The 72,089-nt window shown below is 39.6% G+C and overlaps 3 protein-coding genes across 3 annotated transcripts; 1 reads left to right on the top strand and 2 right to left on the bottom strand.

Moving 5' to 3' along the window:
* Positions 1–7,487: 7,487 nt before the first annotated feature.
* LOC104118793 (uncharacterized) lies at positions 7,488–8,990 on the bottom strand. The gene is made up of 3 exons (XM_009630153.4): positions 8,392–8,990; positions 7,803–7,898; positions 7,488–7,709 (listed from the first exon to the last, which is right to left on the bottom strand). Exons 1-3 carry the CDS (start codon positions 8,863–8,865, stop codon positions 7,692–7,694), a joined length of 588 nt encoding a protein of 195 aa, XP_009628448.1. The 5' UTR covers positions 8,866–8,990; the 3' UTR covers positions 7,488–7,691.
* A 2,862-nt stretch (positions 8,991–11,852) lies between these two features.
* LOC104118798 (uncharacterized) lies at positions 11,853–13,525 on the bottom strand. Its single transcript, XM_033652186.2, has one exon. The coding sequence runs from the start codon at positions 13,428–13,430 to the stop codon at positions 12,135–12,137; it is 1,296 nt and encodes a 431-aa protein (XP_033508077.1). The 5' UTR covers positions 13,431–13,525; the 3' UTR covers positions 11,853–12,134.
* A 27,729-nt stretch (positions 13,526–41,254) lies between these two features.
* LOC104118794 (uncharacterized) lies at positions 41,255–50,237 on the top strand. Its single transcript, XM_009630154.4, has 4 exons — positions 41,255–42,097; positions 47,301–47,472; positions 49,119–49,296; positions 49,511–50,237. Exons 1-4 carry the CDS (start codon positions 41,329–41,331, stop codon positions 50,033–50,035), a joined length of 1,644 nt encoding a protein of 547 aa, XP_009628449.1. The 5' UTR covers positions 41,255–41,328; the 3' UTR covers positions 50,036–50,237.
* Positions 50,238–72,089: the final 21,852 nt, after the last annotated feature.

Genomic DNA, 72,089 nt, shown 5'->3' with positions numbered 1-72,089 from the left:
ATTTTGGTATTTGGTATTCGATATTTTGGTATTCGATATGGTATTTAGTTTAATTTTTTAAAAAAAATTGGTATTAGGTATGGTATTTGGTATTTTAAAATAAAATACCGAAATACCGATATTGTATCGAAATATATATTATATTTCACAATACACATATTATTAATTATAACATAAATATAAAAAAATCTAAAATTTTGCTTTCCTTTGTTCTCTAAGTTCATCAGTTAACTCTAAACAAGTGACAAGACATTTCTAATGATCAAATTTATCCTTTATGTATAGTTTTTTCTCTCTGGATTGATATTTTCTGGTTTTGGACAAAAGTTTTATCAACAAACGTTTTTAGTTTTGTACTTTTGAGTACGTTAATTAAGAATATTATAGTCTATGACTCTACGTACTAGTTAGTATTCAAACCGAATAAACCGAAGTTACCGAACCGGATAAACCAAAACCGAAAAGAGAAAAACCAAACCATACCGAATTTAATTAGGTACGGTATTGGTATAGCATTTTAAGAAATCGAATACCAAAAATACCGAACCGAAATATCTAAATACCGTACCGACCGACGAACACCCCTACTGTTGAGAGACTCTTTAGTGGTAGCCCGTGTCTATCGTTTTGGTTTAATCCCTATTGAGATCTATAAGACTATAATGAACTTTTGGTTACTCATTACGGTGGATTTTGATGTGATTTCTGGATGGTTTGGTTACGATTTGTGATTTAGGTGCCCTACCGGTATGGGAAGTCCATTACGTGTTGAAATATTATTTCACGAAATGAGTTAGTGGAAGGTTTCGGTAGGTGTGATATGTATTTTACTTGTGATTCAGAGCTGAGGATGGAATCCTCATATTTTTGTGTGGATTGATATGTTTGGACCGGGCTACGTGCCATGGTGGAGTTATATTAGGATGAGATCCTTGTGATTAGTTCATATGTTTTGATTCTCCCTTGTGGAATGGATTCGTAGTATGGTACTGATAGGGAGTTGTGCCTGTCGTACTTATTTGATAGTTCTCTCATGTGTTTCTCTTTCCATATTCAGTCATATACGCGTGGTGCTTATTAGGTTTAGCTTGTGATGTATGTGCCCAGGTGGCATTGGGTGTGACTTGTTGATTTGGGTGAGTGGTTATGAGATCTTCATGTTTCTTGCATCATTGTCAATGTTGTGAAGGTTTGGGACAAGGTTTTATCTGATATGAGGTTTTTTGCCGGTGCGAGATTTGATTATGGGCAGCTATTGTGGTCATATATGTTGTTATGGGCATATGGGCAATGTATTACGTCGGGTGGTCACACCTTGTAGGTGTATGCATGAGTTGTGGCAGCTAGTTAATGTTGATACAGTGTGTTTATGTGGGAATCGGGTCTTTGGAAAATGATCGGATGATGAAAATTTTCGGTTCTACGGCTTAACGGTGTGGGTGGAAAGAATAATCTTCAGTAGAGATGGTGTTGTCGAGCTTATGTGGATTGGGGTGACGTGAGATCACCGGCAAGTATATGTATGGTGAGCTCATTCAGTGATTTCATGACTTCGAAACTGTTCTTGTCATGTTCGAGGACGAACGCTTGTTTAAGAGGGGGGAATGTAACGACCCGACTGGTCATTTTGAGAATAACGTCATGTTTAGTGGCTTAAGGTCTCGAGTAGCTTCGAATTATGTATTATGACTTGCGTGTGTGTTCATGTTCGATTTTCGGATGATTCGGGATTGATTTAGAAGAATAATTCTTATTTTAGAAACTTAAGTGGTAAGAGTTGAGCGAAATTTCTGGAATGGTGTTTTGATGACTCCAATAGCTTCGTATGGTAATTTTGGACTTAGACGTATGTCCGAATTTGGATTTGGAGGTCCGTAGGTTGATTTAATGCATTTTGGCGAAAGTTGGAAATTTGAAGGTTTGGAAGGTTGAGAGGTTTGTCCAGGAGTTGACTTTGTTGATGTCGGGTTTGGATTGTAATTATGTGAGTTGGTATAGCTTCGTTGTGTCATTTGGGACTTGCATGCAAAATTTGAGCTCATTCGGAATTGGTTTAATATGTTTCGGCATTAGTTTTGGAAGTTAGAAGTTCATTAGTTCATTAGACTTGAATCGATGTGCGATTCTTGGTTTTGATGTTGTTTTATGTGATTTGAGGCCTCGAGCAGGTCTGCGTTATGTTATAGAACTTGTTGGTATGTTTGGACGGGGCTTCGGGGGCCTCAGGTGTGTTACGGATGGGCTACGGGCCATTTCCTCCCATTTTGGATTGTTGTTCTGTCATACGGTGTCTTCTTATTCGCGTTCGTGTCTGTTCCTCCGCATTCGCATAGAGTTATGGTGGAATTAGGCATTTTGTTCTTCGCGGTCATGAAGAGGCGACCGCGTTCGCGAAGCTGGGAAGGTTGTTAGCATCGCGTTCGCGAGCGATGTTACGCGATAGCGTATAAGAAACTGGAAAGGGTCATCAGGGGTTTTGCTCTCCGCGTTCGCGAGGGAGATAACGCGTTCGCGAAGATTGCTGGTGACTGTGAGTCGCATTCGCGACTGAGATCACGCGTTCGCGAAGAGATTTTTGGCAGCTTATATTTTTGTGCTTCGCGATCGGGAAGCGTGTTCCGCGATAGCGAAGAGGAAGACGTGGGTAGACTTATATTTAATCTATTTCGAGGGCTTTTGTTATTTTATCGATTTTTGAGCTAGATAGCTCGGTTTTGGCGATTTTGGAGGGAATTTTCACGTGTTGGGTTGGGGTAAGAGTTCTTGACTCGGATTTGGTTATATTTCATGATTCCATCTTTTTTTTATCATTTAATTAGTGATTTGAATTGGAGAAATTGAGGGTTTTTGAAAAAACTTTCCAAAATGTAAAATGATGATTTGAAGGCCGATCTAATATCGGAATTGAATAATTTTGGTATAGTTTGACGCGTATCAGAATGGGTGTTCGAATTTTGTGAGTTGTGTCGGGTTTCGAGGTGCGGGCCCTAGGTTGACTTTTTGGTTTTCATTAAAAATCGAAGCTTTATTATCAGAAATTGTTTCCTGTGATTTTTATTTATGATATTAAGTTATTTCGGCTAGATTCGAGCCATCCGAAGGTTGTTTCACACAAGAAAGTCATTTTAGATTATTGAATTTGTTTCTTTGAGATAAGTAACTTGCCTGACTTTGTGTGGGGGAACTACTCCTTAATATTTGGATTTATTGTGTTATTTGAATTATGTTAAAGATGTGTACGCGAGTTGACGAGTGCGTACTCGGGCTTATATGTGGAAATTGACCGGTTTAGATGCTTAGGCTTCTTTCATGTGTTTTATTTGAAATTGTTAGTGCAGGTTGTATCTCTTATTTGTCATGTTTACTCTTATATACTTTATTTGAAGTTGTTAGCACATGTCATATCCTTTACTTGTCAAGTTTACTCTTATATGCTTTATTTGAAGTTGTTACCTCTTTTATTATAATGTGACCTCCTTAATTATTGAGTTATTCTTAATTGAATTAGTTGTTACATGATATCCTTTCATTGTCGGATTATTCTCATGCATTTAGACGTAGTTGCTAGTCATACCTTCTCATTCATTGTTAGCTTATTTCACACACTAGAATTCAAAGTTTTCATTTCATGAAAATACCTTCATTATTGAGTTTGCTATTAATTGAAGTTGAATTGACAGTCATTAATCTGTTTTAGTTGATGTTATTGTTTAATGGGGTATTGTTCATTGTTGAGTTACTTTCCCCGTTCATATTGTTGTTATTGATATTTTGTACACATCGTGTTTGAGCCGTGGGTTATGTGATGTGGTGATATTAGTATTGTTATTGTTAAGAGGTTGTGGCCTATGGGCACTTGTGGTACGAGTCGATATGTCGTGTTGTTGTGATGTTAGCACATGTGAATTTGTTGTGTGGATTGATTGTTGTTATGTGGAGCATAAGGGTGGCATCTTACTGTTAATGATTGTGCGGATCGATACGGGTAGCAATTGTATAAATGTCAGGGTGGAATGATATGGGTGGCTATCGGAATGATACGGGTGGCTATCAGAGTGATATGGGTGTCTATTATGTTAAATGTCTGGGCGGAGCTATAAGGGAGGCTATTATGATGTTATCTGTACGGAGAGATAAGGGTAAATATGTCAGGGATGATATGTGATGGCCTGGGGGGATTATGTTGATGATATTCGTGTGATGGTGTGATTTTCCTTGTGTATGCCATGCACCTTACGTGACTTGTTGTGTTGCTTTTAATGAGCTACTCGATGTCCTTGATATTACTTATTGACTTGGACTGTGATAGTACACTCACACAAGCATACACCGTAGCATGCCACTTATGCCAATTCAGGAGTATAAAACTTGACATTCATTGATCATGCCCATGTATTCTTGTATTATCTACTTCCATTGTGATACTGAGCATGTGTCCATACAGGGCGGATTATGATATCGAGCATGTGACAACGTCGGGCGGATTGTGATTGTGAGCCTGTGACCATAGCAGGCGGATTGAGATATTGGCACGTGAGTTGTCCATGCGGTGGTGATTGAAAATACGGGCACGAGGTGTCGTGAGCGTATGATTCGTAATTTGGCACTCGTGACTTGTGATTATTAGATGAGATATCTCGGAGTAATTTCGTTGTGAGACTTGTGTTAGAATGGCTTAACTAATTGGTTGTTATTTGTTTTCCTTATTTTGTTTCACTGGTACTTTAACAATATTCTTATTACTTTACTGTTTATATCACATGTTGATTCTTGCTTTCATTATTAGCTTTATACTTCTATACTGCACAGGTTATTTTGACTAGTAGGTGTCTTGACTTGTACCTCGTCACTACTCCACCGAAGTTAGTCTTAATACTTACTGGGTACCGACCGTGGTGTATTCATACTACACTTCTGTATATTTTTGTGCAGATCTAGGTATTGGAGATATCGGACTTAGGCAGAGTTAGGTTCTTGATCACGAGGATTCAAGGTAGAGCTTATTGGTCGTCGCAGTCCCTTGGAGTCCTTTCCCTTTTTATTGTATTGTCAGTTTGTTATCCGAACAGTATTATATTTCGATTTTGAGATATTTTCATGTATTCCTCTAGAGTTCGTGACTCTGTATTACCTAGTCTTGGGAGGTTGTTGTGATTATTGCCGCATAGAATTATTCCACCTTTATTTCGGGCTTTATATTAAACTTTATTTTAAAATATCATTGTTAACTGGCTTAATTTTTGTAAGTAATCGGCTTACCTAGTCTTTGAGACTAGGTGCCATCATGATGCCTAAAGCGGGATTTTTGGGTCGTGACATGTGCGAATTGAGTTTGTTGGCTCTTTGTTCAACCATTCCTTTGCTTCCCGAATGGAGAAAAGGGAAACAAGGTCAGTCTCACATAGTCCTTGGAGACGTTCGAATAGTTGTATGTATGCGTAATCTCCAAAAAAAATATGTATGTGCCTTTGCGAATCTTCACCCGACAAACCTACAAATTGCCTTGTGGATTGAATTAGCTGCACCGTGTACTATTTTAGCTCGAGGTGACCAGTCATGTCAGGCATCACGATAGCCTGAGTCATGTTTGCGACACTAGGCCTTGAGGCTTTAATCACCGGTCTCTCATTATTCTCTACCATCTCGATTGATTGTGGTTGGACTATGATGCCGAACTCTGCAGTTCTTGCTCTTGCTTCCGCCTCCCTCCTTAACTTGTGAAAAAGTCTTTCTGGTTCCGGATCAGGAGGAGGAAGATTGTTTAAACTGTTACTTCTTCTTAGCATTCTAGATGAACAACTGTAGAGTCAGAAACAGTAAAACAAGTTAAAACTCTAACAAAAAACAAATAAAAGCTTATTTCAGACAAATAGCTAATTTCTAAATCCCAGAAAATGGAGCCAAAAAACTTGTTGGGTCCAAATGCACACGCAAGTATACGCGATCGAAAAGTAATAAAGTGATGAGAAAGTATTATCCCGCGAGGATTTATGATTAACTCTCGTCCAATCTAAACTACTTATAAGTTTATTGCTCAAGTGGTTGTGAAGAAGATTATTGTGATTTTTACTACTAAATATTACTACGAAATTACTAAACAATCAAGAATGCAAGGATGCAAAGCAAATACGCAAACACTTAGAAAGAATTCAATGAGATGAAAATATTTCGGGGTTACGAGATTAATGTCTCTCCTATTGCGTTTTTTCGGTTGATTTAATTACTTGATTTATCTAATTTGTTGGTTAATATGGTTTATTATGCTCGCCAAGTTCTTTCAGCGCTTTGCTCGTCTATTCAAGCCAACCTAATACTATATGTCTATAGAATTATAATTAACAAGAATGCATGTATATTTCCTGCGAAAACAACCAAGTAAGGCAACTAGAATATGTCTATCCTAATCGTGAATCTATTCTCCGATGCCTAGATTCAATAACTTACTCTAGTCAATCTTATATGCAATCTATAGTTCCCACTTTCGAGTTCAACTATAAATTCGTAAATAGTATTCTACTGTTAACTACGCAATAGAATAATTAAGTGCAAGATTGAATAAACAAATTAATATGATAATTCAAGCAAAATAATCAACTTTAAAACATCAATAGTCAAATACAACTCATAACCCCAGAATAATGAGGTTCTTAACCACGCATGTTCATAACAACAATCAAAGTATTGTTTTTAAACATAGAAGCTATGAATACTATATGAAAGATGGAAGAATCGATGAATTTCGTGCTCCGTTTGTGTTTCTATGCCTTTGCCGCCTTCAAGATTGACCAACCCTTCACTAATCACATTTAAGTGATATTTATAGGCTAGGGTCGGAGTCCCCAAATCCAAAATCAAGTGGGAAACATTTAATGCACGAACTAGGAAAGGTCCAGGCCCCAGAGCTCGTGAGGCCTGGCTTGTAGCGCGCCCCAGAGCTCGCGAGGCCTGTTCTAACGCGCGGTCTAGCTCGCCTGGAGCCAGCGTCGCATGGCCTGGCGCCTGGTTCCAGGACTTGTCCGATTTTTGCCTTTCCGTGTTCTTTTTGTGTATTTTTGACATCCTTGCATGCAATCTTCACTCATTTTCATCTTTCAACGATCCTACACATAAAAACGACACAATTAAGCTCAAACGTCGCACATATTATTATTAAAACACCAAAATGTAAGGCAAGTAATACACTACAAATATACATTTATAGCCAATTATCAAGAGAGGAAAAAGAAAATATAGTAAAAAGTGTATTGATGTAGAGGGATTCCTTAATTAATGGAGTTACCCAAGTGAAGCTGCTAAAAATATTTTAAAAAATTGTTATTTTTGGAATAAACAAAGATTACTACTTATTTATGAGAATAGTTTTTAGAAAGGGAGAACCATGTAAAAAAATCCCCATATTAGATTTTGGCTCTTGTAAAGTACGGTTAGACAAGTATATCTTTGGTCCATCAGAAATAGTAACTATTGAAGGCAGAATTAGCAAATCATACTCAAAACTCAGAATAGTCATTCTTGGATCGATATTTTAAGGAAGATACACGTGAAACAGAAAATGAAGAAACAAAGCCCTCTCACAAGCACATTAATTTTCATAACTTTATTACATTAGTTGAAAAAGAACATAAATTTTCTAGTCTAAGATCACTCTGCAATATTCTGCACACTCCCCATCACGAACCAACACAATCTGCTTAGCAACACTTTTTGTCCTGTAATGCAACAATAGCTTATTACAATTTATAATATGTTTAGAAACAAAGAAATGATAAGGGAAAACATAAGTTTCATCAAATGTCAATTACCGATAAATATTGATCTGATTTTCTCACAAGAAGTTCAAGTAAACCACAACAGTTCATCCATGAAGTCTTAGTCTGAGGGGTCACTCCAACAAGTGACTGTAAAAGTGACAGTAAAAGGAAAAATTGTAAATTCATTAGTATGCCGAATTTTATCAGGAAATAATACTAAGCTGTAGTTTCTACGCAACAGAAAACAACACCAAATGATAAGTGGTATTAAGCTTGAAAAAACCCATTTCCCCTTAAGTTTCTTCAGTTAGAGGCAGATAGAGCTCGGTTGCCGGATTAAATTGAACTTACTAAAACATAACAGATATTAAATTATGAATTCATTAATTTCAAGATTGCACTGAATTTAATGGTACGAAATTATATATTGAACCCATCAAAGATTAAATTTTGGATCTGCCTTTATCTTCAATTTCAACTAGTTAGACGCAAAGGTGGATCCAGAATTCAAACTTGATAGGTTCGACCTTTAAGGTTCTTAGCATTGAATTTTTAAAATTATGAGTTCAGATCTACTATAATATTTATTGAAATTTTGTGAGTTTTCACAATATATTGAAATATTTAATGAACGCATTACCTGATTCTCAGTGCTTGTAGGAGTTTGCTCATGATCCCCATTATTCGGATAGATTTTTGGCTCTGGAACTTTGACATATTTCTCTGTGTCTGCTGCTGATGACTCTCCAACATGTCCATCTGAAGTAGGCAATGAATCAGTTTCCTCAGTTCCATTTGTCTGCTTCTTGTGTAGTAAAGAGGACCATGTCTCAATCTTGCCCTCTACTTTATTAACCAAGCCCTTTGCAGATTGTGTGAAGCCTTGCGCCAATGATACCACAGGGTTAACTACTGCTGATTCAATGGTAGCCTTGGTTTCATCAGAATTCAGCTTTTCCACCACCATTTTTTCTAGACTGTCCAATTCTTGTTTCAACAAGTCTGAACTCTGTTCGCCACCGGCGGCAGTAGCATCAGCAGGAGTCTCCTCGTTGGTGGTGGTTTCCAAATTCTGGCTTTCCTCTTGGTTGGAGAGTTTCTCAGATTCATCCATGTTCTAGCAGAAATCTTTCCCTAAATATTTCTCTTTGTTGGCTTATGATTTTAGTTCCCAAGAAAGTTGTGAACAAAGTGTCTTGATATAGGATCATGACTTAGTGTAGACGCAGATATTACTAAAATACAAAATTAGTAATAATAGTATTAACTTTTTAGGTTTAGGTGGATGACCATAAACATGTTACTAACAGTGGGATTAGTTGTCGACAGAGTAATGAGCAAAACGTGATCATAAGTTAGTGATACACAGATTACCAAGATACAATAATAGTAGTAGGTAATAGTTGTTTAAAAAAAGGAGGATGAGAATGTCATGGAGGATCAAAATAAAAAAGATGAATGCCAAGTCAAAAAATGAGGTCTGCACGTCTAATTGTTTAAAGGTTAAATTAGTGCTGGTCGGAGAAACGCGGTCGTGGTCGTCTTGGGGCCAGTCTGGCTATTTAGAGGCGAAAAGTATATGTTAATGATGGATCAATGAGGATTCATATAGTCAGGGTTGAGGCAAATAATAATTATTGTTGTATGTAGGCCTAAATGACAACCCGGAGATGGGAGACGGCCTGGGCTGTAACAGCTAGCAGTAGGATAATCCAGCCCTGCACACTGGCAAATCTTTCACTTGATCTGCTCTGCATTCCGGAAGCACAAACTAATTACACCAAAGCAAGAGCAGCAGTTGCCTAATCATTGTTATCATGCACATCATGTCAACAGCGTCATTCCTAAGACCAAGGATAATGCAAAATTTTAATGCTTCAAGAGCATCTTAATTGCAGCATCCTCGTCACAATTCACAAACATCAAGTGTTCTCTTTATTTGTAACCAAAAAATTCCTAAGGGCCAACTGGAGCAGTTCGTTAATCAAAGCCCTAGGGGCAAGCACCAAGTTATATGTTGCTCAACTGATTAAGCCTCACTGCAAGCTATTTGGACAAAGAGAAAAAGGTACCAACTGGATTCAAACACTACTTTGTAACGGAAGTTCCTTTCTACTTTAGAGGTCCTTTCAAAACTATTCCAAGCAGGTCATTCAGAAATGCAGGATGCAAAATAGGCTCCAGAATGCAAGTCACAAATGCCTACCAGGGTGTTTATACCAGGCCAATTCAATGTAGGGCAAATTATAGGCCACCCACTTTTGAGTTGAAACCAGATGTAAAGATTTGATCGTAAAGGGAAAAAAAAGGATCATTGCACATGAGAGCGACCTACAGATCGTGAATACCAATTCATTGACTTTTGCTTGCCAAAACAACTATCTACATACAAAGAATGCAAAGCTATCTAGGTCGGCAATATATAAAATAAAATTAGCCCAGAGAAATCGAGTTCAATAGATGCAGTCAGACATGGTTTTGGAATCGGAATTAGATGCCTTCGTTCACCTTCAATTGGTAACCAATATGAAGAAGGATCTTTTGAGCAACTGATACAACAACAACAACAACAACAACAACAACAACAACAACAACAACAACAACCACGACCACGACCACGACCCTATGTATTCCCACAAGTGGGGTTTGGGCAGGGTGAGATGTACGTAGCCTTACCCTTACCCTGGACGGGCAGAGAGGCTGTTTCTGATAGAAATTCAGCTAAAGAAAAGATGAAAGAAGCACCGATAGCAAGTAATAACAGTACAAGATATTTAGAAAACTGAGACTAAGATAGCAAAATACAAGATGAAAGAAGCACTGATAACAAATAATACAATACAAGATATGTGGTAATAATACTGAAACAAGAAAGACAAGGGGAAACACTCGACTGCCTACTAACCTTCTACCCTAATTCTCAACCTCCACACCCTCCTATCAAGGGTCATGTTCTCGGTTAGCTCAGTGCTTAAGAAAATACGTGCACAGAGAGAAGTTTCTGTCATTAAAAGAAAGAGATGGCATAAGAAAATGCAGAAAAGGTTATTTTGTCTGAGAATCATGTAGAGAATTCGTATGAGATTGACGACTGTTGGTCTACTGCTATTGTATATGGGATGCTCCCCTTCTACATCAATGAAATATTATCTTACAAGAAGATGTATAGAAATATGTTTCAATTACTAAGAGAAGCATAATATTCATGAATCATGATCACAAATTAAGATCGAAACAGAGAGAAAGGGTTAATGAAGCATCCACAAAGAGAAAAAGACATCAATATCTAAATGATATTTCTAGGTCTTTAGTATACTGCTTGTGTACGGGGATTTCCCCAACATATCAAAAATGATTCTATGATGATTTGGGAACTACTAAATGGATTAGATACAGACGTTATTTCATCGATTTCTCAAACTTACCAACCCTAATGTTGTCAATACTTCATAGCCCACACTTTACCTACATTTAGCAAAGCAAACCCAGCATCGCTAAACTTGTCAAGGCAGTACCACGAGCAGACATTTTTAATCCTATTTCTGCAGTTAATCATAACATGGCAGCATTATTCACAAAGACCTATATTCTCTAGCACTCCCATGTTTGCTCCATATAGAACTACTATGCCTCAAATCCATGTTTGCTCCGTGTGGAGGAAAATAATACAATAATAAAATGTTAAAATCGGACAAAAAATTCATGCTAATAATGTATAAGTACATCACTAGTTATTTAACATTTCACCAGGCAGTCAAATGTCAACTTCCAACAACCGCTCGAAATTAAATAGCATCCTCTTACAAGAACCAATATAGAGTAGAATCTCCCTCTTTGCTATATAAAGTGACATTTTTAACAGCATATGCTGAAGGGGGGACAATCTGTCTGCTACATTACTCAACCGCTAAAGGTTGTAAAACTACTAACAAGCTAGTTGCAAAAAACAGTCAAAATGGATTACAGCTCTTCATCCCTGAATATGAAATTGAAAGTCATTATAAATATCAAATTCAATATTGACATGATACTCGCATCAAGAAAGACAATTAGAACACAGAAAAGCATGCCCCGATTCTAAACATCATTAAAGACTAGAAGTGAAAAAGATTAGAGCTTTAAATAAAATAACATATCTTTGATTAACATAGAAGAGACAGCTCCTCACAGCAGGTCGGTATTTGAACTACGGATTCCTTCAAAATCAAAGTTGATAACAAAATAAATACCAAAAGTAAAACAGGAGACCCAAGAAAGAGTCTGAGGGCAATGCCTGCTGAAGACTTCAGGATAGAAGGAATCAGCTGAAGCTTAGGTGATGCCCTGTTGAATACTCCAGGTTAGTAGGAGTGTGGTATCAGAAAAACTCCTAATTGATTATTCTTATGCTCTTATCTTGCTTCTCTTACTCTTTGCCGGCCCATCTTTCAGTTTTTTCCCAACCTCACTAGTCTTCTTATTCTTCTTTCCATCTTTCAAAGACAATTTACTCTTCTTCTGTTTCTCAGCACTTATCAACTTCTTGGCCTTCTTCTCTCCATTCAACTCACTCAGAACATCACCACGCTTCTCAGCATTTTTCAACTTTTTGGCTTTCTTCTCAGCATCCTTCTCAGTTTTCCTCTTCTTTTCTTTCTCAACTCCATCATCCTCGATATCTTCATCACTGTTGTCCTCTTCAGCATCATTGCCAACATTTTCTGCGATATTACCAACATCATCATTATCATCATCATCATCACTCTCCAATTCATCTACACCAGTGTCAAAGTCCATATACCTAACTTCATGAATCCTCCCTTTATTCTTCTTCCCCTTCTTATTCCCTGACCCCTGATCAGCTTTCTTTTCACTCTCCTTAACCTCAACCAAACCACCACTCACTTCTTCTTCGGCTTGTTTCTCCTTAAACCCCTCAATCTTGAGCTTGATATCAGGCAAAGCTTGATACAAAGGCAATGCAAGAGAATCAGAAAGCCTCAAGTGCAAGCTCCTCACACCGTCCCATTTCTTGGGAACCACCTGAACAACACCCTTTATTGCTTCCAACACATTTTCCACAATCTGCTCACTCTCCATTGAACCCTTACCAACCCTCATCACACAACAAGTCCCAGTCCTCAAGTAAAACAACCCGGACCCACAAGCCCTCTCCACTTGCTCCTTCCAATTCTTGTGTGTCAAATCCAATGGCAAAGGCAGCTTCTTTTTCTTGAAAAATTGCTTCCCTAAAAGATTAGGAAGCAAATGGACAATCCTCCTATCGACCAAGAAAAGGTCGTAAGAATCACAAAGCTTTCTTTTTGCCTCAAAGGGTTTGTAGTTAGTTTTAAGCTTCGAGAGCTTAATGACTTTACTGATGGGTATGTTTTGGGATTTGATGATCTTTTTCGCGGCGTCCGAAGTGAGTTTGGAATTGGGTCTGTCGTCGATGATGAGGCAGAGCTCGGAGGAGGAAGGATCGTGAATAGGGTTAGGGAAAGGGATTCTGAAAGCGTTGGTACGAGGCTTTGGTGGGATTTTCTTGAGAGTGAGGTTGAGGTAGATGAAGTCGTCTTGTGGGAGCAGTTGGGCTTTCTGGATTTTGGACTGGGATTCTTTCCATTTGAGGAGGGCGCTCACTGCCTTCTCTATGGTGGCACGGCCGACCTTGGCGGCGGAGGGTGGTGGAGACTCCATTGGGGTTTTCGGGGTGAGGATGAAGAGGACTGGAGAGGAGACGATGCTGGGTTTAGGGTTTTTAGGTCAAGCAGACTCGGTGGGTTTCGTTTAAAGACTATGTATATTATTCTTTTTAAAAATAAAAACTTTTGCAAATTATAATATCGCTTCACAAGTGGAAGTAAAAGTTTTTTTTATCCCCACCCTACCCAAACCCCCTTCTTTTTTTTTTTCCTCCATCATAGAATAAGTTAGACTGTTAGAGTAAACCAAGCTTCCCTGATGTAGAAGAACTACTGAAAATGTAAATCAAACGTTATACTACTTAATTCAAAATGATCTAAAATTGACCGAAAATGGTAGTGTAAGTTCTAAAGTTAACCAAAAATAATAGCATAAATTCTCCTTTTCTTATGATTCAGAAGCGCATAAATTATATTTATAAAAATTTAAAATAAGAATAAAAAATTAACAGTAGCCTCAAAAGGGGCTATTTGTACACTTCAGGCTACATTGAAAACACACGGACGGAGTGCACAAATAGCCTATTTTAAGGGGACTATTAAAGACATTCAGTTCTTGAAAACTATTTAAAGTTTGACTAAATAATTTAATAATTTGTGTGAACACGGTATACGGTTGCTAATTTAGGGCAATTTCAGCTATAATTTGTTCCTTTGATACTGTAGTTCTTTTTTTCAAGTGAAATTTTCTTTTTTTACTTCTGTTTTCTTTAGAAGTTCTGTTAGGTTTGGCCTTAAGAAAATTTTACTTCAATAAGGTTATTTTCATCATAAAGTTCTTAATTTATATGGTTTACAGAATCCTACAATTAAAATAGTAACGTAATGACCTTGTTATTAAATTTGTCAAATGGCAACGAGACTCTACGTTTTTTTTTAGACATTCTATAAACAAGCATAGAATCTATATCTATATATCTATATATAAATATAAAGGAGGGTCGTTGGCAAGGTGATGTGGCACCTTTTTATATTCAACAATTATATTTATCTTTTATCTCCTATTTTTGACATTTTTACCTTCTTCCTTTTCATTCATTTATTGCATTTAAAAAAACGGTATTAAAGAAGAAACAACTGTTGCTTCAAAAGTTGCTTCGGTTCTTTTACTGGACATGCCAATAGTTGCCTCAAATCAAAGCTCAAGATAAAATAGACGTCCCGTCCTCAAATCTCTCCTCTACGCCGGACAAAACTGTACTCCACCCAAAATATAAGACAAGACAAAATCAACAAGGAAAATTCGGAGCCATTGGTGGTGGACTTCCAATTCTGATTCGGTGTCCAAATCAGCGACCACCAATGTTATTGCTTCGAAGGACTCAAACGCTTCATGAATAAGAGATTTTCTTGCTTCCTATACCTTAATTTATATTCTTACAGTATTACATACGGTCAAAACCGATTTCGATTTTCGTATGATTAGTCAAGATTGGAACATAATGAACTGAAAGTCATTTTCATAATATCGAGATGAGATCTGAATCCAGGTTATCAAGCTCAAATTTTTGGGACCGATCAAATACCGAGCTCGAAGTCATTACCGAGCTCGGGTCCAAATCGAACTATGAAGTGAAGCGGTGTCATCGAGCTTAAGAGCCAGAGACCGATCAATATCAAGCCCGATTCGATACCGAGCCCCGAGTCAATATCGAGCTCGAGTCAATATCGAGCTCGAGTTAATATCGAGCTCTAAATCTGGAAATCGACCAATACCAAATCCGACCAAGATCGAGCCAAGAGACAAGAGTCGTTACAGCCGCACTAAGGGAGAGAATCTCTGTGGGAATTAGGGAAAAGCTAATCTATCATAGGATCCCCACTATGTATTTTTAATTATATTTAAAGTAGGATTCCTCCACTATAAGAAGGATAGCTATTATTTTTGTAAAGACATCCAACATTAAGGCATTCATACACTCTCATATTATTGATATTCACAGAGAAAAACATATTGATATTCATATAGAGATTATCCTTTTGTGGGTTTTGTATATTGATTCGTCTTGCTGGTTCATAAACTGTTTTTCACTCAGTTTGGTTTGTATTTCATTCTCCATACAGTCAATACTCAATATATTTCTACTTACGTTCTGATTTGTGCCAAGTTATACCATGTATCCTTAGAACTACGTACAAATTCAACTATATCCGTTTTTCGAGTAAACAGTTTGGCGCCCACCGTGGGGCTAAGGATAACAGTGGTTATTTGGTACGAATCTCTGCAAAACACACTATTTTACACTTGCTCTTGAAAATATCTTTGATTTCATGTTGAAAACGACGAATTCTCAATTAATGGCCTTACCCATCGATAACGAAGTTGGCCTTCAAGATGAGAACAACAACTTAACCCCCGAGGGTGGAAGGCCACTCGTCGATCCCGTTGGAGCTCGGGTCGAAGAGCCAATAGACGTTAATTCACATGCGGCCATCTAGGCGAACCAACATTCTGACCCTGAAAATAGCATTCATGGTGGAACTCGGTCTGCAGCTCGAAATACCCAAAACGCTGAGGAAAACAGAATCAGCTTGCGTATGATTTTCGAGATGTTGCAAACTCAACAAGTAGAAATATCCCAGTTGCAAAGCCAAACCCAAACACCGACCAGACTCGAGCCCAGTCCACCCCAAGAAGTCACCCACAAAACTGGGCCAACTATAGTAAGGTCAAATGAGCAAGAATCGGGGACTAATCCCGAAATTGTTAAGATGTTCGAAGAACTGACAAAACGAATAGAGTCAGGAGAAAGGAGGATCGAAGAAAACGACAAAAAAATGGAAACGTATAACTCCAGGGTTGATCAGATCCCAGGGGCACCGCCGATATTGAAGGGTTTAGATTCCAAATAAATTGTACAAAAGCCTTTCCCCCCGAGCGCGGCTCCTAAACCAATCCCAAAGAAGTTTTGCATACCCGAAATTCCTAAATATAATGGAACGACCGACCCCAACGAGCATGTCACTTCTTACACATGTGCCATTAAAGGGAACGATCTAAAGGACGATGAGATCGAATCTGTATTATTGAAAAAATTCGGTGAAACCCTTTCAAATAGAGCAATGATATGGTATCATAATTTACCGTCTAACTCTATCGATTCTTTTGCTATGCTTGTAGATTCTTTCGTAAAAGCACACGCCGGAGCCATAAAGGTCGAGACCAGGAAGTCCAACCTTTTCAAGGTAAGGCGGAAGGACAACAAGATGCTAAGAGAGTTCGTATCTCGTCTCCAAACGGAATAAATAGATCTACCACCGGTCACTGACGATTGGGTTGTACAAGCTTTCACTCAAGGACTGAACGAGCGGAGCTCGATGGCTTCACGAAAGTTGAAGAGGAATTTGATCGAGTACCCGGCTATTACTTGGACCGATGTACAAAATCGATATCAATCGAAGATCAGAGTTGAAGACGACTAGTTGGGGTCTAGGTTTGTTATTAAAAGGGATATCGACCGAGAACTAAGGTCAAACAAGGATCGATATCGGTCGTATAACCGAGATCGTAGGGGTAGCGAACCTTCACGTAACCTCGTACAAGGCGAAAGGAGAAATGATCGAGGCCAAGGGTCTCGGGGACTGATAAACAGTAATGGGTTCGACAGGCATACCGGACCTAAGGAAGCACCACGGTTATTAGAATATAACTTCAGCATCGATGCATCCGCCATTGTGTAGGCTATCAGACGCATCAAAGATACTAAATGGCCTCGACCTCTGCAGACCGATCATGCCCAGAGGAATCCCAATCAAATATGCGCATATCATGGCACTCATGGCCACAGAACGGAAGATTGCAGGCAACTGAGAGAGGAGGTAGCCCGGTTATTAAATAAAGGGCACCTTCGAGAATTTTTAAGTGATAGGGCCAAAAAGGATTTGAAAAACAGGGATTTCAGTAGACAAAACGAACAAGAAGATCCACAACACATCATCCACATGATCATGGGTGGGATCGATACCCCCTAGGGGCCGGTACTTAAACGCGCTAAGATGACGATTGTAAGAGAAAAGCGATCCCGGACTCAAGATTACACCCCTGAAGGAACCTTGTCCTTTAATAACGAAGACGCGGAAGGAATCATGCAACCACATAACGATGCAATGGTAATATCTGTACTTATGAATAAAACTTAAGTTAAACGTGTGTTAATTGATCCAGGTATTTCGACCAACATCATTCGATCGAGGGTCGTGGAGAAACTCGGTCTACAGGACCAGGTCGTGCCCGCAACCTTGGTACTAAACGGATTCAATATGGCATGTGAAACTACTAAGGGCGAAATAATCCTGCCGGTTAACGTGGCCGGGACCATCCAAGAAATTAAGTTCCACGTGATCGAAGGCGATATGAGATACAACGCCCTGTTCAGAAGACCGTGGATCCACAATATGAGGGTTGTACCCTCGACCCTCCACCAGGTTTTGAAGTTCCCAACATCGGAGGGAGTCAAAACGGTCTACGGGGAGCAACCGGCCGCAAAAGAAATGTTTGTCATCGATGAAGTGATTCCGATATCATCATTATCATCAGCAAAAGGATCGGGTTCGAAGGAAGAACGTAATACCAAATAGCAATCACAAATGTCAGCTTCGACCCAATTAGAGAATCAGAAGATTGACGAAGATGATGAACATGGGGTCCCTCGATCCTTCGTGGTCCCCGATGATTCCGACGCTACCCAATCAATGGTCGAAGAACTGGAGCAAGTCATACTAATCGAATATCTGACCGAACGAAAGGTATACCTGGGCACGGGGTTAGATCCCGAGCTCAGGAGAAAGCTTATTCAATTTCTTATAGCTAACATAGACTGTTTTGCGTGGTCCCATCTTGACATGATAGAGATCCCACTGAGAATCACCACTCATAAGCTAAGCTTGGACCCAAAATTTCACCCGGTAAAACAAAAAAGAAGGCCCCAGTCTGAGGTCAAATATGCCTTCATCAAAGACGAGGTAACCAAACTTCTTAAAATAGGATCCATTCGGGAAGTAAAATACCCCGAATGGCTAGCAAATGTGGTAGTAGTCCCTAAAAAGGGGAACAAACTTAGAATATGCATAGATTATAAAGACCTGAATAAAGCATGCCCTAAGGATTCTTTTCCTTTGCATAATATTGATCGTATGATCGATGCCACGGCCGGCCACGAGACTCTCAGTTTTCTCGATGCCTATTCCGGGTACAACCAAATACAGATGAACCCGGAGGATCAGGAAAAGACATCATTTATCACTAAGTACAGGACTTGCTGTTATAATATAATGCCATTCGGCCTAAAAAATGCTGGTGCAACTTATCAACGCCTAGTAAACAGAATATTCGAAAAGCAAATAGGAAAATCAATGGAGGTTTATATTGATGACATGTTAATTAAATCCCTACGAGCAGAGGACCATTTAAAGCATTTGCAGGAACTTTCGACATACTAAGGGAATACAATATGAAGCTCAACCCCGAAAAATGTGCATTCGGGGTCGGCTCAGGCAAGTTTCTCGGTTTCATGTTGTCCAATCGAGGAATCGAGATTAACCCCGATAAAATCAAAGTAATCGAGTACATCACAGTGGTAGATAATGTAAAGGCTGTACAAAGGCTAACAGGACGGATAGCCGCCCTGAGACTATTCATTTCGAGATCCTCAGATAGGAGCCACCGATTATTCTCTCTACTTAAAAAGAAAAGCAATTTTGCCTGGACTCCGGAATGTTAGCAGGCTTTGGAAGAGCTAAAATGGTATTTATCGAGCCCTCCGTTGCTTCATACCCCGAAGGCCGACGAACAGCTTTATCTATATCTAGCTGTCTCGGAGATAGTGGTAAGTGGAGTCCTAATTCGAGAAGAACGAGATACGCAATTCCCTATTTATTATGTCAGTCGAACTTTAGGTGAGGCCGAAACTAGATACCCACACTTAGAAAAATTAGCGCTTGCTTTAATAAGTGCCTCTAGAAAACTAAAACCATATTTCCAGTACCATCTGATACATGTTGTAACAACTTATCCTCTATGAAATATTTTACACAAACCTGAGCTTTCAGGTTAATTGGCCAAATGGGCCATGATCGGTGGGTACGACATCAAGTATCGACCTCGAACCGCTATCAAATCTCAAATCTTAGCGGACTTCGTGGCTGACTTTATGCCGACTTTCGTACCCGAGATTGAAAAAGAATTACTGATAAAATCGGGTACCTCTTCGGGAGTCTGGACCCTTTTTACGGACGGTGCCTCAAACGTAAAGGGGTCAGGACGGGGCATCGTACTAAAATCGCCCACAAGTAATGTAGTTAGACAATCTATTAAAACTACAAAATTGACTAACAATGAGGCCGAGTATGAGGCTGTGATTGCAGGTCTCGAACTATCTAGAAATTTGGGAGCCGAGGTCGTAGAGGCTAAATGTGATTCCCTCCTCGTGGTAAATCAAGTCAATGGGGCTTTTGAAGTCCGGGAAGATCAAATGCAGAGGTACTTGGATAAATTGCAAGTGACTCTACATCGATTTAAGGAATGGACTTTGCAACAAGTACTTCGAGAGCAGAACAGTGAGGTCGTCGCTCTTGCAAATTTAGGGTCGTCGGTCGAGGATGACGAACTCAACTCGGGGACTGTCGTACAACTCATGAAATCAGTAATCGAAACAGGTCATGTCGAGATAAACTCCACAAATCTAACCTGGGATTGGAGAAAAAAATATATAGAGTACTTTAAGAACGGGAAGCTGTCATCAAATCCAAAAGAATCGAGGGCTCTGCGCACAAAAGCAGCTCGGTTCACCTTGTCTAATGACGGAACATTGTTTAGAAGGACGTTCGATGGCCCATTGGCAATATGTTTGGGACCGGGGGATACCAACTACATCCTACGTGAGATTCACGAGGGCACTTATGGGAATTATTCCGGTGCCGATTCGGTGGTCCACAAAATAATCAGAGCAGGATATTATTGGATCGATATGGAAAAAGATGCACAAGAGTTCGTTCGAAAATGCGACAAATGTCAAAGACATGCGCCCACGACTCATCAACCCGAGGAACTTCTCCACTCGATCTTATCTCCATGGCCTTTCATAAAATAGGGGATGGACATCGTCGGCCCCCTCCCATCGGCCCCAGGTAAGGCTCAGTTTATTTTGTTTATAACTGATTATTTCTCTAAATGGGTTGAAGCACAGGCTTTCGAGAAAGTCAGAGAAAAGAAAGTAATAGACTTTATTTGGGACCACATCATATGTCGGTTCGGGATGCCATCCAAAATTGTATGTGATAATGGAAAGCAATTCATCGGCAGTAAAGTAACTAAATTTCTTAAGGACCACAAAATCAAAAGGATCCTATCAATACCTTATCATCCCAGTGGGAACGGACAGGCCGAATCGACCAACAAAACTATCATCCAAAATCTTAAGAAAAGATTAACCAACGCTAAAGGAAAATGGAAAGAAATACTACCCGAAGTCCTATGGGCGTACCGCACAACATCAAAATCCAGTACCGTAGCAATACCATACTCGCTGGGTTTATGGAGCCGAAGCTCTTATCCCGATTGAGGTTGGAGAACCTAGCGTCAGATTCCGGTATGCGACAAATGAGTCGAATAAAGAGACAATGAACACGAGCCTAGAATTATTGGACGAAAAACGAGAAGCAGCTCTCGTTCGATTAGCCACCCAAAAACAGCGGATCGAAAGGTATTATAATCGAAGAACCAATCTTCGATATTATAAAATCGGGGACTTAGTACAAAGGAAAGTCACCCTCAACACCCGAAATTCAAATGAAGGAAAACTGGGTCCGAACTGGGAAGGACCGTATCAGGTTCTCGAAATCATCGGAAAAGGATCCTACAAGCTCGGTGTAATAAACGGCAAACAACTACCAAGCAATTAGAACGTGTCACACCTAAAATGATACTACTGTTAAGGTACAACCCTCCCATGTTCATTTATATTTCGAAATTAACCCTTGCAGGTATTCGACCAGAAACGGGGATGGAGTATTCAACTCGAAGCCTTTAGGCCTGAAAGCATGCGTTGCACTCTTTTTTTCTTAGACCGATTTTGTCCCAAATGGGTTTTTTGGTAAGGTTTTTTATGAGGCAACCATTGATCGTGCTAACTTAGAGCAATTCAACAGTATCCGAGGCCTCCTTACAATCAACCTCGAATACTGGGGGGCATTACCCTCAAGTATAACAAAACAAATTCGATTATCAAGTTCGATGCAAGGAAGTTACTTCATGACAACAGGGTTTCGATAGGAAAAATTGTAAAAGTCAAATGGTCAAAACGAACCATGCTCGTGTAGTTTGCTCGATCCCAGTCACAAAACATGAACACATGTATAATGACATAAAGAGAAATTTCTTCTTTACCGATATCTCATATCTCAGAATCCATCCTCTATTTCGTGATCTATTATGCAAACAAGCCTAAGGGCCACTCTTACTTCGAGTTCGAGCGAACATTCACTCGACTATTAAGCCTAAGGGCTACTTTTACTTCGAGTTCGAGCAATCACTCACTCGACCACCAAGCCTACGGGCTACATTACTTCGAGTTCGAGCAAACACTCACTCGACTATTAAGCCTAAGGGCTATATCACTTCGAGTTTGAGCAATCACTCACTCGACCACTAAGCCTACGAGCTACATTACTTCGAATTCGAGCAAACACTCACTCGACTATTAAACCTAAAGGTTACTCTTACTTTGAGCTCGAGCAATCACCCACTCAACCACCAAGCCTAAGGGCTACATTACTTCGACATCGAGCAAACACTCACTCGACTATTAAGCCTAAGGGCTACATCACTTCGAGTTCGAGCAATCACTCACTCGACCACTAAGCCTACATGCTACATTACTTCAAGTTCGAGCAAACACTCACTCGACTATTAAGCCTAAGAGCTACTCTTACTTCGAGTTCGAGCAATCACTCACTTGACCACCAAGCCTACGGGCTACATTACTTCGAGTTCGAGCAAACACTCACTCGACTATTAAGCCTAAGGGCTACTCTTACTTCGAGTTCGAGCAAAACTCTTACTCGACCACCAAGCCTATGGGCTACATTACTTCGAGTTCGAGAAAACACTCACTCGACTATTAAGCCTAAGGACTACATCACTTAGAGTTCGAGCAATCACTCACTCGACCACTAAGCCCACGGGCTACATTACTTCGAGTTCGAGCAAACACTCACTCGGCTATTAAGCCTAAGGGCTACTCTTACTCTGAGTTCGAGCAAAACTCTCACTCGACCATAAAGCCTACGAGCTGTATTACTTCGAGTTCGAGCAAACATTTACTCGACTATTAAGCCTAAGGGCTACTCTTACTTCGAACTCGAGCAAACACTTACTCGCTTATAAAGACTACAAGGTCCGACCTCGATCAAATTGCCTAAAGCTTCGAACTTGTGAAAACTTTCATAAAGCATGAACGAAACAAAATCTTCACAAGGTAGAGAATAAGACAAAGACAAGTCGGGAAAGGAAAAAGATCTTTATATATATATAAGAGTATTTACAAGGTCCGATCAGGACCCTACACAAAAAGATCAAAATGGAAAAAACCCTAAGTTTCCTAATTATCTCTGGGGGCAATCTCTTCTCCATCGGGCTCCTCCTCGCTCTCAGACCCACTCTTGCTCTCATCATCATCATCATCATCAGAAGCCAGGGTTCCAACATCGACTTCAGGTTCTTTAGCCTTTAGTATCTCTTCGATAAGATCAAAACCTCGAGCATGGATCTCCTTGAGGATTTCCTTCCGAGATTGGCATTTGGCGAGTTCAACAACCTAATGTGCTCGAGTTTAAGCAGTCTCGGCTGCCTCTCTCGCTTGTACTTGGGCGACTTCAGCATCGCCCCGATAGACGGCCATGATTGCATCCGCCTCGACCTTTGCTTTCTCGACCTTGGCAAATTCGGAAGCTAACTAAGCTTCAAGATCCTTTATTTTTCTTGCTTGAGCCGAGCTCCTCTTCTTTATGCCTTGAAGTTGAATTTCGACCGATTATAATTGAGCTCGAGCGGTCTCTTTTTTTGCACCAAGACGGTCCATACCTTCTTTCCATCCAAAGGACTCTGTCTTTATCGTGTCGACCTCCTCACGAAACTGCTCGATCCTCTCGATCTTCTGCTGCTAATGTGAGATTGAAATGTTAGCCACCGTTCCCAAGTCGAGCCCATGGGCTTTTAAAATTTTCATTACCTGCTCGATCAGGTCTGTCTGATCTTCGTGAGCCTTGGCCAACTCGGCTCGAAGATCTTTGATCTCTTCCTCTTGTTGCCCACTAAGAAGTTTGAGGGCATTTCTCTCCTCCGAAAGCCTCAGAAGTTGGCCTCACATCGGCTCAGCTCTGCCCGAGACTTGGAAAACTCCTCTTGATAAAGAGCTAAAGCCTATACGAAAAAGAGAAAAAGTTAGGCAGAAAATGGAAAATATGATATCAACAAAGGGAATCGAGACTTACCCGATTTAGGGCTCGTTGTACCTTGAAGAAAAGACCCGACGCATCACTCAGGCTGGCAGCATCCTCGATACCGGTAAATAAATCACGAAAGGGGTCCTCTCCCTCATGGGCCCCGTCCACCTCGAGGGTCCCCAAAGCTCGAGCTTCCCGAATTGCCCATTCGGAAAAAGCAGGGAGAGTAGGCAAGTCTCCGATTACTATTTCCCCAAGTGAGTCGCTTGGGGCATTCTCCTCAGTTCGAAGAGCTTCGGGGCCGGCCCCTTCAGATATACCCACCGTTTGTAGACTTCGATGGGAGGCATTCTTGATCTCCAACGACTCGGGGACTTTGTCCGAGTCCTTCTCCGATATCCCCTCAATTCGATATGGAGCCTCATCGACCCAGATGCCTTTGGGGCATCGATGGTTTTCTTCACATGGGCCACCAGTATAGACCCATCGTTTTCTTCTTCATCTTCATCTTCATCCCTTAGACGCCAAACTGATTCTTCAGTCAAATGGATGATATTCTTCCTCGGCTTACGAGCCGTCCTTGTCTTAAGTTTTGGATCCTCGAAAGTAGATGATAACAACACGATAGGGGTCCAAGAATTACTAAAAAAATCAAGAAACATGCGGAAGCTAAAAGAAAATAAAGAAACAAAAAAACAACGAAAAATTAAAGATAGATTGAATTCAAGAAAGAGTTTCTTGAATTCAAGAAGTCTATTCTTGAAGTTGAATCCTAACAACAACAATTAGCTAACAAAGAACTAATTGTCTTTGGTAGAGAATTAAAAACAAGAGATAGATTGTGAAACCTGACCCTTTAGAATAACAAGAACAACAATAAGCCTAAACTTATTACCTTTCTTGAATACCTAGAAGTGATCTAAGATTTCGAAAGAGTTTAATATTACCACCTTAAGTTGAGTCTTGAAGGTTGAAGAATAAATCCAAGAGTAGCCACACACAAGAGTGCAAGAAAAATCTCACAATTTTTATTGATAATAGTCTATAATAATCTCAAAATCTAAAAACAAAGAATATACCCCTTTATATAGAGAGGGGGTCACGAAATTCCTACCTAAAAACAAGGAAATAAAGTCCTAAACTACTTTGGACAACAAGTCCAAATACCTTAGAAAAAGGAAAAACACTAGGAAACAAAAACCAAGTCAATCTTGGAAAGTAACTCCAACAATCTTAGGAAAAGGAAAACATAACCTTAACTACCTAGGAAAGCAATAAATCTAGTACCAAAATATATGGAAATAAGTTAAAACCAATCTTGGATAGAATCTTGAAAGTCGCAAACCAATCATGGATAGGATCTTGAAAATCTTGGAGGCAACTTGCAAGCAACTTGGCACCAACTTGTACCCAACTTCTATCACGCCTATTGAACCTTTTTTGGGAAGCAAGTAAGTACTTTTTATGTTATAAAAACTTGGCTTCATGTAGGACTTATTGGGCTGCAAGTTTGGACATATTTTTAGGTGCCAAATAGGTCCAATAATGGCTTGATTTAGACCTTCTTCAGAGGATGTCTCTTGAGATCTAATGCACATTTTCTTGGACATGAATTTGGACCATAAAATAATTATAATACCTAGACAACTCATATCCTTTATCCTTGAGCTCTCCATCCCAATTAACAACTTCTTTATTTGTACTTGAAGTCTAATGACCTTATTTTGCAACTCTTTAGCTTGACATTTTGTTAAAGGCCCTCTTTGAGATTCCAAAGCTTCATTCTTGTCCTTGAATAGATTTGAGCTTCCTAGGATGCTATCAGTAGAGGCCCTTTTTCTCTTGTTGTCCTTCGCCGGTTTTGGAACCGGGGCCGAAGTCTCTTCCTCGCCAGACGAGGGCCTCATGACCGCATCTTTGCCCCGGCCTACATACAAGAAAATTGGTTAAGTATAAAAAAGATATTTTGTTCGAATCATCGAAGACATGGGAAAAAGGCTTACCATGAGTTTTAGCCTCCTATCGGCTTTTTGATAAGTCGCTCCGCGAGTGCTCGGCATATGTGGAGGTCAAAGCCAGGTCCCGTACCCAGCTCTCAAGGTTAGGAATAACACCGGGCATCCAAGTAACCGCTACATCACGAAAAATGATATCGGTGAGAAAGAAACGAAGGAGCAAAATAATAGGAGCTAACAGTAGAATTATACTTACGCTTCATGTTCCATTTCTCGGGAAATGGCATCTTCTCGGCCGGGATTAGGTCGGAAGTCTTCACTCGAACGAACCTACCCATCCAGCCTCGGTCCTTGTCCTCGTCTATGCTCGAGAACAACACTTTGTTAGCCCGGCGCTAGAGTTTTATTAACTCACCTCGATAGAGGCGGGGGCTGTACAATCTAATGAGGTGGTCGAGGGTGAAAGGCATCCCCTCGACTTTGTTCACAAAGAAGCGGATCATAATAACGATCCGCCAAAAAGAAGGATGGATTTGGCCTATGGTTATTTGGTATTGGCGGCAAAAATCGATGACAATTAGGTCGAGTGGGCCCAACATGAAAGGGTAAGTATAAATACTTAAAAACCCTTTCACATGAGTAGTAATATCTTCTTCGGGAGCCGGGATTATCACTTCCTTGTTCTCCCAGTTGCAATCTTTCCTTAACTGTTTAAGATGTCCCTCGGTTATCGAGCACATATACCTCGATACTGGCTCGCATCGACCGGGAACCGGCGAGGCTTTGTCAATCTTAAAATCAGAGGTAAGAACACACCTCCGGGAACACACTCCTCAGGTCGTGGCTCCACCGGTGTTTTATCGCCAGCGGGCTGCGAAGAAGAAGCTTTTTCTTTTTGAGGAACGGTTTTTGAGGTTTTCGCCATTTGGATTTGATGATTGAAGATAGAGTAAGATGACAAGATTTGGTGTGCTGAAGAGGGATTTTATAGTGAAAATCACATATTTACAGATGAAGAGCTCAGAAAATGTGAAAAAGAACTTAGAAGATTTGGAAATTGTAGATGTAAAAGTAAAAAATGGTAAAAAGAGGAGCTATTTATAGGGTTGGCAATGACGGTTCAATATGAGCAATGGCCGACCATCGTCTGACACGCATTTAATACCTTGGTAACTAAACCGACGGGACATCTATCACGTACGTCATGGTCGGGCTAGATGCAAACGTCAGTGTATATCTAGTCATACCATTGGAAAATCATGTCGTTTCTTGCCACATTCTTCTCGAGAAACGAGGGGACTATCTGTGTACAGTCAAAATCGGTTTTGACCTGCGTATGATTAGTCAAGATTGGAACATAATGAACCGAAGGTCATCTTCATAATATCGAGATGAGATCTGAATCCAGGTTACCAAGCTCAAATTTTTGGGCCCGATCAAATACCGAGCTCGAAGTCATTACCGAGCTCGGGTCCAAATCGAACTATGAAGTGAAGCGGTGTCATCGAGCTTAAGAGCCAGAGACCGACCAATATCAAGCCCGATTCGATACCGAGCCCCGAGTCAATATCGAGCTCGAGTTAATATCGAGCTCTAAATCTGGAAATCGACCAATACCAAATCCGACCAAGATCGAGCCAAGAGACAAGAGCCGTTACAGCTGCACTAAGGGAGAGAATCTCGGCGGGAATTAGAGAAAAGCTAATCTATCATGGGATTCCCACTATGTATTTTTAATTATATCTAAAGTAGGATTCCTCCACTATAAGAAGGATAACTATTATTTATGTACAGACATCCAATATTAAGGCATTCGTATAGAAAAACATATTGATATTCATATAGAGGTTATCCTTTTTTGGGTTTTGTATATTGATTCGTCTTGCTTGTTCATAAACTGTTTTCCATTCAGTTTAGTTTGTATTTTATTCGTTATACAGTCAATACTCAATATATTTTTACTTACTTTTCGATTTGTGCCAAGTTATACCACGTATCCTTAGAACTACGTATAAATTCAACTCTATCCGTTTTTTGGATAAACAAGTATTACACTTGGTTAATTGTGTTTTACTTTGTTCTCGTACGCTTGATTTTCCACACAGTTATATGGATACAATTGAAAATGAAGAAGCTGTTGTCTTCGTTCACGCTTGATTTTCCTCACATACAGTTATAACTTAAATACAACTGAAAATGCAGAAGCTATTTTCATGTATGCTTTTCTTTTTTTCCAGTCTGATGGTATCTCTAAACTATGGCTTACTTGAAAACAGTACTATGGGAATTTACGTTTATTGCAAGCACTGTCTTTAGGTATCATTGATTCCTATAGTTATTGTTGCCAATCCTTTATTTAGTTCATTTGAACATAACATATATATTACAAGTTGTATCAAATGTTTTTTTCCATCATTTCTATCTGGTTGTTAAAACCAATATGCATAGATGGATATGTTTTTGGAGATCAATATCGGCAAATTATACCGTTATTCGAGGAGTTGAAAGACATAAATTAGCTTTGATAAAGTCAGTCCTTTAATTGTTCTGTACCTATTTGATTGTAATGCTACATGTTTCTTTATGCTCTTCCCCGATTTTGTTATGATTAGGTAAATTATCCTAATCCATTTCGAAAATAATTTTTTTCAAATGTAGTTTCTTTCTGCACGCTTTTTACACGTGTTACTGCTTGGATTAAGATGGAATCTGAAAAGGCTAACCTGACATGCTAAATTTTTCTTAATATTAGTGTCGATTCTTCTATTCCTAACTGTTTGTTTTTATTCTCTAATTAATTTGAATAATATTTATTCATGTCAACACACTCTTAACATTCATTAGATAATAGGGTTTAATGTAATACATAGAGTTCGTTGCTTTGATAATTTGGATTGGCCGACCAAGTAATTATTTGCAATCAAGTTTACAACCAACTAACCAAGTAATTGTTAACAAAGAACTAGAAAAATATATGTGATTATTCTTTTTGGATTTATTTTTCTATTTTATTTTGTTCAAGGTGTATCATTCTCTTATATATTATTTTCCGTATGTGTCACTTTATATATTTGTTTCTTAATTTTTGTTGGCATTTTAGATTAACTTTTTTTTTGGTTTTGTTTTGTTTTAGTTTTAGATTAACTACTAGAGTGTTATAACATAGGTGTTTGAACTAATTATGTATAGTATATATTATCTCAAACCGCGCAAAGCGCGGGTTAATTCGCTAGTAATAAATAAAGAAAGACTAACAATTAATCAACTTTGGTAAGGAAATGATTTATATGAGGCAAAATTTTAAGTGATTTTAAAGTCCTAAATTTTAGAAAATTTTTTATAGTTAAAATAAGGAAAGTCTAATAACTAAAATTTTAATCGATTTTAAAGTCCTAAATATTAGATAAATAATTAAAATGACTATTTTGACTAGTGTGAAATTTATTTTTAAAGGATAAAAAAGGGGAACGATATTTCACTAAGGGCATTCATGCTTTTAATATAACTAGTTTTAGTGTACATGCGTTGCACATGTGTATAGTGTCTATCAATTAAACATATTTGCATCGACGTTAAAAAAAATACAATATTTATTTAAATGATAAAAATAATTTTCTCATAGTAATTGTATTAAATATCTTTTGAATATGCATAGATGATGAATTTAGTTAAATTAGTTGTACGTTATTTTATAATAATACATATCTTTTAATATAATTTACAAATATGTTAAATTCTATCTCACCTGACATCTCTTTATGAATACATTTTGGCTTCTACTATTTCATTCTTATTTATTAAAGTTTCTATTTAACCAATTTAATTCTTAATACTGCAATTGATTTTATTTTATATATTGATTTCCTTTATTGTCGATGGTCTTTTTGGGAAAAATAATTTATATACTCTAAAATTTGTGTAAACTTGAAAAATAATTTTACCTATATGATGAATTTAGAAATGAATAAAATTAGATTATCTTCTAGGTAGTTAATTTAAATTCTGGAAAAAAGGTCAATTCAAATACTTAATTATCTTTTTTAATCACTAATAGAAATAATTTTTTTGAGGATTTAAATTATTATTATTATTATTAGCTCATAAGATAAAAATAAATATTTAATTACAACTATATATTTATCCACAAAAATTCTTTTTTCAAATGATAAAAAAATTGAACTTTTGCACTTTATGTTTATCGTAGCGTTAAATGACTTTGTCAATCACTTTTCTCTCTCTCTCTCTTTCTCTTGCTATTATTAAATATTTTTATAATTATTTTTTCTAATTAAGTTTTAAAATCTATATTAATATTTATATCTAAGTAAATTATTGATTGAAGAATAAATTAATAGCCAATTGACCAATCTCACATAGAATACTCATAACATTTATAGGTTAATTACTGATTTGTTTACATCATAATTGTTAACCTAAAATTTAGCATGATTATACAATTACTTTTGAGCTAAAAAACGTTCAATTGTATAAAATTCATATATAAGGTAAAACATATAAATATTTTGTGTTTTTTAATTATACTTTAATTTTAAAATTCATATAAGATAAAACTTTTATAATTTTGAAGTCCTAAATATAAGGAGCTCTTGCTTAATTTAAATAAGGAAAGGAAAGGAAAATTCATATAAGATAAAACTTTTATAATTTTGAAGTCCTAAATATAAGGAGCTCTTGCTTAATTTAAATAAGGAAAGGAAAGGAAACTTTTATAATTGTGCCGGAATGAAAAGAAGGCGTCCTCTTCAAGAGCGCCGTAAATATAAGGGCCCTCTCTTATGAAACCCTCATAGTCAAAGAGTAGATTCCGGAAGTATGAATGCCCGGGATTAAAATCTATCGGATGTAAAAAAAATTCTGACCTTTGTTAGTTAAATAAAAAAAGATATTTCTTGCACAATACTTAAGCAAAAATATTCTTTCATTACTTAAAATGCCAAACTCAATAAAGAAATTTTGGCATAGTTACAAAAGAAAAGAAAAATATATACATCAATTATTTTTGCTGCCAGAGCCCGAAGGGAGATAAGAGTCTTCGTTTTCCTTTTCAGGAGAAGGCTGTTCCGCTTCCGGTTCGAGGCCTTCATCCTTGTCTTTTCTTCTTCAGCTTTCTTTTTGGTTTTGGAATACTCGGAGATAGTTTTCGAAGAGTTAGAGGCAACGGGCCGAGCAAGTAGGTTCTCGAGAGCAGTTGTCTCAAATTCACGAGCCTTGGCAATGCAGTCATCCATGTTTGCAATGCCTTCTTTGGCCTCCTCCAAAGTCTTCCTCCTCATGTGATAAATGGTATAGGATTTTCGAAGAGGAAAGAATCTTCTTGGTCTGGAGTTTAGCTCGGAGTTTCTCAATTTTTGATTGGAGCTTCTCATTTTCGGCTTTCACAATACTGATCTTGGAATCAAGTTCAGTATTGGTTGTCGCATGAAGCTGGTTCTGCACCATGACCCTTTCGAGCCTTTCTTCCATTTTTGATCTCTTCTCCTCGGAAGCATTAGCCCCTTCGGTTTTCAAGCGTAAGTTTGCTTCCAAGTTGTTGATTTGCTCCATAAAAGCAGACTCACGCTCGACCGTCGCAGTTATGGCATCATGCGGTTCAGCCCACTTGGCATTCGCTTCCTTGAGATCTTCATGTAATTGAGCGGCTTCTTAGCTGTGGGCCATTCTATCTTGCTCGGATTGCTCTAATTAGGCTTCGAGCTCGCCTATTTGAGCAACTTTTGCTTCCAACACCGGGAGGCGCTCGACAAGCTAGTTCTGTTTGGTCAAAAGTTGATTTCGTTCCAAATTAAGTTCCTCTTTATCCAAAATCAACCTTTGCAGGCCCTCGGAAGCAAGAAGGTTAGTCTAAAATGGTTAAAACTAAGGTTATAAAGATAAAGTTTACTAAACAAAACGGGTAGAAAGGAAGGATAGATTGATACCTTAGCCGAACAGTGCATGCTGTTATTTATAAGGCACTCAGCAGAAAGGGAGTCTATTTTTCTCCAATCTTTTTATGTGGCCAGTGACTTCAGATAGTTAGAAACCTCCACCGGCTTGGAAAGTACGTGGCACTCATTCAAAACTGTGAGAATGACACTCCGATTTCCATTAGGGTTTTGAGTGGGTGTCAGGTAAGTGTTCCTAAATTTTCCATGGTCGGGTGACCGTGGGGAAGGAACATCTTCTATATGTTCGGATGGGGCAGGTGGAGAGGTAGTAGCCGGTGTAGAAGGAGAGGCAGTCGCAATTGGCTCAGAAGTTGATGGCGGAGGAATGTCAGGGGTTGAACTCCTTTGACCGGAAGCAATGATGGGGATTCTAAAACGAGATGCAGCATTTTTGGCCAATCCTATTTCCGTGAAGAGTCCTTGAACTTCTTCCGGTTGTGGAGTTTGAAGCTCACCCGACTGAGCTGATGAAAATCTTTTTCTTCTTTGAAGAGGAACTGGTTCATCATCAGTTCCTTCTTTAACAAGGACCACTATGGCTGGTCCGACTGATGTTTCTTTTAAAGTCTTCTCCCGAGTCCCAGCCGAGGAGGGCGTTTTCTCTTTGATTTCTTGTCTTTGGGCTGGGGAGGAGGCGCCCTCACCGGCAGCGAGGGTGGCTTCAAGAGCTCTCTTCCGGTCTAGGACATTTTTGCAATGCTCTTTGGGCTTCCTCTGGGTCATCGAGAACCTCGGGGGGGGGGATGAAAGATCCTTTCGGAATACCTATGTATTGCAAAAAAGAGTCAGTAAATTGAGAAAAGTCAAATTGAAAGAAGGAAGAAAGAACTTTTACTTACCATGATTTTTGGCTTTTCAATTAGATCTGGGAGCCATTTCTTTCCAACTTCGAGAGTCTAGTGTAAAAATATCCAAAATTTTCTGCACCCATTGGGCCAGGTTCTTAACCTGTGGTGGTTCCCAATGAGTATCTGAAAGGAAAAAAATACGAAGTTAATGAAGGAGGAAAGTCTTTTCAGAACACGGAAAGAAAAAGATATCCAAAGACTTACGAAAAAAGTTTTACGATTCAAGAATAACAGGTGCTGTTGTTGGGAGAATATCCCTGGTAGCGATGACAATGAACCATTCCATCCAGCCACGATCGTTGTCATCATCAATACTGGTAAGGAGGCCGTGGTGGCCACATTTGCTGAGCTTTAGCACACCTCCACGGAAGATCTTTGGAGAGTAGAGGTTGTCTAGTGTAAAAATGTCCAATATTTTCTGCACCCATTGGGCCAGGTTCTTAACCTGTGGTGGTTCCCAATGAGTAGCTGAAAAGAGGAAAATACGAAGTTAATGAAGGAGGAAAGTCTTTTCAGAACACAGAAAGAAAAAGATATCCAAAGACTTACGAAAAAGGTTTCACGATTCAGGAATAGCAGGTGCTGTTGTCGGGAGAATATCCCTAGTAGCGATGACAATGAACCATTCCATCCAGCCACGATCGTTGTCATCATCAACACTGGTAAGGAGGCCATGGTGGCAGTGTTTGCTGAGCTTTAGCACACCTCCACGGAAGACCTTCGGAGAGTAGAGGTTGATCATGTGTGCGAGAGTTAGGGTTTCTCCGGTTTTGGAGCACAATTTTCGGAGGCAAGTCACCATACGCCATATTAATGGTCCTACTTGAGTTAAGCAAATTCTATAACGATGATAGAATTCTAAAATTATAGGGTCAATTTCTTTACCCAATCCCAAAGTGAAGGGGTATGTATAGACATACATGAACCCTGGTTTGGAGAAGGTGAAGCGAAGATTTCGATGTCTTTCAAATCACAATCTTTCTTCATGACGGGAATGCTAGTAGGACGTATGGAAGAAGGGTACCTACGAACATGCTAGTGTCTGTCGCTTTTGGGATTAATAGGTTCTTTTTGGACTTGAAGATCTAACTAGGAGTCGAGTTGGAGAGGAATAATGGTATTAACGGTAGGAGGTTCGAATTCAACATCGACCTCCTTTGTTTTGTTCTTCTTAGGGCCTTCACTGAAGAGAAGGCTAGAGTTTTCGAGGACAGCGGCGTTAGAAGACATGTTGGTGGTAAGAAATTTAAGCAGTGAAATTGTAGTGAGAAAGATGAATTTTGCAGTAGGGTTCTAAGGAGATGCAAAGAAGAAGGATTTGTAAAAGTGAAGGGTAAAAGTGATGGGTAGTGGAGAAGTTTATAGATGGCAAAATTCGTGGTCATGATTACCTCAAAAGCTGATAGAAATATTTGCCGAATCACGGGATAACACGTGTTCGGGTCATTAAATGCGAGAAGACGCGTCCTTTCAAGTATCAGAAATTGTTCAGGAACTTTTCCGCCAAGAAAAGAGGTCTTATCTACTTCCCGGTAACACTAAGTTCTATCACCGGAAAGTAAGGGGACTATCTGTATGGGGTAAAACTGATTAGCGATAGTTGGACGAATGACGAGATGACACGTGAAACTGAAGATAGGTAAGATGTGAGTTAGCAAATAGTTGACACCGGATACAAACATGTGACTGGTGCTGGGTGAGTTACGAAGGCATGGGAACCGATGACAAAGATTTGAAAGAAAGACATCGGTTGGGAAAGACAACATTCAATGAGCATCCGTTACGAAGAATCTCTATATTAATAGCCAATTGTTATGCAACCATCAATGGTGATTTTATTTTCATTCAAGAGGAGCTTGATTTGGGGATCTTGTCTCCCTATATAAGCTATAAATAGAAGAATTAGTATCCATTATCGGACACGAAAAATCATCTGAACTCAAATGCTATAATTTGCTCTCATTTTATAAAATTACTTACTTTTTGTCGTTCTTAATATTGTTCTTATTACCGCTTCCGGAGAGGCTCACCATACAGCCAGGCTTGTATTTCTTTTGAGTTATTTTCATAATCTTGATTTTATTCTTATCTATTTCAATTCACGTGTCTATAAACCATGTTACAAATTCAACTATATCGTTTTACGGGTAAACAATTATATTTTAAAAAATATTAGTAGTTAATATTAAAATATTTTCCTATGTGAATTTGGGAGATATTAATAATTTATCATCATCATCTATTAATAAGTTACAAAAAAATTTTGAATGCATTTTGTCATTCTAATAAATCATCATTAGACGATCTACGTTCATCATTTACATAATTTGTGTTTTATCCTTATAAATATATTTACTTACTCAAAGCCTTATTTTAATAATGTTAATGTTATTTGATGTTGGGCATATTTCGATGTGTGTTGATGTTACTTTACCCATGTTTTAACCGCTTTTTGATGCTATTTGATCTTTAAAATGCCCAACATGGTTTAATTATTGGTTTTATGACTAATTGAGTTGTGTGTGATGATTTAAGGTGTTGGAGTGCAAAAATATGAAGAAAAGGTGCTCTAGCCAGAGGAAGAGGAATCCAATCTAGAAAAAAATCAGATTTCGTGCACCCTTAGCAGTGAAGTCGGCCCATAGCATCCGCCTTAGCATCCGCACCTGGGCAAAGCTGAGATGGAGGAACAAAGGGTGGATGCGTCGCATCCACCCTCGCATGCGAAGCTGAGAAATGGAGGACGAGGTGGATGCGTCGCATCCACCTTAGCATCAATCCCTGAAGCTGATTTGGACTAGGAATAGGAGAACTTTGGCCCCCGACTTTTGTACGCAATATATAAGCCAAAAACGCCTCCTTTAGGTCATCTAACATATTGGGAAGGGGGAAAAAGCCACGACAAAGCTGTGGAGGCCGTAATTCATCAAGTTTCATCTTTCTCCCACCAAATTTAGTAATTTTTATGTTTCTTTGTATGATTTGTTGTTTGGCTACCATGTTTATGTGGAGCTAAACTTCACGTTCTAGGGTTGTGCTTCTTTCATGACTATTGTTATTCTGATATTGATTTTGCCTTCTTGATTTATCATATTGGTTTATTTATTCAATCTTGCGCTTAATTATTTAATTACTTGATCACCAATTGAATACTATCTACGAATCTAGAATTGAACTCGAAAGTGGGAATTCTAGATTGCATATAGGATTGAGTAGAGCAAGTTCTTGAACTCGGGCATCGGAGAACGGATTCGTGGTTAGGATAGACATATACCTAATTGCCTTGCTTGGTTGATTTACAGGAATTATAAATGCGTTCTTGTTGATTCTAACTCCATAGATATAGGCGTTAGGTTAGCTTGAATAGGCGAGTAAGAACTCGACAGATTCTTATGAGCAATATTAACCCTGTCAACCAATAAGCTAGATAAATTAGCTGGTCAATTCAATTTAAGAATACAATATGATTGTTAGATAGCCCATAACCCTAGATCGTTTTCATTACATTGATATCATAAAAAATCTGCTCTTTCTTTGTTTAAAGTTTATTATTTATAATTTTTTTATTTAATTAGTTTAGAATAAAATATTTTTAAGTTTAATTCTTGTTTAGATAATTAGGATAGTCTAATTTAGTTAATAGTTAATCATAAGTCCTCGTGGGTTTAACATCCGACTTTTAGTCACTTTATTACTTGACGACCGCGTATACTTGCGTGAGTGTGTTTGGTCCCAACAAGTTTTTGGCGCCGTTGCCGGGGACTTAGAAATTAACTATTTTTATACAGTAGGCTTTTACTTTTATCTTTACAAGTTTTTTTTTCTTCTCTTTTTGTAAATATTTTATTTTTATAACTATTTAATTTTTCTCTTAGTGTGTTTCTAGTTCTTTCACCATGACATCTGGGGATGAAATATATGGAGGTAAGGTTATTGATGAAGACTCTTGGTTGACGGAAGACTTATATGGCCCGTTATTTTGGGCTTGTCATGACCTGAACTCTTGGAAAGCTGAATTTGAATATGGGAGTAAGGGTTGGTATTGGGACGAATATTCTCGATTAAGGGAATATGCGGAATGCCGTTGTCTTTTGACAACTTTGGTGAATGATTGGTCTAAGGAGAGAGATGATCTTGCACATAAAATTGATAATTTTGGCCTGGCTGTGCATAACTTGGATGCAAATTTGAATGAAAAGGTTGATGTGTGTAATGGCCAACAATTTAATGATGAGTTGTGTGAAGCTGAAAAAAATCTTCTAGACCAAATTGAGGAGCTAAAACAAGAATACCAATTATTAGACCATGTTTTTCTTGAGGATGCCAATATTGAGAAGAATGCTCTAGAGTCATATGAGGGAATAGATAACATTACTTTGGGAGACTTGAGTGTGCGTATATATGGGGATGTAAATAGTAGTACAATTCATGAGTTAAGGCGCATTAGACCTCATTCCAATATTTTTTTCACATTGTGTTTAGATAGTAAGATAGTAATCGAGCCATCTGAGCCAATAAGGGGGTCAAAGGGTGAGGATGAGAGTGCCTATACTCTTGAATTTGTCATGCCAAAAAGAAAAAAATACATTCCTCATCTAAAGGCCGAGAAGTGTAGAGTAAAAAATTTATTACTTGGCCTGGTTATCTTTGTAGCCCCACCACTGGAGCATAGCCGCAGACTGGATGCCATATTAGGGGCTCAATTCATAAGTTCGAGGTGGAGGCAAAAAGTGATTCACGTCGTGCCGCGACGTTAAATCAGGCGCTTGTTGGGAGGCAACTCAGCTTTACTGCTTTCTTTTATTTTTGTTTACTTTTTATTTTATTTTATTTTTATTATTTTGTAGTATTTATTTTTGTTTTGTAGGATTATGAGCATAGGAAGCAAAGCCATTAGAAGAGTGCAAAAGCGAGCTAGATGGTGAGGACTAAGTGTGGGGTGCCCACACAAAGGACGATGCCTGGGGGAAGTCTGAGTACCTCGTGAGCCGCTATTGCTTCGGCCTTTGGCCTACCAGGGAGTCTCGTTTACCCTCTTATTATTTATAATGTGCATTGAGGACATTGCAAAATTTTAAGTGTGGGGTGAGGAGATCGTTTGGATGAGTTTCTGTGCTATTTTAGCTTAGTTGTAGTACTCATTCTTAAGTGTAGTAGCTTTTGTGAAAAAAAAAACGAAAAAAGTAGAAAAATTGGACTTTTCCCGACGATTGATCTCCTAGACAGTTTTCTTGAGGGATTAAAGTCTAAACAAAAAAAATCCAAAAATATGTCTTTCAGCTTTCTTTAGGTAGTAATAATCCCCTATAGTTTTTCTTTGTGCCTCGGTTCTTTTCCATGGGATGTAGTTTGAACCGGGTAGTTTTTTTCTTTCCGAGTAGATTAGGAATTTAGGAAATAAAAGGAGGAAGAATGATGAACCTAAGCGCCCTTGACTTGTTTCATAGTAGCATATTTATGCTTTGGCATGTGTAGTATCTCCCCTATATTTTGATATTAATCTTGATGCCTTTATATATTGGATAACATGTTTTGTGATGACTATTTCTTATTTTCTTGACTTGTGTTCACTTTGCGCTTAATACTTAATATCTCATGGCTCCGTGAATACTTGCATTATTTGAGAGTCGGAATGGGACCTTCCCTTAGTGAGTCATGTGCCATGTGTGGTGAGGTTTTTGTGTTGTCCATGTATTGTACTTGTGTCTAGAACTTGCCCGGTATGTGAGTTGAAGCGAAATTTTAGGTGATGCTCGGTTTGAAAAATGATTTTAGGCTTTCTTTAATCTTTTTGAGCTTATTGCTTATCACAAATAAAATCTATCCCCTAGTTAACCCTTTTGAGCCTGTAGACCTTTTATTTGGTACCCACATTACAAGCATATACCCTTTTTATTCTTAATTGACATTGTTTTGATCCTTTTACCTCTTAAAGAACTTTAATTGTTAGATGGGCGCTAAAAGAAGTAAGAAGGGACTAAGTGTGGGGTGACTTTTGAGTGGAACCAACAAAAGGAAGAAAGGTGCACTTGTTTTGTAAAATACTACACTAGCGGAAATTGAAAAAAAAGGAAAAAAAAAGAAGAAAAAATAGAAATGAATAAATTGTTGTCTTGTTCTTGCTAGTGGGTATGAATTAAAGTAGTGCTTAAAGAAAGAGGAAATATTGTTGGGGTGATATTATTTGTGAAATTGAAGTGGTGTTGAAGAAATTGCGCTTAAGTTATTTGATGATGTGTTAAAGTGCTTAGGAGGTTGAGTCACTATTCCTAAAATATATCCTACATGTCCCTTAGCCCACATTACAATCATGAAAAAGTCTTAATTAATTTTAGATCGAGCGAGCTTACATTAGTAGAGATTTACATTAAGGGCAAGTCTATGGTACCAATTGCATGCATGTGACTTCTTTGTGAGAGTGAGCGATTTTCTTTGATATATGTGAGTCATTAAAATATATTTGATCATGAGATTCGAATGCGTGGATTAAACTCGCTCTCTTATTCTTGTTGTGAGGGCACATAGTTTCACGAGGGATAGGTAACGTTATTAGACTTCTCTATGATATTGGGTGTTCAAGCCATGAGTGCATAGTGACATTAAGTCAGTTTTTGAGGTTAGGGTTGTTGTGAGCATGTTGTCTTTGTTTGAATATTTTTAAAGAATGACATAAGTAAAGGGAAGTGTATGTAATGCATATTCTAGAGCCTAATTGTAGCAAATAACCATGGTCATATGTGTAGTGTGCTTTGAATGATAAGAGCTTAATTTTGTTTCGTCTACTATATTGATGGTTTGTTCGAGGACGAACAAAGATTTAAGTGTGGGGTGGTAATGTTGGGCATATTTCGATATGTGTTGATGTTACTTTACCCATATTTTAACCGCTTTTTGATGCTATTTGATCTTTAAAATGCCCAACATGGTTTAATTATTGGTTTTATGACTAATTGAGTTGTGTGTGATGATTTAAGGTATTGGAGTGCAAAAATATGAAGAAAAGGTGCTCTAGCCAGAGGAAGAGGAATCCAATCTAGAAAAAAAATCAGATTTCGTGCACCCTTAGCAGTGAAGTCGGCCCATAGCATCCGCCTTAGCATCCGCACCTGGGCAAAGCTGAGATGGAAGAACAAAGGGTGGATGCGTCGCATCCACCCTCGCATGCGAAGCTGAGAAATGGAGGACGAGGTGGATGCGTCGCATCCACCTTAGCATCAATCCCTGAAGCCGATTTGGACTAGGAATAGGAGAACTTTGGCCCCCGACTTTTGTACGCAATATATAAGCCAAAAACGCCTCCTTTAGGTCATCTAACATATTGGGAAGGGGGAAAAAGCCACGACAAAGCTGTGGAGGCCGGAATTCATCAAGTTTCATCTTTCTCCCACCAAATTTAGTAATTTTTATGTTTCTTTGTATGATTTGTTGTTTGGCTACCATGTTTATGTGGAGCTAAACTTCACGTTCTAGGGTTGTGGTTCTTTCATGACTATTGTTATTCTGATATTGATTTTGCCTTCTTGATTTATCATATTGGTTTATTTATTCAATCTTGCGCTTAATTATTTAATTGCTTGATCACTAATTGAATACTATCTACGAATCTAAAATTGAACTCGAAAGTGGGAATTCTAGATTGCATATAGGATTGAGTAGAGCAAGTTCTTGAACTCGGGCATCGGAGAACGGATTCGTGGTTAGGATAGACATATACCTAATTGCCTTGCTTGGTTGATTTACATGAATTATAAATGCGTTCTTGTTGATTCTAACTCCATAGACATATAGGCGTTAGGTTAGCTTGAATAGGCGAGTAAGAACTCGACAGATTCTTATGAGCAATATTAACCCTGTCAACCAATAAGCTAGATAAATTAGCTGGTCAATTCAATATAAGAATACAATATGATTGGTAGATAGCCCATAACCCTAGATCGTTTTCATTACATTGATATCATAAAAAAATCTGCTCTTTCTCTGTTTAAAGTTTATTATTTATATTTTTTTATTTAATTAGTTTAGAATAAAATATTTTTAGGTTTAATTCTTGTTTAGATAATTAGGATAGTCTAATTTAGTTAATAGTTAATCATACGTCCTCGTGGGTTCGACATCCGACTTTTAGTCACTTTATTACTTGACGACCGCGTATACTTGCGTGAGTGTGTTTGGTCCCAACATTATTTTACAAAAATTATATATATTACCTGTCTCGGCATACATGTGTAACACACGTGTCGAGAAACTATTTTTTAAAAATAGTCACACTAATTAGCCATTACACATGGTTAGGTGGGGCCAATTTAATAGCCATAATTAACTACTCCCTCCGTTTCAGTTTATGTGAATCTATTTTCTTTTTGGTCCGTTCCAAAAAGAATGACCAATTTCTAAATTTGGAAACAATTTAGCTCACACTTACTATTGTACCTTCAATGAGAAGCTTTTATAACCACACAAATACTCTGGCCCCTTTTTGATTTATTTAGAACCACAAATTTCAAAAATCTTCGTTTTTTCTTAAATTACGTGCCCAATTAAACATGTTCACATAAATTAGAACGGATGGAGTATAACTTTTAATAAGAAGGGAATATAGTTAGGGGTTTTAGGAGCCTAACACAAGTGAGTATAGTTTAAAGAGGTTTTAGCATATTAACTGATGCCAAAAACCCAAATTCCCCAAACAAAAATTTACCGCCATGTCCGACGATTTCGATTCTCATGCTGTTTCTGCTTCCAAAGAACCCCTCTCTGTTTCTTCCAACACCAAAGGACACCAACTTCAAACCGACTCCCTTTCTTTCACAGAGAAGGCCATCTCTGATAAGACAAGCATTGATGATATCGGCTGGAATCTCAATATGGGTGCCTCTGAAGTCAAAGACAAAACCCTTGTGCCCAAAGTTACAGATTTTGTGACCCAAAGTGGAATATTGGCTGGTGAATCCATCAAGAAAGAAGAAGACAAGGGGAGTATTGAAGAGAATTTGTTGGGGTCCAAAGATGATGGGACTGTGCGGTGTTCACTGAAGATTGAAGTAATTGATGATACAGCAATGTTTGATATCTCTCAAGTTGGAAAAAGTTGCACTGTTGATAAAAGATTGAGGGGTTTTGATGGGAAATCAGCAAGTAATAGGAAGAAAAAGAATGCAATTCATCAAGTGGAAAAAGAGAATGGAGAAAAAATGGTGGCAAGAAAAGCAAAACTTAGTAATATGGAAGAAGCCAAAGAAAAGAATTTGAGGAAAGGAGGAGGAGAAGAGAAAAGGGTTTATTGTAGAAAGGAGTTGGAAATTTTGAGATTTATTGGAATGGAAGAACAGAGGAAAAAATGGACTGAGGTGTACATTGGGCTTGATGATACTGTGCAAAAGGAGTACGATGGCCTCGTTGATTCTTATACTCAAAAGCACATCCGCCGGCCTCGTAGACACCTTGGAAAAGAAAATACCCCTGTGATTTCTGGTAAGTTTTTTCTATCCTTCTCTCAACAACTTGTATTATCTGAATTTTCTTTTTTCTGCTTTGTTGAATAGTAGTGTTGCTAATGCTGTTTGTTCTTTGGTACCTGGTGTTTCTTGAGGGTATAATTTACTATATTTCAGTAAAGATTACATGATGCTTTGTGGAGTCCGATAGAAATAATTATGTTGTGAAGTTTAGCTAGTAGTAATATATTTGGAAGTTTTGATAGTTAAAGTTGGTTACCGGGATAAAGATATTAATTACGGTATAAAATTTGGGATTATACTTATCCCATGCTTGATTGTGTGTATTAGCTAATACGATATAGTATAGGAGGTGAGATAGATAATCCCATGGTTATGCCAGAATTATAGGAGGTGGAACACGACTGCGCAGTGCATTAGGGAAGTCACGAGAGAGGTATTAGGGATCTCAAAGGGTTACTCTGGTGGTCACAAGGAAGACCGGTGGTGGAATGGAGAGGCGTAAGGAAAAGTGAAAACCAAGAAAGTAGTGTATCTGAAGCTAGTGGAAAGTGTAGATGAGGAGGAGAAGAGGGCGAATATGGAGCATTATAAGTTGGCTAAGAAAGACGCAAAGTTAGCAGTTACGGCGGCCAAGACTGCAGCTTTTAGTCGTTTGTATGAGGAGCTCGAGGGCCGAGGTGGGGATAAGAGGTTGTTCAAGTTAGCCAAGCCGTGAGAAAGGAAGGCGCGAGACTTGGACCAAGTGAAGTGTATCAAGGACGAAGAAGGTAGAGTTTTGTTGGATGAGGGGCTTATCCGTCGGAGATGACAGACCTACTTCCATAGTCTCTTGAACGAGGAGGGGGACAAGAGCATTCCTGGGTGATTTGGAACTCTCCGGGAGTCGTTGTGACTTTGGGTATTGTAGGCGGATTAGAGTGAGGGGGCTATGTGTAAGATGAGCAGTGGCAAAGCAACCGGACCGGATGAAATCCCGGTGGAGTTTTGGAAGAGTGCGGGCAAGGCAGGCTTATAGTGACTTACTAGGTTATTTAATGTTATTTTTAGAACGAAGAAGATGCCCGAAGAGTGGAGGTGGAGGACGATGGTTCCTGTATACAAGAACAAAGGTGATATTCAAAATTGCAATAACTATCGGGGTATCAAGCTGCTTAGCCATACTATGAAAGTCTGGGAGAGAGTGGTAGAGCTAAGGGTGAGGAGGAGTGTGTCTATTTCTGAGAACCAATTTGGGTTTATGTCGGGGCGTTCGACTACAGAAGCCATCCACCTTGTTAGGAGATTGATGGAGCAGTATAGGGAGAGAAAGAAGGACTTGCATATGGTGTTCATCGACTTGGAAAAGGCGTACGATAAAGTTCTGAGGTAGGTTTTGTGGAGATGTTTGGAGGGCTAGAGGTGTACCTGTTGCCTACGTTAGGTTGATTACGGACATGTATGATGGAGTAAAGACCCGAGTGAGGACGGTGGGTGGGGACTCAGACCATTTTCCGGTGATGATGGGGTTGCATCAGGGGTCGACAATCAGCCCTTTTTTGTTTACTCTGGTGATAGATGTACTGACGCGCCACATCCAAGAGGAGGTGCCGTGGTGCATTCTATTTGCAGATGATATTGTATTGATTGACAAGACACGAGACGGTGTGAACGTGCAATTAGAGGTATGGAGGCAGACCCTGGAATCTAAAGGTTTCAAGTTGAGCAGGACCAAGACAGAATACTTGGAAGACAGAATACTTGGAAGACATAATACTTGGAGTGTAAGTTCAGTGGCGAGACTCAAGGAGGGGGAGGAGAGGTGAGGCTGGACTCGCAGGTCATCCCTAGGAGAGGGAGTTTTAAGTACCTTGGGTCTATTATTCAGGGGGCTGTGGAGATTGATGAAGATGTCACACATCGTATTGGGGCGGGATGGATGAAATGGAGACTCGCTTCCGGTGTTTTGTGTGACAAGAAGGTGCCACCGAAACTTAAGAGTAAGTTCTACAGAGTGGTAGTCAGACCAACGATGTTGTATGGGGCTGAGTGTGGGCCAGTCAAGATCGCTCATGTCCAGAAGATGAAGGTAGCAGAGATGAGGATGTTGAGATGGATGTGCGAGCACACCAGGTTAGATAGGATCAGAAATGAGGTTATTCGCGACAAGGTGGGTGTGACCCCTATTGAGGACAAGATGCGGGAAGCGCGACTTAGGTGGTTTGGTCATGTGAGGAGGAGGAGCACAAACGCCCCGGTGAGGAGGTGTGAGAGGTTGATATTGGAGGACCTACGGAGAGGTAGAGGTAGGCCAAAGAAGAGGCGGGGAGAGGTGATTAGGCAAGACATGGCGCAACTTTAGCTGACGGAGGACATGACCCTTGATAGGAAGGTATGGAGGTCGAGGATTAGGGTAACAGAGTAGGTAGTCTAGAGTGTTCATAACAGTAGTATTGGCGCGCAGTCTCGCCTTTTGTTGGTAATAGGTTTTTATGACTAACCGTTGTTTTCTTTCATTGTTGATCACCTTATTATTTGGTTGTTTTTATTCTGCGTTTATATGGCTTCTTGGTACTGTCCCTTCTTGTCTATATTTTCATTAACGTGGTGCTTATGCTTTCCTAAGCCGAGTGTCTATTGGAAACAACCTCTCTATCCTCACAAGGTAGGGATAAGGTCTGCGTACACACTACCTGTCACGACCCAAACCGATGGGCCGCGACGGGCACCCGGTACCTTACTCAACCGAGTACCAACATAACATATCTTTTCATGTCATACTATCATAGATAATTGAGCTGGAAGGCTGCCGTGAGATAAGTAGAATACAACATGTAATACCAACTTATACATAAGACATAGGGCCTATAAGACCAAAATAACCACTCATACACTGAACATAGGCTGACAAGGTCATACAATCTTTTACGTACATGACATCTGTCTACAAGCCTCTAAGGATACATAATTTTCATAAAGGTCGGGACAGAGTCCCGCCATACCAAACAATACACGTCTAAATCATACTAACCAAACAAGCAACTTCGAAGCAAATGGAGCGCACCAACATTTTCCGCTGAGCTGATAGCCTACTTGGAGGGCTCTCGACCTATCTATCGGGACCTGCGGGCATGAAACGCAGCGTCCCCAGGCAAAAGTGACGTCAGTACAAATAATGTACCGAGTATGTAAAGAATGAAAATCAGTAAATAATAGACATGAGAGAAACATAGAGTAAAAGGCTCGACATGTACGTTTGCATAACTCTGTGAATCATTTCATTTTTATAATGTCATGCATATGCGTATAAATGTCATATCATGCATAGGTATATGCGTTCATAACATTATCAAGCCTCTGAGGGCATCCCATCATATCGTTTCGGCCACTGTGGGCAAATCATCAACGTATACCAGCTGATCAGGTGGTGGTGCGTATATAACGCCGTAACCTTTTCCCATATCCCATATACATATACATACATATATACGCGTATATAACGCCATCTGGTCATGGGTCAATATGCATGTATAAATGAATGCAATGCATGGGAAATACGTCAATAAAATCTTTTGGAGTGTCATAAGACCATTATGCCTCTGATTAATATCATGAAACAAACTTTATCAACTTACGTATTTTCTGAGACTCATGAACAAACGATAGTATAATAAGACTTATGGGAAAACAAGAATATACACATCTCTAGCATTTCTACGAATAGAGTAATTTATGGAAGTTGTGCATTTGCTCATTTCCTTTGGGTCGTATAGATCATGCCAAAGAGAAAGACGGGATAGCCTTAACATACATGGAGTAGGGAAAAATCCGTATGATATTCTTGGAAAAGGTTGCACCGTACTCCCTTAGAATCGCAAAATTTCACATTGCTAATGTGCTAAGAAATCTCGTTGGATTTCTTTTGTAGGAATTGGTTGAAGATTTTGTAAAAAATCTCGTTGAAGCCAAAATAATCGTTGGAATTGTTCTTGTTGGATTGAGATAAATGTCCGTTTTTGAAATGTTGGAATTAGGAACAAAAGTTATAAGATTACCTTTGATTATTTTAAGGCCAAAAAATGATGCTCAAAATGCCAAACTTCTAATATCTTTTACGTAAGTGTCATGTGTATGACCTTTTAAATAGCCACCTTTCATTCTAAGCTATGAGTCACTAGATGTGAAAGGGGGGGCTGCCACCTCATGCCCTTTAATACTTATCCAATATATCCCCAATTAATTAGGTAACATCCCATTACCCAATAATTAATCAATTACCCACATAATTAAGAATTATCTCAAAATAATCCCATTCCCGAACTTACGTCGATTAACTTATGACGAAACCTTAACGTACGAAAATGCAGAATGTAACATCTCATTTCCGAGCTTATATCAATTTACTTATGGCGTACTTCCATGTACGAAAACATGGGGTGTAACACTACCCTCCCCAGATCCCACGGTGTGGGATATTACTGGGTATGTTGTTGTTGGATATCCTATGGATATCCCAGACCTGAACTGAACGACCCTCAATCTTTGTTAAATAGTGTTCATTTCTGTCAGCATGGTGGTACTACGTTAAGAGATTGACAGGTTGGATTCTTGAATCTGTGTGTTTCTCTTACACATTCGTTCTGGTTGTGTCAATTTGATGGATTTCTAAATTTCTGTTGGCACAGGTGTTTTGGCAGCAAAAGAACAAGGAAAACATCTGAAAGTTTATACACAAAGAAACATGACAATTAGGAATCTGAAAGACTTCGTGTTTTAACTAGCCATTAGGTCTTTACTAAATGTACCCAGTTCGAGATAAAGGGTTGAAGGGAAGAGCATTTCTAACCATTGTACAATACCTCTGCTGTGCAGAGAAGTGTTTGGGATGGACATTTATTCCTTATTTGCTCATATCTGACCACAGTGATGATTCTGAGTGTAGATAGCTAGCTCTTGTAATTGAAACGTTGATACTGTGGTAGATAGAGTGCTGATGTGTTTATGTGTATTGTTTATGTAAGTAGAAAGTAGTACACTGGAAAATAAACTGCTGGTGTAAATGTTTTGTCTACTTGCAGTTGTAAAGTGAGTGAATTGATGAAATATCATTTGCATTTGAAGTGAATAATACTCGACGTAAAATTTGCTTGAGGATGATCTATTAGTTGATTTTTCTGGATTTACCGAGACCTGTAATAGAAGTAGCTGAATGTATGTAAGTAATTGTTTATGCCTTTCAGGTAATGACCATTCAGAGCACTTGCATGATCAAGAATGCAATGTTAATGAAGAAAGTGATGATAGCGATGATGATTATAGTAGCATTCAAAGACCTGCCTTTATAGTTACAGGAGAGCCGGACTTCGATTCTGGTCCTCCTGAAGATGGACTTGAGTATCTTCGGCGTGTCAGGTATCATCTTCTATCTGTCTTTAATAGGGTTGCTCTTAGACTATGGTTGGTCAATGTTATGGCTGTTGCAGAAATTAAAAAGAATAAGGCTTAGATCTAGGATGACAAATTGTGCTTGAAGTCGGTCTAGAGCTGGATGAACCTTTTCTGTTAGCTATTCCTTTAAATTTTTGAGTTAATTGCATTGCGATTGTCTTATTTTATCCTTAAGATTTTTTTCTAGAAAATGCAATTTCATATTTTACATTCACTGTAGTGCTTTCAGTTGTTATCAGAGAGATGCAAGGTGCTTCCAACATCCCATATCGAATACCTGATTCCCTGGGATTATCCATCTATTCAACACCCACCTGTGCATGTCCAAACATATAGGCAATTCTTGGTTTTCTTCAAATGAACTACCAAGGCATCTGCTTAGAAAATCAGGTGATGGAATGATGTTGCCATGGACCTTAATGTTATCACCTAGGGCACCTTTGTTAATGTTTCTGTTGAAATCAGGATTGTTCTTTTTTAGGAGCACCTGTTTTGTTTCACCACCTCTGCGAATGTAGTTGAGTCTAAATCTTTCTCGTTTCTGAAGACCTCACCTTTCAACATGAGAGACTCAAATCTTTGTTGCCAAGCCATTCTACCCTGAACTGTGTACAACACTACAACTTCCGGTAGAATGATCAAACTCTGCTGCCTTGAACAGCAACTATGCTTCACGTCCCTCTGAAGCTTTGTGAAAATTCCATACGGCATGTGGAGTTTTCTGTTGTTTCAACCCAATTGTACCATGCTTCACTGTCATAAGACTTGTTACCACAGCTATGAAATAAATTCTTCTTTGCATCATTAATAGGTCTGTTTTTTAACCAATCACTTTAAGACATGATTGGAGAAAACCAAAGAAACAGTTTTCTGACAAAACTGGCATACCAGAATTCTAGAGAGAAGTTGGGCATTCTCTCACTAGCTTTCCATTCCACTTTCATATCCCCTTTCCTCACATGCTCAATCAATCTTATGCAACGGCATACGTCAAGTCGTCAATTGTTGTCCTGTGCTATGTTGCTCGGACTCTCCAAAAGTGCTGCCGCACCGGTGTCGGATCCTCCAAAAATGTACTAAATTTGGAGGATCCGACACGCACCCAACAACATTTTTAAAGAGTCCGAGTAACATAGGTCCTGCGAACTCCACTTTTATGCTACGTTTGCTTCGGTAAGGAGCAGGGAGTAGGGGAGACACTGTGTCTTTTCAGGAGCTTTCAGCTCTGCTGCCAGATTGACCGTGCCTTCTTTTCTCTGCCACAATAGGAGGCTAAGCATCTTTCGTGGCTCTTATTGTCCCCCTCTAATTTTTCAGTCTTAAACTCTTGGTCACCAGTATCGTACCTGATGTATTGTACACTTGTGCCCAGGCAGAGTGAAGCTCTTGATTCGAGTTAAAGCTAAAAGAGAGGCTTTGTTTGACAATCTTATGAGTATTTTCAGTGAGCATTTGTTAGCTAAATTTTAAACACCTTTTGAGACTTGGTGGATATTTTTACAAGTTAGCTAGACTTTGTATTTCCAAATTTCCTCATTTTCTGTAACCTGTTTGGCTGGCCGTGGCGTTAAGTTGGCTCTAAAATGATGTGTATGCTGAAATTGTCCTAGGTGGGAAGCATCACTGTTGCCCAAAGTGAAGGTTGCAAAAGTTGAAGGCAGTAGACTTAACAAAGAACAGACGTATTACATGCCCCAAATTCCTGATATTGCAAGCTGTCTAGAGCACTTGTTGCCGCTCAAGGAGTGGGAGGAAGCATTCCTTGCTGATTTTTCAGAGTTAAGACAGGTATTTTCTGCATATTTGCTTGAAGTATTTTTAGAAATGGAAATGCAATAGTTGTTTTGAGTCATCCAAGTGTCAGTATCATATTACGAGCTCTGCTCGTTCCCCCTGAAAATACGATCAGAAATGCTTTGTTTTTATTGAGTTTTGGTGCTGGTAGTGCTCCTGGAACACTTTATATATATTTTTTATGGAAGGAACTTGTGGTTCGTTTCAGGCTTTATCACGTTTGCCAGCTAATATTGGAACTTCCAGCCAGCTGCATTCTGCAACCTTTGTTGATCAAGAACACTCTTCAAATCAGCTTCCTGAGGGCATTATTCTGGATAAGTTTGATGGTTTAATGCCAGGAGAAGACGAGTCTTACCTATGTGCTGCTGGTGATGATTCTGCCTTGGGAAATTCCATACCTAAGTCATCTCTTGCCGAAAGATTTGTCAACAGCCCTACCTTATCTGTTATCTTACAAATGGATGCTGTAGCTCGAGTCACAATGTTAAGGAAGCGAATTACAGCTGTACAAAGCATGACCACTCTTTCAAGGGACGACTGCTTATGGTTGTTTGCTCTGTGCACTGCGGTTGATACTCCTCTTGATGCCGATACATGTGCAGCCCTACGGTCATTAATCCGGAAATGTGCAATCTTGAGAGCTGACAAGTCCAAACTCGATGATGAAGTTATTATGCTAAATATGTTGCTCACAATATCTGGCAGATATTTTGGACAGTCAGAACAATGAAAATCTTTACTTCATCAAACAGCCCTGTTGGAAACTTGAACAAAATTCACTTCTGCAATTTTTCATCACTTTCCAGAGTTTTTTGGTCATGGTGTTCCCATGATATGTATACTGAAAAGTAGAGTTCTGTATTATAGTTCATTTTCTCCAACTTCTGTCAGAACTAGTTTTTACACTAGAAGGAAACCTCGTTTAGTGATTCCATGCTTCCATCTTTATGCACAGTAACCTCTTCAGAAGCAGTGCCTTTGAAGTTCTCTAAAGCGTCCAATCTGTGTCATTGAGATTGTATACGGTCGAAATAGATTTCGGCTTTCGCACGTCCGATCGAATTCGAACGATGGTCGATCGAACTGAGACTCTAAAGATGGAACAAACAAGCCTCGAACCCGAGGGGCCGATCCATGTCGAGTTGGACATCGTTTTCGAGCTCTAGTCCAAATCGAACTATGACGCTGAGTAAAGCTATCATGTTTATGATCTAGAGACCAACCAACATTGGCCCCGAATCAATTCGAGAGCTCGAGTCGGAATCGAGCTCGAGCCAAGATCGAGAGCTCGAGTCAGAATCGAGCTCAAACCAAGATCGAAGGCTCAAAGCAATATCGAGCTCACAGACAAAAGCCGTTGCAATCCCACTAGCGAGAATCTTGGCAGAAATTGTGGAAAAACTGATTTATCATGGGTCTCCCACTGAGTATTTTTTTTTTATTATGCTTAGAGCAAGGTCCCTCTATTATAAAGGGCATGGTTATCATTTATCAAGGGCAGGTTTTCTCAGGCTTACATTGTAATAAAAACGCTATATCCTCCCACAGTAAAGAATCGTTCTTTCAGATTTCTTAAATTGATTCTATTTGTTGAAGCCTAAGATTCATTGTTCCTTATAACCTTATCTATTTCGCATTCTTTGCAATCCATATTTCTATTTCTATTTATCCTTACAATTTGTATCAAGTTACGCCACATATTCTTGGAACTACGTATAAATTCAACTCTATCCATTTTTCGGGTAAACAGTTTGGCGCCCACCGTGGGGCCAAGGATAACAGTGGTTATTTGATACGAATCTGAAAAAACACGCCATTGTGTTTTGCGCTTATTTCCGAAAACATCTTGAATTTCGGATCAGCTACGAATAACCATCAATCAAATGGCTTCACCGATCGATAACGGGGCCGGTCTTCAAGACGAAAACAACAACTTGACACCCAGTACTGAAAGACCACTTGTGAACACCGTTGGAGCTCGAATCGGAGCGCCAATTGATATCAATTTGCATGTAGCCATTGAGGCGAACCTACATGCTGAACCCGAGAATAGCATCCATGGTGGAACTCGATCTGCGGTTCGAGATACTCATAACGTCGAGGAAAACGGTGTTAGCTTGCGTATGATTTTCGAAATGTTGCAAGCCTAACAGGCAGCAATAGCCCAGTTGCAGAGCCAAACCCAGCTACAAAGCAGGCCGGAGCCCAATCCACCCCGAGAAATCACCCACAGAACGGAACAAGCCATAGTGAAGTCAAATGAGCAAGAATCGGGGACTACTCCCGAAATTGCTAAATTACTCGAGGAACTCACAAAGCGAGTCGAAACCAATGATAAAAAAGTAGAAACTTATAACTCTAGGGTCGATCAGATCCCGGGAGCTCCACCAATGATAAAAGGGTTGGATTCGAAAAAATTCGTGCATAAACCCTTTCCCTCGAGCGCAGCCCCGAAACCAATCCCCAAAAAATTTTGTATGCCAGAAATTCCCAAATATAATGGAACGACCGATCCCAACGAGCATGTCACTTCTTACACATGTGCCATCAAGGGCAATGATTTAGAAGACGATGAAATCAAATCTGTGTTGCTGAAAAAATTCGGAGAGACCCTCTCGAAGGGGGCGATGATTTGGTATCACAACCTATCGCCAAACTCCATCGACTCGTTCGCCATGTTAGCAGATTCTTTTGTGAAAGCACATGCCAGAGCCATAAAAGTCGCAACAAGGAAGTCGGACCTCTTCAAGGTAAGACAAACGGATAACGAGATGCTGGGGGAATTCGTATCTCGTTTTTAAATGGAACGAATGGACCTGCCACCAGTCACAGACGACTGGGCCGTTCAGGCTTTCACTCAAGGTTTGAACAAGCGAAGTTTGACGGCTTCACGAAGATTAAAGCATAACCTGATCGAATACCCAACCATCACATGGGCCGACGTGTACAATCGGTACCAATCGAAAATTAGGGTCGAAGATGATCAATTGTGGTCTGAACCCGCTATTCGAGGGGTTACTAATCGGGAACGAGGTCCGATTGGAGATCGATACCAACTGTACAACGGAAGCCACAGAGTCAGTGAATCGATACATAACATCAGGCAAAATAATAAAAGAAGCGATCGAAGTCATGGCTCCCGAGGGCTGATAAACAAAAGCAATTTCGATAGGCCTGCCGGATCTAAGGAAGCACCTCGGTTATCAGAATATAACTTTAGCGTCGATGCATCCGCCATCGTATCGGCTATCAGACGCATCAAAGATACTAAATGGCCTCGACCCATGCAGACCGATTCTGCCCAGAGGAATCCCAATCAAACATGCGAATATCATGGCACCCATGGCCACAGAACGGAAGATTGCAGGCAACTAAGAGAAGAAGTAGTCCAGTTATTTAACAAAGGGCACCTTCGGGAATTTTTGAGCGATAGGGCGAAGAACCATTTTAAAAACAGGGATTTCGGCAAGCAAAACGAGCAAGAAGAACCGTAGCACGTCATTCACATGATCATCGGTGACGCCGATACCCCTCAGGGACCAGTGCTTAAATGCACTAAAACATCGATTGTGAGGGAAAAGCGATCTCGAACCCAAGATTACGCACCTATAGTGACTTTGTCCTTCGATGATGAAGATGTAGAAAGAGTCATTCAACCTCATAACGATGCACTGGTAATATCCGTACTCATGAATAAAACTAAAGTTAAGCGTGTGTTGATCGATCCAGGTAGCTCGGCCAATATCATTAGATTGAAGGTCGTAGAACAGCTCGGCCTGCAGGACCAGATCTTACCCGCAACTCTGGTTCTAAACGGATTCAATATGGCATGTGAAACCACCAAAGACGAGATAATCCTACCAATAAACGTGACCGGAACCATCCAGGAAACGAAGTTTCACGTGATCGAAGGCGACATGAGATACAACGCCCTTTTCGGAAGGCCATGGATCCACAACATGAGAGCTGTACCTTCGACCCTACACCAGGTCCTCAAATTCCCAACATCGAGAGTTGTCAAAATAGTGTACGGAGAACAACCAGCCGCAAAAGAAATGTTCGCCGTCGAGGAAGCGAAATCAATATCCTCGCCTTTGCCTATAAAGGGATTGGTCTCAGAAGGAGAACGGGACACCAAATAGCAATACAGACGTCGGCTTCGACCCAGCCAGATAACCAGAAGATCGAAGAAGATGATGATCAAAGGGTCCCTCGATCTTTCATGATTCCCGATGACTCCGACGCCACCAAATCAACAATTGAGGAACTAGAGCAAGTCACACTAATCGAGCACTGGCCCGAGCGAAAGGTATACTTAGGAACGGGGTTGAGCCCCGAACTCAGGAAGAAACTTGTTCAATTTCTTATCGATAACATTGATTGTTTTGCCTGATCCCATTTAGATATAACAGGGATTCCACTGGACATAACGACGCATCGGCTAAGCTTGGACCCTAAGTTCAGACCGGTGAAGCAAAAGAGAAGGCCCCAATCCGAGGTAAAACACGCATTCATAAAAGACGAGATAACCAAACTTCTCAAAATAGGGTCCATTCGGGAGGTGAAATATCCTGAATGGTTAGCCAATATAGTTGTAGTGCCTAAAAAAGGAAACAAACTTAGAATGTGTGTGGACAATAAGGATTTAAACAAAGCATGCCTCAAAGATTCTTTTCCGCTGCCCAACATCGATCGCATGATCGATGCCACGGCCGGCCACGAGATCCTCACTTTTCTCGATGCCTATTCCGGGTATAATCAAATCCAGATGAGCCCAAAGGACCAGGAAAAAACTTCATTTGTCACCAAATATGGAACATATTGTTATAATGTGATGCCCTTCGGGCTAAAAAATGCAGGGGCTACTTACCAACGCCTAGTAAATAAAATGTTCGAAGAAAAAAATAGGTAAATCAATGGAAGTTTACATTGATGACATGCTAGTTAAGTCCCTGCGCGCAGAGGACCATTTGACCCATTTGCAGGTAACGTTTGAGATTCTGAGAAAATACAACATTAAGCTCAACCCCGGTAAATGTGCTTTCGGGATTGGTTCGGTCAAGTTCCTCGGCTTCATGGTGTCGAATCGAGGAATCGAGATTAACCCTGATAAAATCAAAGCCATCGAAGACATCACCATCGTGGACAACGTGAAAGCTGTACAAAGGCTAACGGGACGGATTGCAGCCCTAGGCCGATTCATTTCGAGATCATCAGATCAAAGTCACAAATTTTTCTCTCTACTCAAAAAGAAGAATGGTTTCGCTTGGACCCCGGAATGCCAACAGGCATTAGAGGAACTAAAACGATATCTATCGAGCCCACCACTACTTTACACTCCAAAAATAGACAAAAACTCTGCTTGTACTTGGCAGTATCGGAAATCGCAGTGAGCGGTGTCCTAGTTCGGGAAGAGCAAGGTATGCAATTTCCCATTTATTATATAAGTCGGACCTTAGGAGAGGCAAAAACTAGATATCCGCACTTAGAAAAATTGGCACTCGCACTGATAAGCGCCTCTAGAAAGTTAAGACCGTACTTTCAATGTCACCCCATATGCGTATTAACCACTTACCCGCTTCGTAATATTTTGCACAAGCCCGAACTATCATGCTGATTAGCTAAATGGGCCGTCGAACTCAGTGGATACGATATCGAATATCAATCCCGTACGGCCATCAAGTCTCAAATTTTAGCAGACTTCGTGGCCGATTTCAAGCCGACCCTCGTACCCGAAGTCGAAAAAGAACTATTGAAATCGGGTACATCATCGGGGGTATGGACCCTTTTTACGGACAGGGCTTCGAACGTGAAGGGGTCCGGGCTAGGCATAGTTTTAAAGCCACCCACGGGTAACACTATTAGGCAATCTATTAAAACTACCAGGTTGACTAACAACGAGGCCGAGTATGAGGCCATTATTGCAGGTCTCGAGCTAGCTAAAAACTTGGGAGCAGAAGTCATTGAAGCCAAATGTGACTCTTTGCTGGTGGTGAGTCAAGTAAACAAAACCTTCGAAGTTCGTGAAGATAGAATGCAAAGGTATTTAGACAAACTACATGTCACTTTGCACCATTTCAAACAATGGACTTTACGGCATGTTCCACGAGAACAAAACAGTGAGGCCGATGCACTTGCGAATTTGGGATCGTCGGTCGAGGAAGGTAACTTGAGCCCGGGGACTGTCGTTCAACTCTCGAGATCCGTGATCGAAGAAGGTCACGCCGAGATAAATTCTACAAGCTTAACCTGGGATTGTAGAAATAAGTACATTGAATACTTAAAGAGTGGAAAGCTCCCATCGGACCCTAAAGATTCAAGGGCCCTACGGACCAAAGCTGCTCGATTCACGTTGGCTTCCGATGGAACGCTATACTGAAGGACATTTGATGGACCATTAGTAGTATGCTTGGGTCCAGGAGATACCGATTACATTCTACGTGAGGTGCACAAGGGCAATTGTGGGAATCACTCCGGTGCCGATCCATTAGTCCAAAAAATAATCAGAGCAGGGTATTATTGGATCGATATGGGCAAAGATGCGAAGGAATTTGTTCGAAAATGTGACAAATGTCAAAGGTTTGCACCAATGATCCATCAACCCGGAGAGCAACTTCACTCAGTCCTATCCCCATGGCCATTCATGAAATGGGGAATGGATATCGTCGGCCCTCTGCCATCAACACCAGGTAAAACTAAATTCATTTTATTTATGACTGACTATTTCTCTAAATGGGTCGAAGCACAAGCATTCGAGAAAGTAAGAGAGAGAGAAGTTATAGACTTCATCTAGGATCATATCGTATGTCGATTCGGGATACCTGCCGAAATAGTATGTGACAATGGGAAACAATTTGTGGGCAGCAAAGTGACGAAATTCTTCGAAGATCACAAAATAAGAAGGATATTATCAACACCGTACCACCCTAGTGGGAACAGACAGGCCGAATCAACCAACAAAACCATCATTCAGAACCTAAAGAAGAGGTTGAACGACGCTAAAGGAACGTGGAGAGAAATCCTACCCGAAGTCCTTTGGGCATATCGAACGACATCAAAATCCAGTACGGGGGCAACCCCGTTCTCCTTAGTATATGGGTCTGAAGCATTGATACCAGTCAAAGTCGGTGAACCCAGTGCCAGATTTCGATACACAATAGAAGAATCAAATAACGAGGCTATGAACACTAGCCTTGAATTATCGGACGAAAAGCGAGAAGCTGCTCTCGTCCAATTGGCCGCCCAAAAGCAACGAATCGAGAGATATTATAATCGAAGAACCAAGCTCCACCATTTCAAGCCCGGGGACTTAATGCTAAGGAAAGTCACCCTCAATACCCGAAATCCAAACGAAGGAAAACTAGGACCGAACTGGGAAGGACCATATCAGGTTCTCGAGAATGTCGAAAAGGGATCATACAAGCTCGGTATTATAAACGGCAAACAGCTATCAAGCAATTGGAATGTGTCACATATAAAATGATACTACTGCTAAGGTACGACCCCTCAATTATTCATTTACATTTCAAAACTGATCCCTGCAGAAGTCCGAACAGGAGTTAAGATGGATCCTTTGATACGAAGCCATAGATCTGAAAGCACGCGTTGCACTCTTTTTCCCTTAGACCGGTTTTGTCCCAAATGGGTTTTTCGGCAAGGATTTTAACGAGCCAACCAATGATCGTGCTGCATTTACAACAGTATCCGAGGCCTCTTTACAATCGAATACCGGGGGGGCATTAGGCCCTCAAATACATCAAGTTCAGATGCAAGAAAGTTATTTCGCAACAACAGGGTTCCAATAGGAAATGTTGTAAGAGCCAAATGGTCAAAACGAACCATGCTCATGTAGATTGGCCGGAACCCAGGCGCGAAACATGAACACATGTGTAGTGACTTGCAAAGAAAGTTCTCCTCTTTACCGACATCTTATACCCAAGAAAAATTCCTCGATTTGGAGATTTATTACGCAAACAGAATTAAGATAAATTCGACCTTTACGCCTACGGGCTACATTACTTCGAGTTCGAATCATTCACTCGACGACTAAGCCTACGGGCTACTTTTATCTCGAGTCCGAGCAAGCACTCGCTCGACCTTTGCACCTACGGGCTACATTACTTCGAGTTTGAATCATTTACTCAAAAACTAAGCCTACGGGCTACTTTTATCTCGAGTTCGAGCAAGCACTCACTCGACCTTTATGCCTACGGGCTATATTACTTCGAGTTCGAATCATTCACTCGAAGACTAAGCCTACGGGCTACTTTTATCTCGAGTTCGAGCAAGCACTCACTCGACCTTTACGCTTACGGGCTACATTACTTCGAGTTCGAATCATTCACTCGACAGCTAAGCCTACGGGCTACGTTTCTCTCGAGTTTGAGCAAGCACTCACTCGACCTTTACGCCTACGGGCTACATTACTTCGAGTTCGAATCATTCACTCGACAACTAAGCCTAAGGGCTGCTTTTATTTCGAGTCCTAGCAAGCACTCGCTCAACCTTTATGCCAACGGGCTACATTGCTTCGAGTTCGAATCATTCACTTGATGACTAAGCCTACGGGCTACTTTTATCTCGAGTTCGAGCAAGCACTCACTCGACCTTTACGCCTACGGGCTACATTACTTCGAGTTCAAATCATTCACTTGACAACTAAGCCTACGGGCTACTTTTATCTCGAGTTCGAGCAAGCACTCACTCGACCTTTATGCCTACATGCTACATTACTTCGAGTTCAAATCATTCACTCGACAACTAAGCCTAAGGGCTGCTTTTATTTCGAGTCCTAGCAAGCACTCGCTCAACCTTTATGCCAACGGGCTACATTGCTTCGAGTTCGAATCATTCACTTGATGACTAAGCCTACGGGCTACTTTTATCTCGAGTTCGAGCAAGCACTCACTCGACCTTTACGCCTACGGGCTACATTACTTCGAGTTCAAATCATTCACTTGACAACTAAGCCTACGGGCTACTTTTCTCTCGAGTTCGAGCAAGCACTCACTCGACCTTTATGCCTACATGCTACATTACTTCGAGTTCAAATCATTCACTCGACAACTAAGCCTAAGGGCTGCTTTTATTTTGAGTCCAAGCAAGCACTCGCTCGACCTTTACGCCTACGGTCTACATTACTTCGAGTTCGAATCATTCACTCGACAAATAAGCCTAAGGGCTGCTTTTATTTCGAGTCCGAGCAAGCACTCACTCGACCTTTACGCCTATGGGCTACATTACTTCGAGTTCGAGTCATTCACTCGACAACTAAGCCTAAGGGCTGCTTTTATTTTGAGTCCTAGCAAGCACTCGCTCGACCTTTACGCCTACGGGCTACATTACTTCGAGTTCGAATCATTCACTCGACGACTAAGCTTACGGGCTACTTTTATCTCGAGTTCGAGCAAGCACTCACTCGACCTTTACGCCTATGGGCTACATTACTTCGAGTTCAAATCATTCACTCAACAACTAAGCCTACGGGCTACTTTTATCTCGAGTTCAAGCAAGCACTCACTCGACCTTTACGCCTACATGCTACATTACTTCGAGTTCGAATCATTCACTTGACAACTAAGCCTAAGGGCTGCTTTTATTTCGAGTCCGAGCAAGCACTCGCTCGACCTTTATGCCTACGGTCTACATTACTTCGAGTTCAAATCATTCACTCGACAACTAAGCCTACGGGCTACTTTTATCTCAAGTTCGAGCAAGCACTCACTCGACCTTTACGCCTACATGCTACATTACTTCGAGTTCGAATCATTCACTCGACAACTAAGCCTAAGGGCTGCTTTTAATTCGAGTCCGAGCAAGCACTCGCTCGACCTTTATGCCTACGGTCTACATTACTTCGAGTTCGAATCATTCACTCGACAACTAAGCCTAAGGGCTGCTTTTATTTCGAGTCCGAGCAAGCACTCGCTCGACCTTTATGCCTACGGGCTACATTACTTCGAGTTCGAATCATTCACTCGACGACTAAGACTACGTGCTACTTTTATCTCGAGTTCGAGCAAGCACTCACTTGACTATTATGCCTACGGGCTACATTACTTCGAGTTCGAATCATTCACTCGACTAATAAGCCTACAGGATACTTTCATTTCGAGTTCGAGCAAACACTCACTCGACCATTATGCCTACGGGCTACATTACTTCGAGTTCGAATCATTCACTCGACGACTAAGCCTACGGGCTACTTTTATCTTGAGTTCGAGCAAGCACTCACTTGACCATTACGCCTACGGGCTACATTACTTTGAGCTCGAATCATTCACTCGACTAATAAGCCTACATGCTACTTTCATTTTGAGTTCAAGCAAACCCTCACTCGACCATTACGCCTAAGGGCTATATTTATTCGAGTTCGAATCATTAACTTAACTAGTAAGCCTAAGGGCTACATCACTTCAAGTCTGAAAAAACACTCGATCGATCATAGAGACTACGAAGTCCAAATTTGTTTAAGTTGTTTAGATCCTTGTGAAAACATTCATAAAGGCATGAATAAAGTCTTCACGAAACAGAAGCAAGTTGGAAGAATTATCAATATACAAAATTATCTACATGGTTGATTACAACATAAAAACTAAGGACTAAACTTCTTGGTCATCCTCAGGAGCGGTCTCTTCTTTATCGGGCTCCCCCCGTTCTCGGATCCGCTCTTTCTCCCATCATCATCATCATTGTCATCATCATCGTCATCGAAAACCAGAGCTTCAGCATCGACTTCGAGTTCTTTGGCCCTTTTTATATCTTCAGCGAGATCAAAACCACCAACATGGACCTCCTCGAGGGTTTCCCTTCGGGATCGGCACTTAGCTAATTCGGTGACCCGATGTGCCCGAATATCGGTGGTCTTAGCTGCCTCTCTTGCTTGGACCTGGGAAGCTTCAGCATCGGCCCGATAAACGGCCACGAGTGCATACGCATCGGCCTTTGCCTTTTCGGCATCAGTTTCGGCATTGGCAAGTATAGAGGCCAACCGAGCCTCAAGCTCCTCTATTCTTCTTGCTTGAACAGGCCTTTTTCCTTTATTTTCTGAGGTTGGGTTTTGGCCGACGATAACTGTGCTCGAGCAGTTTCTTTTTCTGCAGCAAAGTGGTCCATACCTTCTTTCCACTGCAAAGACTCCATTTTTATTTCGTCGACCTCCTCACGAAGCTTCCCGATCATCTCGATTTTTTGCTGTAGCTGTGAGACCGAAAAGTTAGCCATCGTTCCAATATCAAGCCCATAGGCTTTCAAAAGTATCATTACCTGCTCAGACAAATCGGTCTGATCTCGGTAAGCCTTGGCCAACTCAGCTCGGAGGTCTTTTATTTCCTCTTCTCTCTTCCCTAAGAGAAGTCTTAGGGAGTTCCTCTCATCAGTAACCCATTAAAGGTTGGCCTCGTATCGATGCAGCTCGTTTTGAGACCGAGAACATGCTTCTCGATGAACTGCCGCTGCCTACAAAGAAACAAGAAACAAAGTTAACGAAAAGTAAACATAAAGGTAGTACCGGCAAAATAATTTTAAAATCTTACCTGAATCAAAGCCTGCCGCACCCCGTGAAAAAGATCCGATTCATCACCAGTACCGGCAACGTCCTCGATACCGGTAAACAGGTCACGAAAGGGATACTCTCCATCGTGAGGCCTGTCTAGATCGAGGGCCCTCAGAGCTTGGGCTTCCCGAATCACCCCAGAAGAAAAAGTGGGAAAGGTAGGCGAATCTTCGATTGCTGATGCCCCAAATGAATCACCTGGAGCATTCTCTTCGGTTCAAAGGGATTCGAGGGCCCCTTCAGTCATATCCCCTGCCCGTTGGCTCCGATGAGATGCATCTTCGATAATTCGGGGACTCTACCCAAATCTTTCTCAGGTATATCCTCAGTTCGAGGCGGAGCCTCGTGAAGTATCATCAATCCAGCTGCCGATGGGGCATCGATGGTTCTCTTCATTCGGGCCGCCAGCGTGGACCCATCATTTTCTTCTTCTTCTTCTTCTTCTTCTTCATCTTCATCCCTTAGACGCAGAACTGATTCCACGGTTAAAGGAATGGCATTCTTGTTCGGCTTACGAGCCATCCTCTTCTTCGGTTTTGGATCTTCGGGAATGAGGGCTCTTTTCCTTTTGTTTTCCTTCACCGGTTTTGGGACAGAGGCCAAGATTTCTTCCTCGTTGGACAAAGGCCTCAAAACCGCGTCTTTACCCAAACCTGCATATGGAAAATCTTAATAAAATATTTGAAAACCACCTCGTTTGAATCACCAAAGAGTACGAGAATGGGGCTTACCATGATTTTTTGCCTCCCACCGACCCTTTGACAAATTATGCCATGAGCGCTCCGCGTATGTGGAGGTCGAAACAAGAGCTCGTGCCCAGTTCTTGAGATCGGGAACTGCTCCGGGCATCCAGGGAACCACTACATCACAAAAAGGGGAGTGTCGATGAGAAAAGAAATGAAAGAACAAAGTAGAAGTTACAGCAGGATCACACTTACGTTTCATATTCCACTCCTCGGGAAAGGGCATCTTTTCAGCCGGAATCAGGTCCGAAGTCCTCACTCGAACGAACCTGCCCATCCAACCCCGATCCCTGTCCTCGTCAATGCTCAAGAACAGAGCCTTGGTAGCCCGACACTGAAGTTTTATTAACCCTCCTCAAAAAAGTCGAGGACGGTACAATCGGATAAGATGGTCGAGGGTGAACGACATCCCCTCGATTTTGCTCACAAAATATCGGATCAGGATTATGATCCGCCACAAAGAAGGATGGACCTAGCCTAGGGTTACCTGGTATTGACGACAAAAGTCAATAATAACGGAATCGAGGGGACCTAAAGTGAAAGGGTAAGTATATACATTCATAAATCCTTTCACGTAAGAAGTGATATCTTCGTCAGGGGTAGGAATTATTATTTCTTTTTCACCCCAATTGCAATCCTTCTTTAGCTGTTTGAGGTGCTTCTCGATTATCGAACACATGTACCTCGATACCGGCTCACACCGGCCAGGTATCGATGAACCTTTATCGACCTTAAAATCTGAAGTAAGAACACACGCCCCGGGAACACACTCCTCAGGCCATAGTTCTGCCGGTGTCTCATCGACGGCACACTGTGAAGATGAAGCCTTCTCCTTCTGAGAAATGGTTTGTGATGTTTTTGCCATTTTCGAATTCAAAGGTGAGGAATAGAAGAAAGTGACAAAGATTTGGTAGAATTGAAGAGGGGCTTTTGGGAAATCACAGACTTGCGGGTGAATCAGAAAATACGAAAAGGGACTTGGGAAGTTTGGAAGATTAAAGATGTAAAAGTGTTAAATAGTAAGTGGAAGGGTTATTTATAGGCTTAAGTGATGGCGGTTCAGTATCAGCGGTGGCCGACCACCGTCTGACATACATTAAATGCCTTAAAGACTAAACCGACGGGACAACTATCACATGCGTCATGATCGAGCCCAATGGGGACGTCAGGTTATAATCCGATCAAGCCGTTAAAAAATCATATCGTTTATCACCACATTCTTCCTGAAAAATGAGGGGACTATCTGTATATGGTCGAAATAGATTTTGGTTTTCGCACGTCCAATCGAGTTCGAACGATGGTCGATCGAACTGAGACTCCAAAGATGGAACAAATAAGCCTCGAACCTGAGGGGCCGATCCATGTCGAGTTGGACATCGTTTTCGAGCTCTAATCCAAATCGAACTATGACGCAGAATAAAGCTATCATGTTTATGATCCAGAGACCAACCAACATTGGCCCCGAATTAATTCGAGAGCTCGAGTCGGAATCGAGCTCGAGCCAAGATCGAGAGCTCGAGTCAAAATCGAGCTCAAACCAAGATCGAAGGCTCAAAGCAAGATCGAGCTCATAGACAAAAGCCGTTGTAATCGCACTAGCGAGAATCTTGGCAGAAATTATGGAAAAGCTGATTTATCATGGGTCTTCCACTGAGTATTTTTTATTATTATGCTTAGAGCAAGGTCCCTCTATTATAAAAGGTATGGTTATCATTTATCAAGGGCAGGTTTTCTCAGGCTTATATTGTAATAAAAACGCTATATCCTCCCACAGTAAAGAATCGTTCTTTCAGATTTCTTAAATTGATTCTATTTGTTGAGGCCTAAGATTCATTGTTCCTTACAACCTTATCTATTTCGCATTCTTTGCAATCCATATTTATATTTCTATTTATCTTTACAATTTGTATCAAGTTACGCCACATATCCTTAGAACTACGTATAAATTCAACTCTATCCATTTTTCGGGTAAACAGAGATTAAACTATTACTGGTTGTTTATGGTCGAGGTATGTGGGAATTATAATCCAGGAATTGTCAATGTGGTTAATAATAATGAAAAAGGACTATATTTGCCCCTCTACTATTGAAAATAAGCTATACTTACCATCCATTTCAGTTTCTCAATATAACTACCCCTACTGTCATACTTTTGGATCATATTTGCCCTTTGGATCATATTTGCGCCCCCACCCATTAAATCTTTCATCCCAGCTTAAAAATACACGTGGCTGGTCTTGATTTGATAAAAATGACCCGATCCATTTCTAATTAAAACTCACCCGACTCATACTAATAACTCACCCATTCCAATAATGAGGAATTTTCAAAAATCACTATACTTTAGAGGCTATTTACGCGGCACAACTATTGTTTCCATATTTACTATTCGTAGCAAAACATATTGCTAGTAGCTTGTATTTTCTGTATTCGTGCGCGCACTTAAGGATGTATTCACTGTATTCGTTCGCCTAACAAAAACATGTGTCAACTATATTCATTCGCGCAACTAATACAACCTCTATCAACTGTGTTCGTTCGGGCAACGAATACAACCAAAGGTAAAATACAGAAATACATGGGTGTATAGAAGGATATAAACAATGAAAAATTCATTTCATATGTGAAACCAAAAAATATATATGGTCTGTACATTAAGGGATACATACAGCCTACGAGAGGCTAGATAGAGTCAATACAGCCGAATATAAGCTAGAAAAATACATTTAATATGTGAAAACAAGAATATAATTATAAAAACACTATCATACACTATATCAAAAAGCAACAACATCGATAAATAAAGTCAAATACAGTCAAATACAACTACATTCTCAAGCATACACTATATGAAAAAACATCAAAAATAGAATTGTGAAGTTGTATCAGATTTGACTCAGATTTGATTATATCAATGAATACAATTTTGATGAAAATGTTATATCAATGAAGAAGACAATACGAATTTGGGAAAATAAGTGAATCTCAAATCTCAAATGGAAAAGATGACTCAGATCACTACGAGGAATTTCAAGGCAAGAGAATCTGCTAGGAACATAAATTGATTTGTGATGCCGAAGCATTTGGCAGCGATTTGTGAGAGTAATTGTTCCATTTCTGGTTGCATCTCCACTAGGGGCGGAAGAACTGGTCCATCTGATGTCCCATTAACTTCAGAAGAGAAACTGGAGAATTCATATGGATCGACTGTTTAGAGGAAATAAAAATGGGGGAATCGTCGGTGGTGGCTACAGGATCATTGACGGACTTAGAGTTAGCGAAGTTGGAGAAGGAGTCAAATTGGGAAGAGAGATGAGGGAGTATCCAAGATAGGGTTAGAAACCCCCTTATTTGCTATAAAGCCCTAAGTGTAGCTAAAAATTATAGTAATTATTTTAAAGTGTATTTATTTATTTATGATAAATATAGTGTATAAGTTAGTTATGGGGTGTAATCTCACTAGACCAAGATTCAAATATCGCCCACAAAAGTTATCTCCACCAAGTCCATATTGATTCCATCTGTGATCCACCAGAGCTATATTTCTGGCAAACACAACCAAACACAGTGGCGAAGAACCCAACTCATAAATTCTCATTCTTTTTTCCAATTCCATCCATTCTTCAACTCCATGTTGCTTATTAACCAAGTGGGGTTGCGGCTAATTTTGCAATGCCATCAATACTGTTTAACCTAACATTAGTCTAATAGGTCAAATCAATTAAATTTATATTTTAATGCACCAACAATTGATTTGATACATTTTACCAGATATGAATGAAAAAGTATATTGAAAATAATGAATAAGGAAATCAAATAATAAAGTAATAAGGAAGAGAATTCTTATGGATCAAAGTAGCTTTTTTTCTTCTTTTTCGTATCTCTTTCTCCTTGTCTTTGTGAGCACCCAATTTTTGACTATATTTGAATTTTTATCACCTTATATTATATAAATATATTTAGAAATTTAATATATATATATATTTTAACTTTGTTACATTTTTTTAATAAAGGGTAAGAATTATAAATAATTTAAAAGGTCAAATTATTACTATTAGTATTATTTTTATTTTTTATCTTTATTTTTAAATAAAATAAATTTAAAAAAAATCGAAACAATTAAAAATAAATTCAATTTTTGGATGGGAATAAAAAAATAGGAAAATTAGAAGTATGGAATTAAAAAATAAAAGTAAAAGTAGGTGAAAATTATTTTTTATAAAAACGTAAAAGAAAGTGAAAAATTAAAACAAATAAAAGTAAAAGAATGTGGAAATTTTAAAAAATGAAAAGTAAAAGAAAGTTGAAATTAAAAAATAAAAGTAAAGGTAGGTGAAATTCTTTTAAAAAAAAAGTAAAAGAAAGTGAAAATTAAAAAAAAAAAGAAAAGTAAAATAAGTGGAAATTAAAAAAAAATAAAATAAGTGGAAATTAAAAAAAGTGGGAAATTAAAAAAATAAAAGTAAAGGAAAGTGTGGAATTATTTTATTTTAAAAAAAAGAAAAATGGGAAGTGGGAATTCTTTTTAATTAAAAAACAAAAAATAAAAACAAATCTGAAAAAATTCTGATTGTTTTTTATAAATAGAAGAGAAATGTGAGGAGAAAAGGAGGGGAAAAAAGACAAAAAAAGAAGGGAGGAGGGAGTTGAGAGAAATTGTTTTTCTTCTTCTACGCTTAGGGAATTTCTACTCGTGTTATTCTTTCTTGTCTTTCTTTCGAAAAATCCAGCAAGTCATCACCCAAAACCCAACAAAAAATACTTCAAAACATCTCTTTTCACACGCCAAACAGCGGAGTCAATAGTCGAGGTCGAGAATTTCGTTGGAGCTCCGTTCACTAGCTTTGATGTTCTTCTTCGCTTATGCTTGTTCGGTGTTCGTCTGAGTTATTGTACCTGTTCTTGAAGACTCATTTAATTGAAAATTTTGCATTAAAGGTTTATTCTTTCCTCTGTTCTTTTTATCTTATTTCATGTGATTTTATTTATTTGCCTTTAAATTTTATAAATAATAATATAAATTAGTCCTTAAAAGTTATATGCTTAATTATGTTTCTAGAAATATGGTATTCAAGCTTTCTTTAAAGTTGGGAAGATTTGGACCCTAATAAGTTTGGGCTTTAATTTTTGGGCTATAGGGTATTGGTATATGATGGTTTATTTATTCAAATATCTAAAATCATATCTTTCTTCAACAAGTAATTCCATAATTCATGACCTCACAATAATCTCAAAGTTTAGGAAGAATAATGAACACCGTTAGAGTGCTTTAATCGTGTTTTTAATTAGTTTATTGCGATTATGTATACCTTCCCGCGGCATAATTGTGATTTTCAAAATTAAAACCGAAGTATGTGTTCGCGCAACTTTGGCCAAAACAATCTTAATATAATAAAATGCTATTAATTGTGTACACGTACGCGTGACATGATTTTGGCACAATAAACAAAATGGATTCACACACGTGATTCGTTTCAAAGATAATTCCATATTTTAATAATTAAAAGCGGATAGATAAAGCACGGAAATCAATAAATCACAGTTTATCCAAAATTAATTCAAGCCAAATGTAGTCAATAAAGCGACCGTGCTAGAACCACGAGACTCGAAAAATGCCTTACACCTTCTCCCCGGTCAACATAATTCCTTACCCGGACTTTATTTTTGCAGACCAATAATAATAGAGTCAAACCTTCCTTTGACTAGAGATTCAAATAAAAGGCGACTTGGAACACCCAAAAAAATTCGATTCCAAGTGGCGACTCTGTAAATAAAATAATCCCTACTCAAATTTGTTACTTTAATTGAAAAAACTCTTTAACCTACAACAAGTCATAATACATATCTTTTTGGGGGGTATAAAAGGGGTGTGACAGCTTTGGCGACTCTACTCAATCAGAATTCGAGTTTGTACATGTTGACTTTTATTTGGCTTTATTAATTTTGTATATAGTGTGTTTTCTTTTTGGGCCTATTGTGCTACTTGTTTGCTTTTTACCGCTTTGATATTGTTGAACTGTACATTATAAATTGTCTTCTCATGCACCCCCTCTGAGATTTCTTGAATTTAAATTAGGCATTTGCTTGACATAGCCCACTTTCTTTGAGATAGCCGAGGTGCTTGTCACCCGGTGAAGGATTTTAGTCACACATATTTTAGGCGGGGAGTACCACCAGCTAAGCCGGAAAGCAATGCTACCGGTACGTTGACCCTCCTCGGCTCGAGTTATTCGCTCGAGTAAGCCAGTCTAGATACCTTCTCCACCAAGATTTAAACGTAGAAGAACAAACATTATGCCTGATATCCCTAGTAGGTTCGATTTATTTGCATCCCATGCATTTGACTTAGCGAAGCTCGGCACAGGAGCCAGGTTCGTATAAGACAAGTATCCTCTTTGAGCCCATCATGTTCACTTATGTGCTACTTGCTACATCATTTGGAAGGCTTGCTTGCATTGTTGATTGGCTTTAGAAAATTAGTTGAGCGGAATTATAGACAAAAAAAAAATATCATGTTCAATTTGACCGGCTTTACTAAATTTTTTTTATAGTAGTCTGGCATGAGGTGTAAAGATTAATTTTCATAAAAATCAAAAGAGAACATAGTCGGTTTGACTGAACTACGCGGGTTTGATTCTCACCGGATGTGAGATATATAGGCAACCTCCATCGGGTTCAACCCACATTTAAAAAAAATGCTATTTTTGTCACCTTTTACTGTTTTGCTCTCGTATTCCGGCCGTTTTGCCAAGACAGCCTTTGAACCTCCCTCGGGAGTACCGAAGGACCGTTTTCGTAAAAATAACCTTTTTATTTACTTTTTATCATTTTGTCTCTATATTTGGCCGTTTTTACCGAGACACCCTTTAAGCCTTCCGTGGAAGTATCAAAGGGTTGTTTTCGTAATAATAGCCATTTTTCCTACTTTTATCATTTCACCTTTTGTGTCTAATAATTTCAAAATATAATAATAAAAAATAGATCGAGTCCTAACCCTTTTTTTTTTTTAATCTTTTGCATATAATTTAGGTAAGTCCTGACCCCTTTTTATTCTTATGTTCACTATAAATTCTCCACAAAGAAGCAATCTGAAAAGGGTAAGGGATGAGACACCTCCTATGTTCTTGATCAGAGATAAGACTCCGAGTAGTCTCCGTAATTGGTGGGCTAGTTTTTCTACATGGGAACGGAATCAAGTATTTAAGCACCTCAGGTTCCTCCCAAACATCATGGGAATTAAGCCTAACTGAGATTTAATCGAGTCCCTAGTGGGTTTATGGGACCCTGTAAACAATGTCTTTAGGTTCAAAGATTGTGAAATGACGCCTACATTGAAAGAATTAGGTGGGTTTACCAGATTGGGGAGAGACCTTCGTGCGAAAAAGCCTGCTGCTCCGAGAAAAGTTGGTGTGAACAACTTTTTGAAAAAGTTATGCCTCCGTCGAATTCCAATGGGTTGCTTGGACGAATGTTGGGTTCCATTGGAATATTTCTATGACAGATTTGGGGACGAGAAAAGGTTTGAGAACTTCTTGGGCATAAAATTCATCAACCATTTGAGTTACGATGCCTGGAGGGAGTTGAGAATCTCCGCGTTCATGATATCATTTCTGGGAACCATGGTCTTTCCAGAGCGTGGTAGGTGCATCAGAATTCGATTGGCTGCGGTAGTCTCGTATTTGCAAAGTAGCGAGGATCATGCCTTTCTTCCCATGATTCTGGGAGATATTTTTCGAGCTTTGACCCGTTGCCAAGAGGGTAAAGATTACTTCGAGGGATGCAATATCCTGCTACAGATGTGGTTCATAGAGCACCTTTATCATCATCCAATAGTAGTAAATTTTAATAATAATTGGCTAAATTACATTGGATGTCACCCGGACAGGGCTACGAGTTGTAATCTTCCAGAGGGGATGAGGGCCTGGCGGGCATTACTTGGTTCATTGAGTGCTGATAGAATAACTTAGAACTATTATTGGTTCCCTTCTGCTAGGGTCATGCATATGTTGATGTATCGCCCGTTCTTTATACTCATGGGTTTAAGAGGTTTCCAACCCTACATAGCCCTACGTGTCATGCGCCAGCTAGGGAGAGAGCAAAAAAGGCCCACGACTGAAGACATGCATCTGTTTGTGTGGGAATTCAAGGGAGAGGAACTTCCAAGGGAGTCATATACACAAAAGGTTTGGTTAGGTGGTCGATTTTCCGACTTGGACGAGATGGTAGTTGATCGTGAACGTGGAGAGGTAAGCCTTGCATACCTTGACTGGTTTCACAACCAGGATATCCCAGAGAAAAGGCTAGAAAGAGCCATATGGAATGCATTTGATTGAGAGGAAGAGATCAAGGACAGAGTTAGAGAAACCAGAAGGGAAGTGGCACAAGAGTACCAATCCCGTATTGCATTTTACAAGAAGATAAGGGCATTCTGGAGAAAGCCACAGACATACAATATGATGATTTCGAGCGGGAAAAGGCTCAGTGGGAACAAGAGAGGCGAGCACTCAAAGCTCAAATTAGACAGAAAAAAGTGATCACTACCGCTCAACAACAAGAAGAAAGAGAAGGCCAGTTCAAGGTGGTCCGTGATCATGAGCACAGAGGTTTTGCTCCATTAATCCAAGGTCTGAGGGATCATATATGGGGAGTTGAGTCAAGCAAGGAGCGCCAGATCGCGGAGTTTGAAATAGAAAGACATCACTACCAAAGTATGATCAATCGGTTGGAGAAAGAGTCGCTAGAAATTTGGCGCCAGAGCGATATGGCCTTGGAGCACGAGCATGATGCGCTGGATCTAGCTGAGACCCGTGGTCAGCAAAATCAAGAGTTGCATTTGTCTTAGGAACACATTAAGGGAAAGATCCTCGAGGTAGCCACATACACCTCCCGAGCATGCAGGAGTTCCCAGGGAATAATGCCTGAGCGGTTTGCAGAAGTATCATTGAACGTCGCCCGTCACATATCTACAGACCTAGAGAGGATATATCGCGATGTTGGGGGTCAGCCGCAGGAATAAGTGCTTTGACTACAGTGATGTCGTTTGATTCTCCCGCAGAGATTATAGTCTCCTTTTACTTGGCTGTCCATTTTGATTATTCATTTATTGTCATTGAGTCTGTAAGAGTCTTTTGGTGTGTTAAGTCTTTTTGTTTTGATTTTGATCTTAAAAAGTGTGTTCTTGTTTAGATGTTCATTTTTATGTAATTTTGTTTTGGGTCTTGTATTAAAAAAATAATGAAAAAATAATAGAAGGATTTTGTTTTATAAAAATTCGAAAATGGTCATGTCCTGAACTATGTAATGATCTGATTCATGTGGCGTCATAATACGTAGGCAATCCCTATCGGATTCGATCATAACCATAAATTGAGTGAAAAAATAAACCAAAAAAAAATTGAGTGAAAAAGAAAGAAAAGAGTGACAAAAAATAACAGAGGAAAACAAAAAAAAAAGAGAAAGAAAAAAGCATTCAAGATATGAAAATAAAATCAAAAAGAAAAAAAAAGAAAAAAAAAGAAAAAAAAAGAGAGCCTACCCAGAAGGAATCAGTTCACCCCTGTCGGTAAATCATACTCGAGCATGTTCCAAAAGCTAGTCAGGCAAGGTCTACTGCAGCTAGTAGCCCCGAACCGGCCAAACCTTGAGTCCCCCTCGCACCGGGCTAATGCTAGATGTGAATACCACTCTGGAGCAGTGGGACATGATACATAAGACTGTTGGATTATTAAGAGAGAAGTGGAAGACCTCATCGAGGTCAATGCAATAGTGCTTAGGGATGAAGATGCCCCCTAATATAATGAACAATCCTCTGCCTACTCACACCAATGGGCCAGTAGTCGGAATGATCTGTGAAGATGAGGAATTTGATCAAGCATTGAAAGCCATAGTAGCCATTGCCGCAGCAGAAGAGAAACTTAAAAACGGGCGCCAAACCTGAAAAGTTTTCTGTCAGATAGGAGTCTTGGTAGCCGGTCTAGCTATCTTTTCTGCGTCTGGATTATTTCAAGGTGTAATCCGGACGTTTTACTTTTATTGTCTTACTTTCTGATGTAAAATTTTCTATCTTTAAAAATTAAAAAAAAATCAAATCAAATGAAATTAATATTTCATTGTACAAGAATGTCTATTTTCTTAATCTTGTCACATTCCTTATTCTCTTTAAAGTTCTGTTAATGCAGATTTTAATAACATGACATGCTTGCAGACTTCATGCCTAGATCCTAAAATGCTGTTAGACCTCGAAATAATGAATCAAGAAGCAGAATGTGTTGAAGATAAGGCTTGTGAGAAAATAAACAAAGAATTGAAATAGTAAGCCTAGGCCAAGTCCGAATGAAATCAGAAAAAGTTAAAATTCCCTCTCTTCAGATCATTGTTGAAGCCGAGATTGAAGATAAAGATTGGGTCAAGAATCGATTGGAACAATTGACACTCATTGATGAAAAGTGATTGGCTGCAGTTTTTCACGGGCAGTTGTACCAACAAAG

The sequence above is a fragment of the Nicotiana tomentosiformis genome, chromosome 4 (genome assembly GCF_000390325.3).
Source record: "Nicotiana tomentosiformis chromosome 4, ASM39032v3, whole genome shotgun sequence".
NCBI classification, from domain to species: domain Eukaryota; kingdom Viridiplantae; phylum Streptophyta; class Magnoliopsida; order Solanales; family Solanaceae; genus Nicotiana; species Nicotiana tomentosiformis.
This window is presented reverse-complemented; position numbering and strand designations above follow the sequence as displayed.

What these genes read in the sequence shown, in the direction of transcription:
- LOC104118794 (XM_009630154.4), top strand. Translation starts at nt 41,329, where the DNA reads ATGTCCGACGATTTCGATTCTCATGCTGTTTCTGCTTCCAAAGAACCC. An exon ending in AAATACCCCTGTGATTTCTG is followed by an intron (nt 42,098 to 47,300) that starts GTAAGTTTTTTC and finishes TATGCCTTTCAG; the next exon opens with GTAATGACCATTCAGAGCAC. An exon ending in ATTTTTCAGAGTTAAGACAG is followed by an intron (nt 49,297 to 49,510) that starts GTATTTTCTGCA and finishes GGTTCGTTTCAG; the next exon opens with GCTTTATCACGTTTGCCAGC.
- LOC104118793 (XM_009630153.4), bottom strand. Translation starts at nt 8,865, where the DNA reads ATGGATGAATCTGAGAAACTCTCCAACCAAGAGGAAAGCCAGAATTTG. An exon ending in CTACAAGCACTGAGAATCAG is followed by an intron (nt 7,899 to 8,391) that starts GTAATGCGTTCA and finishes TCACTTTTACAG; the next exon opens with TCACTTGTTGGAGTGACCCC.
- LOC104118798 (XM_033652186.2), bottom strand. Translation starts at nt 13,430, where the DNA reads ATGGAGTCTCCACCACCCTCCGCCGCCAAGGTCGGCCGTGCCACCATA.